This window comes from Andrographis paniculata, unplaced genomic scaffold (assembly GCF_009805555.1).
Source record: "Andrographis paniculata isolate CXL003 unplaced genomic scaffold, ASM980555v1 Contig77END, whole genome shotgun sequence".
In the NCBI taxonomy this organism is placed as follows: domain Eukaryota; kingdom Viridiplantae; phylum Streptophyta; class Magnoliopsida; order Lamiales; family Acanthaceae; genus Andrographis; species Andrographis paniculata.
Genome location: NW_026137614.1, coordinates 3,163,979 through 3,236,067, shown reverse-complemented (window position 1 = coordinate 3,236,067; position 72,089 = coordinate 3,163,979). Strand labels below are relative to the sequence as shown.

At 31.2% G+C, this 72,089-nt stretch overlaps 7 protein-coding genes and 1 long non-coding RNA gene across 9 annotated transcripts; 5 read left to right on the top strand and 3 right to left on the bottom strand.

Annotated features, from left to right (window-relative positions):
* Window positions 1-8,357: 8,357 nt before the first annotated feature.
* Window positions 8,358-8,741, bottom strand: LOC127239263 (RING-H2 finger protein ATL43-like). The gene has a single exon (XM_051257341.1). It carries the CDS (start codon window positions 8,739-8,741, stop codon window positions 8,358-8,360), a length of 384 nt encoding a protein of 127 aa, XP_051113298.1.
* A 1,146-nt stretch (window positions 8,742-9,887) lies between these two features.
* On the top strand, window positions 9,888-11,581 carry LOC127239356 (CAX-interacting protein 4). Of its 2 annotated transcripts, none has more exons than XM_051257462.1 (2): window positions 9,888-9,974; window positions 10,196-11,581. In XM_051257462.1, exon 2 carries the CDS (start codon window positions 10,335-10,337, stop codon window positions 11,325-11,327), a length of 993 nt encoding a protein of 330 aa, XP_051113419.1. In that variant the 5' UTR covers window positions 9,888-9,974; window positions 10,196-10,334; the 3' UTR covers window positions 11,328-11,581. The 2 variants fall into 2 exon arrangements, with proteins under 2 accessions (XP_051113419.1, XP_051113420.1); XM_051257463.1 differs by having other exon boundaries at window positions 9,900-9,974; window positions 10,320-11,581.
* Window positions 11,582-20,889: 9,308 nt separating this feature from the next.
* On the bottom strand, window positions 20,890-24,337 carry LOC127239431 (protein TRM32-like). The gene is made up of 5 exons (XM_051257574.1): window positions 24,023-24,337; window positions 23,202-23,427; window positions 23,002-23,078; window positions 21,708-22,920; window positions 20,890-21,621 (listed from the first exon to the last, which is right to left on the bottom strand). The coding sequence occupies exons 2-5, from the start codon at window positions 23,362-23,364 to the stop codon at window positions 21,068-21,070; spliced, it is 2,007 nt and encodes a 668-aa protein (XP_051113531.1). The 5' UTR covers window positions 23,365-23,427; window positions 24,023-24,337; the 3' UTR covers window positions 20,890-21,067.
* Window positions 24,338-37,778: 13,441 nt separating this feature from the next.
* LOC127239493 (fasciclin-like arabinogalactan protein 4) lies at window positions 37,779-39,853 on the top strand. Its single transcript, XM_051257680.1, has 2 exons — window positions 37,779-39,254; window positions 39,502-39,853. Exon 1 carries the CDS (start codon window positions 37,854-37,856, stop codon window positions 39,141-39,143), a length of 1,290 nt encoding a protein of 429 aa, XP_051113637.1. The 5' UTR covers window positions 37,779-37,853; the 3' UTR covers window positions 39,144-39,254; window positions 39,502-39,853.
* Window positions 39,854-48,360: 8,507 nt separating this feature from the next.
* LOC127239305 (epsin-3-like) lies at window positions 48,361-50,911 on the top strand. Its single transcript, XM_051257394.1, has 4 exons — window positions 48,361-48,639; window positions 48,726-48,845; window positions 49,132-49,293; window positions 50,259-50,911. The coding sequence occupies exons 1-4, from the start codon at window positions 48,482-48,484 to the stop codon at window positions 50,701-50,703; spliced, it is 885 nt and encodes a 294-aa protein (XP_051113351.1). The 5' UTR covers window positions 48,361-48,481; the 3' UTR covers window positions 50,704-50,911.
* A 1,153-nt stretch (window positions 50,912-52,064) lies between these two features.
* LOC127239501 (40S ribosomal protein S21-2-like) lies at window positions 52,065-54,338 on the top strand. Its single transcript, XM_051257693.1, has 4 exons — window positions 52,065-52,212; window positions 52,557-52,650; window positions 52,776-52,908; window positions 54,090-54,338. The coding sequence occupies exons 2-4, from the start codon at window positions 52,601-52,603 to the stop codon at window positions 54,153-54,155; spliced, it is 249 nt and encodes an 82-aa protein (XP_051113650.1). The 5' UTR covers window positions 52,065-52,212; window positions 52,557-52,600; the 3' UTR covers window positions 54,156-54,338.
* Window positions 54,339-55,856: 1,518 nt separating this feature from the next.
* On the bottom strand, window positions 55,857-57,623 carry LOC127239500 (uncharacterized). The gene has a single exon (XM_051257692.1). It carries the CDS (start codon window positions 57,051-57,053, stop codon window positions 56,058-56,060), a length of 996 nt encoding a protein of 331 aa, XP_051113649.1. The 5' UTR covers window positions 57,054-57,623; the 3' UTR covers window positions 55,857-56,057.
* A 962-nt stretch (window positions 57,624-58,585) lies between these two features.
* LOC127239376 (uncharacterized) lies at window positions 58,586-70,220 on the top strand. Its single transcript, XR_007836115.1, has 3 exons — window positions 58,586-58,736; window positions 69,908-69,955; window positions 70,052-70,220. It is a non-coding gene; the product is annotated as an uncharacterized LOC127239376 (long non-coding RNA).
* Window positions 70,221-72,089: the final 1,869 nt, after the last annotated feature.

Genomic DNA, 72,089 nt, shown 5'->3' with positions numbered 1-72,089 from the left:
TGTAAAAATTTTAATTCAATAATAAAATTTTCTAAATCAACATCACATAAATCATTATGAGATAAACTATTTGAAAAAACAACACTCCAATTTCTAAGTTCATCATCATTCAAAGATTTTAAACTTTTTAGAATTAAACAAAAATCTAAAAATACTATTAAATTTACTTAATTGTTCAAATCTCTCATTTAAGGATGTAATAGCCATATCAACAATAACCAGAAAATAATTAATCTTAAATTGTACTTCATCGAATTGTATTACATTTTCATTTTCATCAATCTATTTTTTTTCTATAAATATGTCATTTTTTTAAAAAAAATTTACATTCAACATCCATATTAAAAGCAACTTCTTTAACTTTCTCTAAACTATAGTCAAATCCAACATTTCTATAATTTTTAAAATATTTTATAACATCTTCTATTTGTTTGACAACAGTATCAACACAAACTGATTTAGATTGCAATGTTTTATTTACAAAATTAAATACAGATAAAATATCATATCAAATTACCATACCAAGTAAAAATTCATAGGACTCGAGAGCATTTAATAAATTTTCAACTTCGCTTTTTGACTTGGCATCACTACATGAATTTTATAAATCCATTAAAGCTAATCGAATTTGAAGAGTTTGAAATCTAATAGCTTTAACACTTTTAATTCTACTTTTCCATCGAGTATTTGACAAGGATTCTTCCGTTAAACCAGATATATTGTTAAGCAAAAATTTCCATCTTTTTATAGAACTTGAAAATAGTATATATATATGCATTGTATAACTCCAAAAAATGATATGGTTTTCACGCAAGAGTTTGCCATATCATAAAAAGTAAGATTTAGACTATGACAAGTACATGACATATAAAAAGCCCTATGACTGATATTAAGTAATCATTTTTTAACAGCTTGGTGCTTACCTTTCATATTATAACCATTATCATAACTTTGGCCTATAATATTAGCAATATCAAGATCAAGAGATTTAAGCGTATTTACTAATTCATTAAAAAGCTCTAACCCACTTGTATCATCTACTTTTAAGAACTCTAAAAAATATTCTTCAATTTTATCATACTATTTGATATATTTATACAACGTATAATCAAAGTCATTTGCTCCTGAAGAAAAATATTTTGATTCTTTAATAGTTTTTATAATTGAATTTTTAATACCAATAGCCAATAATAAAATTAACTTTTTTTGAATTTTAGGACCGAGATAATGATAATGAATGTCTTGATCTTGAATTCGTCTAACGTGATCTTGCATTACGAAATCAAATTCAGCAATCATTTCAATTAATTCTAAAAAATTGCTATTGCTATTTTGATAAAGTTTTGCATTTGATCCTCGAAAAGCTAAATTATTTTTAGCAAGACATTTGACAACAAAAATAATTCTTATCAAAACTTGTCTCAAACGTTCTTTTTCTTTTCCAATTTCTTGTTGCAAATCTTTATCAATTGTTTGATTATTTGCAAATCTTATTTTTACTTCATTCCAAATATTCATATTAGTAATATGTTCAAAACTATTCTTATGTGTTCTAAGTCCATCTCCAAGATGTTTGCAGTCATTTAATCCATCACATGCTAAATAACTTTTATTATTATTGGATTTAAATAACTTGCAACAAAAACAATATACTTTACCTTCATATTTAGAATAAACTATCCATTTTCGGTCTAAAATCTCACCATTTTTTAATTTTCTAGTGTAATGAATATTTAAAAAATATCGAGAAGTACTATCCAAAGAAAAAGTAAGATTTAAGTCTCATTCAAATACCTAGGGTCATAAATAAATAAACTTTCATATAAGATATCATCATCAACTATATTTACATCATTATCATAATATCCAAATTATTATCATTAAATTTATCAATATTATTTTTATTTTCAATATATAATTCATCATTGGATTCCAACTGATTAATATCATCTATGTTCAAATCAGCACCGGAAGAACCTATATTTCTAGAAAAAAAATTTATTAAGAGATCATTTTTTTCAATTCTACTGATTGCTCAATCTGTTTTCTTTTTTTTCTTTTTTTACTACCAGAAAGATATTTTTTTGACAACATTGCTATAGAAATAAATAAAAAAATAACAAAATATATTTAACGAATTGAAACAAAAGCACTGGATTTTATTTACAATTCTTTCCTTATCCTTGTTCAATTGTTTGTATTATCTACAAAGAATATAAAAGAAAAAAAATCGTTAACCTATAACATAAAAAAAAAAAAAATCAATTAAAAAAATTAATTGCAAATATTTTTCAAATAAAAATTGCATCTATTATCTATATCACTGTAATCTTATATATATATATATAATCAAACAATTAAGTTAACTTATAACACTAAAAAAAATTTAAAACTAAACAAATCAATTCAATTAAAATATTGTGAGATTAAACAAATAAATTCAATTAAAAAAATCAAATGAAACCTAACTACCTGTAAAAATTGTCAATGAGGCTGCAAGCCTGCAATTTTTCAATTGCACAATTCAATTTGAAGAATGGTGGGTATGGTCGTGTGGGGAAAAACTTGCAAAGAAAGAAAATATTTGTGGGATTTGAAAGTGGAATGGAAAAAATTGCAAAAAAAAAAAAATAATAATCACCAGTATAATTAGATATATATAAAATTTAATACTTAACGGTAAATTAAAGATGAATCATTGGTGGGTGTGGAATAGTCTCTCTCGCGTTGAAAGTTTAGCCATTAAAATGACTGCTGACAGACAGCGTGTAGTTATTATTACCTTTGTATATATATATATATACACAGTACCCTCTTTTTTTATATATATATAATTTAGATTTTAGAATTTGGGCCCCAATCTGAATTGGGCCTGGGCGGTTGCCGCCATGGGCCAGCCCCAGGACTGGCCTGCGTAGAAGAAAGAAGAAATATATTTTTTATAAGTGTGTTGATTTCAATTTGATGGAGCAGTTTTAGAGGGAAAAAAACAAGTTATTATGCTCAATAACAATTGATGAATATATATATATATTCCGCGAAATTTTTGGAATTATGATTTTTTTGGATGAGCTTTCGAATTTTGTCCGGCTTTTAGGGGTATCTTTTTTTTAGATATATATATTTAATTCGATTGAGATGTTATTTGGACGATAAAAACAAATTAAATAATATATAGTATATTGAAATTATATATTGTATATAAAAAATATGTTTATTGGTATCTAATATATATATAAAATTAAATAATATATAGTATATTAAAATTATATATATTGTATATAAAATATATGTTTATCGGTATCTAATATATATATATATATATAATTAATTGGACGATAAAAGCAAATTAAATAATATATAGTATATTAAAATTTTAATATATTGTATATGAAAAATATGTTTATTGGTATATAATATATATATATAAATTTTTTTTTAGACTTTCCACTAAAATTATTTTATCTATAGATGTATCAGATTAAATATTTAATTTTTATATTATATTAAAAAATAATTTTATATTCAAAATAGTATATTAACACTTATTTATATAAATCAAATACTATAAATTTTATTATTTAAAACCCAAATTTAAAACTCGAACCACCAAAAAATACTGCTAAATGAATGAATATATTAATACAATACGAATAAATAAACATATAAATATACACAATTATTTACTGGTCACACTATCAAGAATTATTTTTTATCTTAATTACAAAGTTAATGTAATACAGTGAAAGATTTCGTCTTTCACATAAATTTTTCGTAATAATAATTTGTTCATGTTCAACAAAACTAAAGAAGATAAAGAGGTTTGGATTAAAACTAACCTAGCTAGCTCAAGAAAAATAACTAAGAAATTTTTTATAAAAAAAATTAAAATTAAAATGCAATCAACAAGTAAGAAACTTATACTTGGATCATTTATTTTTAACTAAAAATAATTATCATAATAATTGATAAACTAGTTAGAAATATCAACAAACTCTAACATCTAGTATTTTTTCTAGGTAAGACAGTTAAGGTACACCAATTAGTTGCTCCTAATTACGTTAACAACCTCAGGTACGACCGTAGAAATTTAATTACCTAATTGCATTATGGTCTAAAAAAGCCTAATTCGAATTACTATTACATAGGCAGAGCAGTTAAAATCCGATTGCATAATCCACATGATGTAACTATTCAACTTGTGTGCCGTCTATTCAAATAAAAGTACAATTATTGATACCCTATTCGAATACTATTGAATTAAATAAATATTCAGATCCAAAAGACCTATTCAATTCAACAATCATAAATATTTGAAAATCTCACACATAAATTTCAATAGTAACCAAATATTGGGCTCTAATAATATTTTCTCCAATTATTCCTATTTTCCACTAATTTCATCAATTATATTTCAAATTTGCAAAACATTCAAATAAGTTCAAATTCAGTAAAATCATACCAAATCAATTTAAATACTCTGCAAATATAAACAATCGAAGTGTATAGCATTAGCATGTGAGCTATCAATTCTCTCAACACTTAAATCGTATTTGTCCTCAAATATGGATCCAAAATAAATCAAAACAAGCTTAAAGTACTCAAAATCGACAAGTAAACCAAAGACAACCAAATCAATCCAAAGTCAAACACATCAAAAGCCAAACCAACCTTACAGTGATATGTGTACGCGCATTTTCTCTCGATAAAGTATATAGATGTGTAAGCTCTCAAGTAGTGTAACAAAATAACAGTTCCATAAGCTTGCGAGAAAATCACATCGACCCAATGTAATTAATCAAAACCAACGTGAAGAATCAAAGGGTCTTTAATATGGCTAGTAACATACTCATGGTTGAGATAGGAAAAAAAATAATCAAAAGTTGAAAAATATCTAAAATGAACACTTAAATAATATAATATTAGTAAAAGCTCAACTCGGCATAAATAATGAAATGTCTTCAACAACTATTATAATACTATTTTGTTCCAACCATCTAAAAAGTCATCATAATATTCTGTTGATTTTGATTTGATTATACCTGATTTTTGCCCGTATTATTTATTTGCATTTGTAGAAACCAAATATCAAATTTTTGGTAATTGAAATAAAAAGTAATAAAGAAAAAAAAAATAGATTTGCACCGCCTATCTAGTCATGACCATAACTAATTCTACCCTCTTGACAGTGTTTTTCTTATGTTATTGTTTTTTTTTAAATTTAAGGAACTGTATGCAAAATTTTAGTACTTTCAGAGTTATTGTTAAATATTGAAATTCATATTGATATGCAATGAAAACCAAACAAATTCTGGGTGAAAGTATTTGATGGAAGCTCCAAAAATTACATTATCATTCATAATCAATAAAAAAAATAATATAATAACACCAAATTTAAATTTAAAGTAAATATTTTAAATATTGAAATATCCCCTCAAACTGAAATAGGTATAATAAAAACCAATTTTGAAAATAAAATTGAACACAAACGTAAATCCTAAACATTCTCAAATGATCAAAGTACACAGAGTAGTATTACAAGAAGTTACGTAAACTTCAATCACTTCTCACACAACCTTATTGCTATATATATATATATATACTCGATACATTGCTAAATTTATCACACAATGTGCAATCCGGCGGCTGTCCCGCCGATTCATCGATCGATCGGAACTATATTGTGCTGCAACGCAAGAAAAGAATCGAAAACAACGCAAAACAAAAATACACAACTTTAACAAAGCAAAAGTATATATGGTGTGTTTACTTGTCAAGTTTTGCACCTGATTTTACTATTCCAACTTTTTTTTTCCTCTAAAATATCAAATCGAACACCCAATTTTTATTTATTTTATTACACTAAAATCTAATTTTACATTAAAAACATCACGTCAATACATATTTATATCACATCAAACAACTAAAACCTCACAAGTAAATCAAGTACCTCTCATCGAGAATCATATCTTCAAGCTCGAAGTAAACTCAAATATCAAATCAAATATCTACCAAATTAGAAAATAAAATAAAATTCCCAATTCTACTTGATTAATAAACTATAAACGATTCAAAAATTATATTATTATTCGAAACAAAGATAGAAGCCTAAAAATAGGTACGACATAACCAACTAAATAGACTCAAACCATAACAACCTAATCCAAAAGATAAAAATAAATCTAGTAGTATAAAACTAAATAACAAAAATATCTAAGTACGACCTAATAAAAATCAATTACTATTTAAAATAACGCAAGTTCTACACAGAGGACAATTATCTTTATTCTCTAGCCATCTCTTGAGGCAAACAACATGATATTTATGGCCGCATTTCTTAATCGCCGCTAAAGATTCGCTCTCTTTGTATTTGCCAAGACATATGCTGCAATGATCCGAGGTTTTTGCAACGTGCTTATCCAAAACGATCACTTGCCTGTCCACGAGCAAATCCAAACTCCTCGAATTCGACAAGTTCGTAGTACTATGATGAGGAACCACATCGACTACTGTCTCCGCCACTCGATTATTATCATTAAGGGGAATCGCAATCTCGTTGTTGAACCTCGGAAAACACAAGCAAAGACATGATATAATTACAAAAAAGGCATTGATAGACATAGTAATTATAAAAAAAACAGTTAATACTTCCATTTTTTTTTTTTTTTTTTTTTTTTTTGGGTAGAAGAAGAAGTTTTTGGAAGTGTGTTGATTTCAGATAGATGGAGCAAATTTTTTGAAGGAAAAGGAAATTATGAAGATGAAGAGCAAGAATATATATATATATATATGTATATATATAATGTTTATCAAATAAAAATCTAACATCTTCACGCAAGATTTGTGGAATTATAATTGGATTTGTTTGGATGAGGATTTTATATAATAATTAAAATTATATTTTAATAAAAAAATATGTTTCAATATACATATTATAATTTCTGTTATATTTTTTAGTAGATTAAAAAATAATAATATTTCTTTAATTAATAAAAATGTATAAAATAATTTTAATATTTTTATTTTTTGTATTATATATTTGTAATTTATGTCAAAATTAAAAAATATATTATTGGTGTGTTATTACTTTAATTATGATAGTAAAAAGATATATATTTTTTTAGTAAACACAAGAAAATAGTAAAAAAGTAATAGATAAAATATTTTATAAAAATAAAGCTTGGGTATCTATTCAATATTATGGTTTTAAACTGATTTTAAATAGACTGTAGGGTGTGTTTGCGTGGGGCTTTGGATTTTAAATTGAGATTTGAATAGTAAAAATTTTGAATTTGAATAGTTGTATAATGTGATATAAATAGGTATTGATGTGATGTTTTGAATGTAAAATTGATTTTTAGTATAATATAAAAAATGAAAAATAGGTGTTTGATTTGATGTTTTTGAAGTGGAAAAAATTGGATGAATAGTGTAAATTCAATCCAATCTTCCAAACATACACACCCTTAATTTGAATTTTTATTTAAATAATATTTAAAAAAAATTCATTTTCAGTAAAATGGGCATAAGTTTCAATGACCAATGAAGTATTTTGATATGATAATTGCAAAATAAAATATTATTCTTTCTGTTTCAATTCAAAATATATATGTTATCATTTTCGTCTCTTCTATTTAAATATATCTCTTTTATAGTTAAAATAATCATACATGAATATTAAAATATTTTTAATTTTTATTTAAATTACTTTATATGGAAAGGCAAGGCAAAAAAAATATCAAAAATCTTTTACCGCGAACCAAAAAATTAAGATTGTTTCTTAACATATAACTACACTTCAAAAGGATACATTCGAGTATGATGAATAAAGTATATTTTTAAATTGAAATACAAAATTAAAATAATCAATTTTAATTAAAAATCATGACTAAAATTGATTAAATACGAATATATAAAAATTATAATTTAAAATTATATAATAAAATAATATAAATATATAAAAATAGTATTATATTATTATTTTTGTATATATTAATAATTAATATTAATATTATTTTTATAAAAATATAATAATTTTAATTATAACTAAATTATCAATATTAGCATTTATAATTATTTTATTTAAATTTTGTCCTAATCAAAATACTTCCTCCATCCCACGTAATTTGTCTCTATTTTTATTTCCGTCCATCCCACATAATTTATGTTTTTCTTTTTTTTTTTGAAATATAATTATACACTTTAATCACATTTTAAATTTAATTTTTAGAATTTTTTAATTTTAATTAAACTATTTAGTTATTTTAATCTTAATCTATGAAACCATAACGACCTAATTAAAAAATAAAAATAAAAATATCTCAATAAATACAATGTGATCCAATAAAAATCAATTACTACTCAATAACACGAGTTCTACAAAGCGGACAAGTATTTTTCTTGTCTAGCCATGTCTTGACGCAAACAACATGATATTTATGGCCGCATTCCTTAAGCGTCGCTAAAAGTTCACCCTCTTTGTATCCGTAAAGACATATGGCGCAGTGATCCGAGGTTTCTGCGACGTTGTTATCCAAAACGATCACTTGCCTGTCGACAAGCAAATCCAAATTCCATGAATTATGAATCACATGAACGACCGTCTCCGCCACTCGACTATTATCATCAACGTAAATTGCGCCGTCGTGTTCGAGCCTACTTGCATTATAACAGAATGCTATAACTACAAATGACCAAAGGATAACAACAATAACTGTAAGAATAAGATCAAGAACATCCATGTTGGAGAATTAATTGCTTTTTACTATATATATATATATATATATATTTTCTTACGTAGAAGAAGAAAAAGGAAAAAAATAAATTTGTACGATTTCAATTAGATGCATTATATATATATAATGTTTTATCAAATAAAAATCTAATAATGATGAATCTCTAGGTGAGATTTTTGGAATCATACTTGGATTTGCTTGGATGAGGATTTTGGTAGTATTTTTTAGAATTATTTAGAATTGTATTTATTTATTTATTATTTCGATGATTAATATAATATACTCTTATTTAATTAGAATTAAATTAAATATTATATTTAATAATTTTAAAATATATTTTAATAAAATATTATCAGGGTGTATTTGTTTGAAATTTTTTGATAAATTTATACAAAAACTTTTATAAAAAAATATCCAATCAAATACTTATTTTTTATATTATAATAAAAATAAATTTTACATTTCAAATATCGCATCAATGCTCATTTATATTACACCATAAAATTATTCAAATCCAATTTTTTTACTATTCATATCTCAACTTAAAATTCACACCTCCAAACAAACACACCCTCAATATACTTTTTATATATTTGAATTTTTTTAGTAAGTTCAAAAATAATTATATTTTATTAGTAGGTAAAAATATGTAAAATAATTTGAATATTTTTATCTTTTGTATCATATATATATATTTAATTTATGTAAAAACTAAAAATATTTTAATATTAACGTGTTACTATAATTTTTATCCTCTCCACTTATAATGTATACATTTTACTTTTAGTGTTTAAGAAATAATAGTATTTTAATTATAGTGAGCGGTTAAAAAGGGTATAATGATATTTTTGACTTTTTTTTTTTGTAAAAATAATGATTTGAAGTAAAGTAAGGATATTTGTAGAAAAAAGTAGGTATTTAATAAAATATTTACTTTATAATTAGATATCCCAAAATAAAATTACTTATACTTTCTAGCTGAACGAAAGGAGTTACTGTTTGACCGGTCTTTAGCAGTTTGAGAAAGACACAAACCGAAATCGAACCGTAGCAAAAACGGTTTCGGCTCGGGTTTCGCTGGTTCGAAAACCGGCGGATCGAACCGGCGGTTTGGAACCGGATGACCAAGTCTTAGATACAGATTTGAGTTTTGCCAGATTCCTTCCAAAACAATCGCTGTCTTCTCCTATCGGCTTCTCTGATTTTCGTCCTCTCGCAGGTCGCAGCGCGATAACGTCGGTAAGCTTCAGATCTTGGATGTCTTCTATATTTTCATCTCATTTTCATCGATTGGATTTGAATTTCTTGTTAAGTTTGTCACGGATTTTTGGAGATGGTATTGTTTATATGCCGTATGCATTATCGTAACCCTAATTCAGTTGATTTTGCTCGTCCTCGTCTTTGAAGATTTATTTAGGGTTTCCAATGGTGGTAATTTCCTAATAATTGTGTCTACGCAGGGAAAACGAATTTGGGTTAAGAACCTACAACCCTAATTTTGATTACTATTGTGCTCCGTCATCTGTCAAGGTTTTGGGTCTCGATCCGTGCAATCCCTAATTCTTCATATCTGTGTTGCCGTAGCCCTAATTTCCAAACATGCCGGCGACGGCGGGGAGGGTTCGCATGCCGGCGAACAACCGGGTGCACAGTAGCGCCGCTCTGCAGACCCATGGAATATGGCAGAGTGCAATTGGGTACGATCCATATGCACCGAACAAGGAGGAGAAGAGTGCTAAAGCTTCTGAGAAGAGCGCCTCTGCTGAGCCTGACACTGAGAATGCATATGCTAGCTTTCAGGGTTTACTTGCCCTTGCTCGGATCACAGGGTCGAATGCTGACGAGGCGCGCGGGGCATGTAAGAAGTGCGGGAGGGTTGGGCATTTAACGTTTCAGTGTAGGAACTTTCTGAGTGTGAAGGAGGATGAAACTAAGGATGCAGATGCTATACATGCTGCAGTTATGTCCGGCTTGGAGAAGTTGAAGGGAAAGAATGCATCGAAGAGTGAGGAAAGTAGTGAAGAGGAAGACAGCGAGAGTTCTGATTCTGATTATGATTCGGATATGGAGAAGGCCATAGCAGAGAAGTATGGAAAGAGCATTAATGGTGGGAAACAGGGTAGTAAGAGTCAGAAGAGGTACGATAATGATGAGTCGGATGATGATGATGATGATGATGGGCGTGAGAGAAAAGTTAAAGAGCATAAAAAGAGGGAGAGGAAAGAGAGAGGGAGGTCAAAGAAAAGGAGTTCAAAGAGAGAGATGAGTGATTCTGAGGATGAAGAAGATCGGGGGAGAAGAAAGAGGAAGGAGAAGCGGAGAAGAAGGGATGATTATTCATCAAGTGAAGATGAAGAGCGCAGGCGAAGGAAGAGGAAGACGAGAAAGGAGAAGCATAGGAGGAGGAATCATCGGGATTCAGTCAATGATTCATCATCTGATGATTCTGCTGAGCTTCGCCGTAAGAGGAGAAACAGGAAGGCACGCTCGGTCTCTGATTCAGATGGCAGTGACTCAGATGATCATCGAGTCAGAAGACACAAGAAACGATCCAGTAAGAAGAGGAGGAGCCGCCACCATGACGATAACTAGATCCTCTGGTAGAGGGCAGGTCATATATTCTATACATTAAGCTGTGTGTTCCTATGCTTTCCATATGAAATCGTTAATCTAACTGTGCTTGTTGATGGCATTTTACCGAAACTATATATCCATGTATGGTTTGCTTTACTATATCTTTCCGTCATTGTGATGTTCGAATTGCTATATCTTCTGTATGGTATGTATGAATATTGTTGAGGATTTAACTCCGTGTTTTTTAGATGGCTTGTGCTGATTTCTTGAGATGGGATTGCGATCTTGGTTTTTTTCAATCTACTTTTAGTTTATGCTGAGAGGTTAATTACATCAATCCATTGAATCCCGGATTCGCCTGCTAGCAAAAGGGTATGTTTCTTGCACGTATTTTGTCCTACCGATTCATTTTTGGTGTAGTTAACCGCATTTGTAGAGATTGGATGAATATCTTGTTATATTTGCTGGAATTTAATTAGAAGCCGATGTTTTTCTTAGCTTCTCCTCTAGTAGATGCATGATATATTCTCTACTGTCATGATTAATAACAGCATGCTCTCATATTATCGATTGTCACTAAATATCAGATTCAGAGGCTGTTTGGTTGTGGATCAACATTTGAGTTTCTGCCTTGGTACATCTATTACAAAGCCACCTTCTTCAATTTCCCTGAGCTTTGTGTACCTTGTAAGTATATGAAACCATCTCTCACTCGGTTTGTTGTTGGGTTTTGGTTTGAATTTTTTTTTTTTTTTTTATATATATGAGATATAAAGAATTGTGTAGATAATATAAAAATAATGATTGTGTAAAGTATATTATTTTTTTTTTTAACCGGGAGCTTTTTTAAAAAATATTCTAAGGGTGTGTTTGTTTGAAAGATTTTGGAGGATTTCTACTATTCATCCAATTTTTCCCCCCCAAAAACATCAAATCAAACACCTATTTTTTATTTTTTATATTATACTAAAAATCAATTTTACATTCAAAACATCACATCAAACCCTATTTATATCACATCATACAACTATTCAAATTCAAAATTTTTACTATTCAAATCCCAATCCAAAATCCAAACTCCCAAACAAACACACCCTTATATTAGTTTTCAAAAGGTGGTTTGGTTTAAAAACGTAGACCCTATATATTAGTTTTCAAAACTATTTAAATATGCTAATTTGAGGAGTTCTTAGTTCCGAGAACTCCTTGACGGTAAATGTCGGTAAATGTAAGAGCATCCGCATCAACCCAATATGGATTTCTTTCTTCTTTTTCATCTATTTTAGTCATAATGAAAAAATTCATTTTATTTATACCCGCATCGAAAAAATTTATTCATCCAAATTGTAGTTTTTTTACTTGGGATGTGTTTGGCAATTAGCTGATTCGATTAGCTGGTTTGATTAACTTATTCTATTAGTTGTTTCTATTAAAGTGTTTGGTAAAATAACGGTTTGATATTAGTTGTTTATACTTAAAATGATAATTAAGAATATTTTATATTTTATTTTTAAGATATTTAGTTGAGTTTTTTTTTTATGGATAGATTTCTTTTATAATTTTATTATTAATTTTTAAAATTAGAAAAATTTAGTAAGATATTTGTTTTTATTATTTTAAAAATATTTTGTAAAGAATTAATCCACTTATTGAAAAATACATATGTATTTTTCATTCGAAATAGTATAAATATAAAAGAACAAAATTATTAACATATGTATTTTTATTAGATTAATTTTTAATTAATATATATTATATTAAATTTATAATTTTAAATAAATATATTATGTGATAAAAAATTCTATATAATTGATTCAATAATATTAATATTTTTATATTATCTTTATTCTAAAAGATTAAAAAAATTATAAATAAGATAATTGATATATAAAAAAAAAATAATTATTTTAAATTTATAAATATGAATTTATAAGTTATTAGAAGAAAATATATTTAAATAATTAATAAATAGTGTAATAAAAAATATATGAATATATGTGAAAGAATTAATTAATTTTAAAGAGAATAAGAAAAGTTAAAATGAAAAAACTAATTTATCAAAATTAGCTTTTTAGATCCAATAAGTTAATTGAAAAATTAATTTATCAAAAGTCAGAATTAACTGGTTTATTGGTCAAGCTGTTAAAAAGCTCTTCGATAAGCTTTTGAAAAACCTGTTACCAAACACCCTTTTAATATTATTAAATTATTTATTTTTAAAATAATTTAAATAATAATTATTTTATGTAATAATTTAATTTATAAACTATAACAAATATTTATTATTATTTATTAACATTTTATTAAAAAATATATCAATATTAGTATTATTTTGTAAAAAATAAAATTTTATAAAATATAAAATTATTAAAATATACTATTAAGACAACACATACAAAATAGAACATACACCATATACTAATAACCTATATAACATGTGTTAGTCAAATTATATTTTATATACTTTTTTCGTCTCACCTATCATGTTCACGTTGCTGTTTATGTTCGTCTTATATTTCATGTCATTTTTTTTTTCGAAAAATAATTACACACTTTAATCTCATTTTAATTTTTTTTATTTATTTTAATTAAATTAATTAGTTATTTTAATTTTAATTTATAATTATTTATATTATAACACAATTATTTTTATTAATAAATTTTTAATTATTTATTAATTATATTTATTTTAAATTATCATATCTACAATAACTCGAACGGAAAAGAGGAATTAATAATTAATCTTAATCAACACACCAATTATTTCCCCAATATATATATATATATATATATAAAATAAAAGGAGCCACCAGAATCTAGTCTACGGGGAATTTGATTGACACCATGCTAATTTAAAAAATTATTTTGATTCATAAGGAATCATAAAATGATAAAATATTGGCATCACAATCATAATACCGATGAATTGAATAATAAAAAAAAAAACTTTGTATTGAATACGATTAATTTAAAAATCAAAGTAATAAGTAATGCCAATAAAAATATATGTAATATACATATTTTTTTCTTTAAAAAAAAAATAATAATAATATTTCGTCAATCTAAAAAATAATAGTTTCATTTTCATAAATAATCATATCACTATAAAATCACTTTATTTTTTATTATTATTAAACAATTGTCACTACTTTTTACACTAATATACTCACAATACGACAAAAAAAATTTTTTACCTATATTTTTTACCCACTATCGATATAATATCAATATTCCTTAAATCTCGTGTCAAACATTGAGTGAAACTATAGTTCTTGACGGAGGGAGTAATAAAACTTAGGTTCCAACGTAGAAAATCATCGACGAAACAACCCAACAAGAACGTCGTGAATCTATACATATATAATTATATATATATATTTGTATGTATATGTATGCAGTAGCAGCAAGTTTAATAGTCTTCTCTCACACATCGTTTTCTTACACATCAAACAAATTAATATCTCTTCTGACCACGACGCAAAGCCCTATAGAATTCCATGGCCGGCAACCTCGACGCTGACATTTATTTATTTATTTATTTTTATTTTTGTAGATATAGATATCTATTTTGTATTAATACTTTAGTTTATGAATTTTTACGTGTTGATATTTGAATATTAATTATTATACTAATACGTAGTACAAATTAAAAAAAAAAAAATTGACAAAAATATAGTATCTATTAGTCTCTTATACTACAAATACAATTGCATAAGTACACTCACACAAAAGAAAAATAGTGTGGACGAATGTAATATTTACTTTAGTTTAGCCCCGAGCTCATTAGTATACATTTTTGTACTCTTAATTCATAATAATACAATTTCATAATTATTTTTTTTTCAAATTCTAACACAGTATCAGAGCTTTAGGTCTCGAGTTCGACTCTCACCGTTCCCCGTTTGTCGTTGTCCACAGGCAAATTTAGTTTGATTCTGATAAATAAAATAAACTATACGTATTTTTAATAATTTTTAAACTTGTAGGTGAGACGATCATCTCTATACCATGTGAAAATAAATTATGAAAATTAAAAAATTGCACTGTATTGATCATCAAGATAACAGATCTATTTATAGGCCATATAAAACAGTTTCGACAGACTCAAATATAAATAATCTAATATATAAAATTAAATCTAAATCTAAATCTACTAAATCTAAAACAGAAGATTTAAAATATCTCTAGCATCATCTCAAATTCAAGTGGTATAACAGAAACCAACTTGAGTTTGATAAGAAAATTAAATACAAATACAAAAACGCAAATAAAATTAACAGTTGTGTTGAAAATTGGGTTGTAGTTTGTTGATTTTGGTTGATGTTGTTTACAGATGGTCCGATCAACGAATGAACTTCGCTGGATACACGCGATCCAATTTGTTTTTAGCCCAACTCTTGAAGGAGACCCGATTGGAGATGATCCATATCTCTTAAATTGATGACCCAAATATCAGAGTAGAGATCAGCTTTGGTCCTCATTATCGCTGATGGAATCAAAAAATTTGGTATAACAAATTCTAATAGTGTTGGTGTGGGGTAGCAAGGAAGTTATTAAGAGTGACATGGAATATTCTAGAGGTGGGAGAATTAAAGAATGATGCTGAGCTACGAAGAGAAATAGATATAATAGAGCAACGATGAATCATAGTAAGTGGGCTTAAAAATTAAAAGATAAAAAATAAATAATAATAATAATAATAATAATAATAATAATAGAGATTTAAAAGAGAAATCATGATGTAATTATTAGAAAGAATGAGGAAAGGGTTTTTGGATAGATTGGCTCAAAGAAGAATAGATGAGCAGAGGCAGGGTGAGCGGTGGTGAGATTAAAGTTAAGAAATCTTTCGTGAGAGTGAAAGGAGATTTTTGAGGGTTGAATTTCAAAAATGCTACTTTGTAAGTTCGATTTGATTCTTGACAAGTTGAATTAGGCATGGATTGGAACCCCCCAGATATAGATCGTTGATGATCGAATTGGGTTAACAATTGTTTCTTGTTTCGATTTTACTGCTTCAGAGTTCATACGTTATTTGGTCTATCTACGAACTATCTGTGTACAATTGAATTTATCTGGGAACATATTGGTGTTGTTTTGTTGTTCGTGGTTGTTGTTGTGTGGTTTTGAGCGAAATTTGGGGCCAACAAGTTGGTTATCTATGGTTGTCGCCGCTGCTCCACCGTGTTAAAGCCAAAACAATGTCTTCAACTAAATTAGAATTGGAAACAATAGGACTCACAATAGAGTCGGAAACGACAGGACTCTCACTAGAGCTAGAGAACTACGGGAGTACTAAGCCATTGGCGGAGATTTTCGGTAGGCTAGGTCGCCGGACGACAACGATTCTCATTTTGTGGGCAGTGTCAACTGGAAAGCAGCGGGGGATTCTCTCATCTCTTGACGCAACAAGAAGCAGACTTTAGTTTCTCGATCGAGTGCTGAGTCCAAGTATCATGCTCTTGCTGACTCTACGTTAGAACTTTTATGGCTTTGTCGATTACTCACTCATATTAGTGTTCCCCAGCCATCTTCTACGACTCCTCACTGCGATAGTCAGAGATCTATGAAGATGACCCACAATTATACCTTCCACGAGCGCACCAAGCATATTGAGTTTGAGTGTCACTTCATTCGACATCATATCGTCGGTGAGGCTGTCCATCTTGTTTCGGTCTCCTTCGCATATTAGATAGCCGATATCTTCACCAAGTCTCTTTTTCCCAGCCGCTTCCGATTGCTCTTGGACAAACTCGAGTTAATATCTGAACCCGCTAGTATATATATTTTTGTAACTCTTATTTTCATAATAATACACTTTCATAATTTTTCTCCAAAATTTACCAATTTTTTTCGTTAATTATCTCAAAGATACACACATACATATACATGCATCGATTGATTGATTGATTCGACGGCAGCTATAGGTTGAACGTGTATTGTCTGACAACATACAATATACAACACATTTTATATGTTAGCCGCTACCCGAAAGTGGGTAACCCCGGCCGAACCTAATACCCTGCAAACCAAACTCGATGGAAAAGTCCCACTAAGCGAACCATGTGTGGTAGGTGACCTGAGGCGTCGGGGGTTTGAACCCATGACCTCACGGTCACAAGTCCAACTGCTATACTATCACGTCATCCCTTACGGGACATATTAAATATATATATATATTTCATCGGAAATATTAAAAATATATATTGTTTGTATATATTGTGGGTAGTGTACTGAATTTTTCAAATCAGCGCGATAATCATTCCTATATATTTATATATTTGTATGTCTATCTGATGATGATGCATTTATCTCTTGCTTGAAAGAAACCTCCTTGACTTTACCCACATTTTAATATAAATTAATATAAAATATTAATTTAAATAACCCGAACCCTAATCCTAATCCATTATAAATAGGGGTCACATAAGAGAAGCAAAGTACCTAATTAATTCCAATTAATCATCCATAAGAGATCCAATTTCTCTTTGTCTGAAATTAAGATGTCTGGCTGTGGAGGAAAATGCAACTGTGGCTCTGACTGCAAGTGCGGCAACGGCTGCGGGTTGGTAACATTAACTAATTTTATTACATATTATACAATTTAGTATTCATCAAAATATATATATATATATATTTTAATGCAATAAATTTCTTGGGTTGAAATTCGATCGATCCTCAATTTCTTTTTCGTGATTATATGTTGTATGCGTTAATTTAATTTGATAGGTGTGGGATGTACCCTGATATAGAGAAGAGCACCTCTGCCTCGATCATCATTGAAGGCGTCGCCCAGATGTATGTATTTTTGTCGTTTGTAATATCATATCAACAACTATTTAAAAAATATATATACTTTTTTTTTTTAATTAAAATAAAATATTATACCATGGAAAGAGCTAACACTATTTACCAACAATTTTAATTTTTAACACCCTAATTCGTAGGTACTAAAATCCTAAAAATTTATACTTAAAAAAAAAAAAAAAAAAAAAAAAAAAAAAAAAACTTACAAGAAACCTTAAAAGAAAATTTTAGCCTTAGTGGCCTAGTAGGTTCAGCAAGGAGTTTAGTCGAGCGAAAAATAATAGCTACGAGTTTCTATGTCATAATAAATAAATGAATAGATACTTAAAACACAAAATAATGGTTCAGTTCATCCGATATTTTTAGATGAAATAGTTTTTTTTATGTGGTATGGAGAATTGTGTCGAAAGTTTAATATTTGACTTTTTATTTTTTACTTTTGTAATAAGTATTTGAATTTTTTTTTTATTTTTATATAAAATATTTTATACTCCCTGTCTACGAACTAACGTTTTACTTTGTTATTTGGAACGTGCAACTATTATTGTCCTCTTTCTATTTGGACAAATTTGTCATTTTATAACAAAAAAATCTAATTACCTAAAAATAAGTGTAAATATCAATTAGGACATTAAAAAATGAAGAAAGGGAATATATTAATTTCAATTCAAAGTTGATGCTGAGAGAACAGAGCGAATCTTTTGGAATTTGTTCAGGTATGCAGAAGGTGGATCGGAGGAGATGGGCGCAGTCGAAGGCGGTTGCAAGTGCGGAGCGAACTGCTCTTGCAATCCTTGCAAGTGTTAGAAAGATCGGCGTGGCGGCTGTCCTGGAAAAGAAAATCGAAGAAGATGAAGTTGTCCTTGCAATATAATCCTGTATGATGCAAATAAATTAAAGTTGCCTGAATATATATATATATATATATAATTAATATTGCATTGTGATGATCGAATGCAATTCAGGCAGCCATGTCTTGCTTCTTTGCTTTTGGTTTATGATGATACTTTGTCTGTGTTTGTGTTTGATGTTTTAAATGATGAAATGAATGTATGAATTCCAGGGCATGCCATTTGTCTCATTTATATTAATATATATAATAATGATCAATCTCTATTATTATTATTATTATTATTATTTTTGAGTGACGGGTGTGTTTGTTTGAGGCTTTGGATTTTGAGTTGGGATTTGAATTTAAATAGTTGTATGATGTGATATAAATAGGTGTTGATGTGATCTTTTGAATGTAAAATTCATTTTTAGTATAATATAAAAAAAAAAAAAAATAGGTGTTTAATTTGATATTTTTGGAAAAAAAATGGAATGAATAGTGTATTAAATCCAATACCTCAAACAAACACACATTTGATGACAACAAAATAAACATAAAAGATACAAAGTCAAATTTTTATTCTTGAATAAAAAAGTAACCTTGCTTAATAAATAAACATATGATAAAAAATAATAAAACGATTTATTAAATCAGTGAAGCAACAAAGATGTAGTACTCACCCTGTCTCGGGGTCAGATTACCAGTATTTTATGATGTTGTAAATTAGTAAATTATTAATAATAAGTTGTAATATATTTTTTTTGTTCAGTTCAAGGTTTCATTTATTTTTTGTTTGTTGATATTTTAATATTAATAATTATACCATAATGTAGTACAAATTAAGAAAAAATTGCAAAAATATTTATAAATAAAATTATACAAATATAAAAATATTTTTAATATTAAATACAACGACGCAAATGGTAAATGGGAAAGACAGACGGAATGAGTAATTTTTTTATATAAATAATATTGTTAGTATTTTAAATATTTTTAATAGTATGTCTCATGAATATATTATTTGAACACATGACGGGTGTGTTTGTTTGGGATTTTGGATTTTGAGTTGGGATTTGAATAGTAAAAATTTTGAATTTGAATAGTTGTATGATGTGATATAAATAGACGTTGATGTGATGTTTTGAATGTAAAACATATTTTTAGTATAATATAAAAAAAGAAAAATAGGTGTTTGATTTGATATTTTTTGGGAGAAAAAAATGGGATGAACAGTGGATTGAAAATCCAATCCTCCAAACAAACACTCCCGAGATATATTTATAAATCGCACTTTAAAATGTGAAAGGTTAGCTCATGAAACATGTCTCGTTGTCTTGCGTTACTTTGGAAATTTTTTTCTTTTTTTTTTGCTAATTAACAATGTGATTAACCTTAATCAAGATCATAACCATTCACTCCATCCACAAAGTTAAATGAGTTTGCTTGAGTAACGATATTTTAATATAAAAATGATATACATAAAAAATAAAATAAAAAATAATAATAAATTATGAAAAATTATTGAATTAATAAAAAAAGATAATTTAAAAAGTTAAAATAATAATAATAATAAATTTATTATTATTTATAAAAAATAATGGTTAAAAATGGATAAAGTGATTTATTGTAGATAAATTATGTATAAATTTAAGTAATAATTAAAAAAATAATGATATAAAGTGACCATGTTGATATTTAGGATTTCCAATTGGAGGAAGACATAATATGATAAACTAATTTGGAGGCCGATTTTTAAAAAAAATATTGATAGTCTGTTGTATCACTGAAAAAAATAAAAAAATAAAAAATAATATGATAGATCCTCAATTATATTACTATCATTTTTCAAGCCTTAACCAAAATCCAAGCAATAATCCTCTGCTCATCAAAGAACACAGAGACAGAGTATTACAAGAACCACTGTAAACTTTCAATCACCCCTCACATAACCTTATCACTACTATATACATATCCATTGCTATATTTATTACACAATGCGTAGTCCGGCGGCTGTGCCACTGCCGCCGCCGCCGCCGGCCGATCGATCAAAACTGTATTGTGCCGCGACGCACAAAAAGAATCGAAAACGACGCGAAAAGAGAAAAGAAAGCAACAACCTTTAACAAAACAAAAGCATCATAATAGTCTCTTCTATTACCTCGTCGAAAACCATGTCTTCAAGCTCAAGCGCGACGCACTCCGTTTCCGTCTGAAGGTTCATCCAGCCGCGCCCCCTCATGTCGACCGCGACGATATCGTCCACCGCCTCCGTCGTCAACGGGTTCAATTTCAGCAGACCCTCGACGATCCCGCTCACATCCTCGGCAATGCGGCTAAAAGGTCGAACATGGCAGCTCGAGGACAATGCCGTCGGATAGTACGGGAGCGACACGTCGTAGGCCTCGAGCGTAACCTCGTTAACCAAATCAAACACCATCCGGTGGTGCCAGCACCCGTAAAAGTCGGGCCATCCTGTCAATTCGTCTTGCTCGTGCGGCCAACGTGTTTCGACATCCTCGAATAGCTCTGGACTGAATGGCTTATCCGACGCGTGCCATGACATCTCCGATGTGTCGTTTGCGATGTTGGATTGTTCTAGAAGGCGCTTTACGTAATCCGAATCCGAGTAACTCTTGCTCGGCATTTTGTCGTTCTCAGGATCTTCACGAGGATCTGTTCAATACGACATGAAAATTGAACGATGATAACGTATTAGAGCTTGCAGTAAAAACAGCTTATGTAATATAATGTAATAATACCCTTCGACATTTCAAGCTCGGCGCAAGACTCTGCCTCAGGCTTATGTTCTTCCCTTTCGAAACTGTCCTTCATTTCGGATTCATCATCACTTGCGGGCGACGACACAAATGTATCGTGTTCCATTATATTTGTACTTACGACATCGTTTCTTTCCCTTGGATTACTTTCAGGACCTGAATCAGTAGCTTCTGAGGCAACAATGGAGCCTTTTAGTTCAGGATCATCAGCCAGGCCCTCAATATTCGAAGTTAAATAGTAAAAATCGACATTCGACAGGGAAAGCATCCTTCGAGAATGTACTGGAGCATTTCCGTATTCATTTGCCACTCTCAAGCTCATCGAGGAAGTTAATTTCACGTCTGCCTGCGAACTATTCTCAAAAAGCCGCGCATATTTCTCCAGCGATTCTTTTATAGATGAACTTCTGCTGCGACCATATTTCTTCGTATCATTCTTGTCACGAATTTCACCGTTCTTGCTCGTCATATTCTCACACTTCTCATCAGCAATCTCTTCATTATTCTTGTCTGCATTCGAATCCTGTTTGATCATGGAGTCGCTCTCAGAATCATCCAGTAGTTTTTCAGATGCCAAAGCAGTATAATCCGGATAATCCGACGAATGAGCTTGACTAGCCGATCGAACCATGCTTCTCCTGGGATGTGACCAAACTTCATTTTGTTTATTTTCGATCTTCGCAGGCTTGAGCTTTCTTTCTTGTGACAAATGAGGCATGGGGAAGGATCTTGATTTGCTCAGTTTCACTTTTTGCTTTAAACCCAACGCAGTACGAGCGAAACTGGCAATACCATCATCCTGATCTTGCATATGTTTGATCAGCGTCCCCTTGTCCAGCGCGAACATATCCACAACATCAAGATTCTTCCGATAATCACGATCTTCTGTATCCTTCGATGGTTTTTCCGTTGCCTCTAGACCACCAGAAACCTTTGTTTTTGATGCGTCTAGTGATTTAGGAGCACGGCCATTGTTGGCATTCCCGGGAAGGAAGATGATGGAATGTTTCCAGTCGACATCCATGGATTCCAGGTGGTGTATGGAATAAGTTCTCTGCAGATTTGGCTCAAAAGAGCCTCCTTTGGGTCCTCCATTCTCAACTTCCTTATCAATCTCCTCGGAAATCAATGCTTTTATCCTCACTTTGCGAGATGGTCGAGATTGTTTCTTTGTTTGAGGAGATTTTCGGCTATTCTGATTCAACGAAATAAAATCTTTACATGAGATGGATGCAAGTTGAATGGTAGGATCAGTTTCAAACAAATGCAGACTTACGGAGATTGGACTCTGGTTTCCGTCCAGAAGCATTTCTGTTTCGTCGTCGTGCTGAAACAATCGTGTTCTTCCGTCGCCTGGAAATTACAGAAGCCACTAAACAAGTCAAAAGATGAATCGAACAGCTCACTTTCTTCCTCAGACCACTCAATACAGATTACAGAGCAAGATATATGATAAATGAGTTGCAACATGCTCACCTCTATCATCTTTTTGGCCTTCGTAAAGGTGATGTCGAATCTTCTTTCTCGGACTCGAGTGCCAAAAATGGTAACTGAACATATGGGCTAATCCGAACATGCATCCTGGCTGCTTCTTGTGCTTTTCTTCACCGGAGCCTTTCATCCAAAAGTACTTTCCCATGTCTATATGTATATATATATATATCCTTCCAAAGTTCTTACAGATAATCTAGCTTTTCAAACTCTGCAATGAAAACGATGAAGATGAATACACCATGACAGAAACTGAATCAAACTCTTTCACCAATGGATAGATTTCCTTACTGCAGTTGTATTAACATTTACAGAGTTGTTCATCATCTCTGTAACCATAAATACTCCAATTTTTGTAAAATCTCCATGGCTTTATTTATATCTTACCAAGTATGATTTCAGAATCAATGAACAAGCGAACAACTCTAAATTAATAACGATCACAGAAACAAACAAAGCAATCTGTTTCTAAGCAATTACAGAATTCTAAAAACAAATAATATTCTCCACTACTTCACTTTCTAAATCAAGCGCCACCGTTGGACGAATTACCGGAAAATCTCCAGTCAAACAAAAAACTATGATTAAAAAAATCAGTCCAACTCCGAAACTACATGGAAAGCCAAAAAATCCGCCCAGATTCCTTCCACTTCCCTAACTTCCCCCTTTCAAGGAAAACAAACTCAATCCGACCAATACCAAACCAATCGAATTAAAAAAGGATCCAAAAAAAAATACTCAAAATCAAAATCAACAGATTTACTCATCCAATCCAAATCCAACCACACAATTGAAATTGCACAAACCTGAATACAACAGCGTCCGTCCAAACTTCGTTTCTCTCGATGCACATGCGCTATCTCAACAACTGTGGCGGGAAAACAAGGAAACTGTAATATCTACGTGAAAGATTCGATAAATTACACCATCATCATAAGCTGATCCCGTTCTTCATCCATATATTGCACTCAATTCATCGCTCGTAGCCCTCACGCATACGCTAAACACTAACACGAAGAAATTCATGGGCGGAGAGGATTCAATTCAAAGTCTTCGTCCCCCGCCTGGCCGTCGCATGATCAGTGGAAACCAGTCGCCTAATGAAGCCGAGACCGTACACCACATTCAACCACCAATATATATAACTTTACTAATTGCAAATTAGTCCCTCACTTTTATTTTCTATATATGATTGTACCTATCCTTTACCCTCTCTATATTATTAATTGGTGTATTTATTTCGTACGACTTTTTTTCTTTCCCATATTTATAATCTTTAGGTTTTCCTTTTCTATTTATATATAAATTCTAGAATTTCATAAAATATTTTTCTTCATTTTAAATTAATTATTTTCTTCTAAAATATTATAAGTCATTATTTATTTTTATTTAAAATGTAACCATTTTTTAACAATTTACTGTAAATTTTTATTCGAAAATTGGCATATAAGACTAGAAATCAATTTTGGTGCGTATGTAATTATTATTAGAAACAAAATTATTTTTGGACAATGTTATAAATTTATATTTTTGTGTCAAAACAAGACTACTAATTAATTAATTAATAATATTAATTAATTTTTAAATAATACTTTATGTTGTTACTAAATAATTGTCTTATAATTGTAATAGTAATAGCATTTAATACATTCAGCATTAAATTTTAACCAATAGGTATTCCATGAGCTTTTTAAAAACATATTTATATCATATAAAAAAATGAATTAATATTTTAATAAAATACAATATAAAATATAATGAATAAAAATATATTTTTCTAATATTTATTAATATATTTTTAATTATTTATTACTTATACTTATCTTAAATTCGTAGAAGGAGAGTGAGTTGTATTTAGTAACAAATTTTAATTTTTGTTTAAATTTCGGCCTATTATTGCCACATAGAGACGAGCCATTATATATTTCTTGCACTTAATTTATTTTAATTCAAAAATAATATTGCAAACTTTGTAAAATCTCAATTTTATACTCCCTCCGTCTCAGAACTATAGTCTTAATTGATTAGTCACGGAATATTTATGAAAAGTACGAGTAAAATACTTTTTTACTTATTAGTGTAAAAAAATGTGGCAATAAAAATAATAAAAATAAAAAAGTATGAGTAATTTTACTGTGACATGATTATTTATGAAAATAATAGTATTATGGTAAACAAAACTCAGAAGAAGGGTATGGAATAATTTTTTTCTAATTGCAAATTGACCCGTTTTCTTGTTCTAGACTTTTATGTTAATTGTATAGTTGTTGAAATATTTGGAAACCTAAATACGATTATTGACCAAATCAAAGTCGCATTTGACAACTGCTACTTTTTAGAGGAACAAGTCTTGCGTCGAATGCGACTTTCACTTTGTGAAGTGAGTTGATCATCCTCTCCCGAATTCTCCGCCTTTTTTTAATGACCTTCTTTAATGTCTCTTGAAACATATATATATATATATATATATATCAAATATACCCATCAGAGACGACGTCGTATCAACGACAAGTGGTTAGTTTGAATTATTATTGTTAGAAAAAAAATTATTTTTGGTCTCAATATAATTAAAATTCATCAATTTTAGTCGTAATATAAACATCTTATCAATTTTGGTTCCAATATAATCAAAAATCAACATTTTTTGTTTCAATATAACCAAAACTCATCATTTTTTTGTCCCAATATAAATTTTTTATCAATTTTAGTTCCAATATAACCAAAACTCATACTTTTTTGTCCTAATATAATCAAACCTTATCTTTTTTGGTCTCATCGTCAATAAATCGACGAAAAATGCTAACATGGACTTGCAAAATTGTGCAATTTCTTCAAATATAAATATAAAGTGTGATTTTTTTTCACATCAGTATTTTCCGTCGATTTGTTAACGATAGGACAAAAAAAAATAAGGTTTGATTATATTGGGACAACAAATGATGAGTTTTAATTATACTGAGACTAAACTTGATAAAATATATTGGGACGAAAAATGATGAGTTTTGGTTATATTTGGACAAAAATGATGAGTTTTTGTTATATTGAGACCAAAATTGATAAGATTTTTATATTGGGACCAAAATTAATAAATTTTGATTATATTTGGACCAAAAATAATTTTTTCCCTATTATTATTTGGTTTTGTAAATTAAATGTAAGAAATTACGCTATGTTGTCAATTTGGTTAATTATAATACTCTCTCCGGGCACTTGTTTAGTGTTGATACTACATAAAATATTCTTTCTCTTTCCGGCTCTACCAGTCACATTTACTTTTTGCGTGTTGATATTTAAATATAAATTATTATATCAAACGTAATACAAATTAAGAGAAAATGACAAAAATATTTTTAGTATTGTCTTTTAATATTAATATAATGATATTAATGCAAAAAAAAAATTATATAAATATAAGAATATTTTTAATGTTAAGTCTAATGATGCAAAAAGTAAATGGCTAAATTGCACAAAACCTACACGTAGTTTCATGAAATTGCGTCAAATCTCCTATACTTCTAAAACTGCGTTAAACTCACTCGTGGTTTCATAAACTCTCGTCTAACCCCATTGGCGGTCCTTATTTAACGATATTTGATCTAAATGAAATCAAACTACGAATATAGTTTAGAATCTCAATTTCTAAACCACTAAAATTACAAATATATTTATTTTTCTTATATTTAATCTCAAAAAATAGTAAATATACTCAAAATAGTTATTTTTCTCAAATTTTAAGAGTTTATTTTTACTATTTTTTAGGTTAAATTTATATTTATTTTACCGTGTACGAGTTTTAAAAAAAAATGAGTAAAAATAGAAAATTTTCTTTTTAGGGTAAATAAAAAGTATAAAAAAAATATATATTTTTCTACTAAAAAAACGGAAATAAATTTGAATAACAACAAAAAAAAACAAAAAAGGAAATAAATTTAAATAACATAGAGTATATTTTAGTATATTTTAAATATAAAGAAATAACACATATTTTATTATATCTGCACTTTTGATCACGGCTAATTTGAAAAAATCAGCAATAAGCACCATAACTGAACCATAATATTTTATGCGTAGTCAATACTACTCCCTCCGTTCCTTAATAATCTATCTATTTTTTCATTTTGGTTCGTCCCATAACAAAGTATCCGTTTCTTTTTTTTTAGTAATTGTACTATCTACCTAACATTACAAATACCCTTCTAATTTGCAATATATTACACAAATGTCATTACCTTTATATCATACAATACTAATAGGGTTAATTTAGTCTTTTTACCTTTATTTCTACTTTATCCCAATATAATACTAATATTTCTAAAACTCCGTGCAAAAAACAAATGGATACATAGATATGGGACGGAGGGAGTATATAATAGGGGGTTATTCGTGTGTTAAAGTTAACGAATTTGTTTGTTTAGTAATGGATCGGATTTGGATCGAGGCTGAACACACCAACAATCTCCACCTTGTTTCTAATCGACACTTTCATGGGTTACCTCGTAGGACGATTTGGAGTTGGTGAAGGAGTGGCTGCGATATGAGCCTACTTCACCGATTGAGCAATTTTTCTTTTACTTTATATTCTTAACCTTTGAGTTTTATCCGCACTAATTATTTGGTTAAGAATCTGTCCAAATCACCCCAACGTTCAGGAAGATCCAGAATAACAACATTGGTATCAGAGTCTGGTTCGATGATTAAGTGGACTGGACGGTAGTGGGCATTGGTTGTGGTGGTGGACTCACTCTTGTGACCTGTGGAGGTGTCTTATGTCGAAAGTCTCTTGGCGGTGTTGGGTCGATCCCGACTGTTGTGATTAATCAGCCATCGAATCTCTTTATAATATGAGGTATAAGGTGGCAGGGAAGGACATTGGTTGGTCCTTGGTTCGAGGGAATCAAATCTTTTGTTCCAAAATTTTTTCTATTTCCCCTATTTTCACCAATAAAATGATTACTAACTGTAGTAATAAATAAGAGAGAATAGTATAGCATTTAGTTAGATTTAGATATATTTTTAAAATTCAATCTATGTTATTTTACATATTCAATTTTTCAAAAATTTACAAAAATAAAACCAATATTATATTCAATTTTAATTTTAATTTTTTTTTATGTTACTTTACCATTTTTGTAAAAATTATTTATTTTTATACAAAATATTACATGCAAAACTATATAAAAATTAAATACATTCAATTTTTTATAATATTTTAAGGATATATATATTTTTTATATTTTTTAATTACATAGTTAGAATATTTTATTAAAAAAATAGTAAAATAGTATAATAAAATTATATAAATCATTTTATACCAATTTTTACTATTGTATACTCTCTCCGTCCAGTTGGAAAGTATACATATTTCTATTTTAGGACGTTCAATTACAAAGTAATCATTTCATTAAATACCTCATTTTTTTCACAAATACCTCTACTTTACATCACATCATTACTTTTATACCAAAAAAAAATAAGGGCAAAAATATCATTTTACTACTTTTACCTACCCACTATAATTAACATACTATTATTCCTTAATCTCCGCGTCAAAAGTAATTGTATACTTTTAGCTTGGACGGATGGAGTATAAGTCATTTAAATTGTAAAATAGCATAATAAAATTATATAAATTATTTATAACAATTTTTACTATTGTATATAAGTCATTTAAAATTGTAAAATAGCATAATAAAATTATACCTCATTTTAGTATAATTGTTATTTTGTTTGTTTCATTTCAGAATTTGCATAAATCATTAAGGACCAAATATTTCTCTTAGTAGAAATATTTTATTAAGGGTATAAATCATTTTATATCAATTTGTATTATAAACAAAATAATATTAATATATAAAAAATTTCATACCAAAAGTAAATAACATTCTTACTATGGGAGATAGTATAAAAACATAGACTTTTATAATATTAGATGAAAATAAATTTAAATATATATATTTTTTGTAAGAATTTACTTTGTATTAATTTTTTTATAGAGTGTGATATTTTGCAAATATATATATACAAAATATATAAATTAATGATAATAAAAATTAAAATATGATATATGTTTTATTTGATTTTTAATTTTAAAATAAAATGACAAGATTAAATAATGAGGATAGAATTCAAAAAATATATCTAAATTTAACTAATTACTATATATATATTCTCTCTCCTCTTTATTGTTACAAATGTAATAATCTTATTGGATGGAATAGGAGAATAGGGAATTATTTGGTGTCGTTTGAAGGGAGGATTATTGGGGTGCAAACCCAAGTCCCATGTTGAAAGATACGAAGAAAATTATACACATTATAAGTCCAAAATGAACTTCACTAGTATGAGGATTGTTGGAGAATATTCAAAAACAAATTCGTGTGAACTAAGTCCAAAGTGGACAATATCATACTAGCATTGAGTTGGCACAGTCCCAACAGTGGTATCAGAGTCTGGTTTGACGATGAAGTGGACTGAAAGGGCCCTCGTGGCCCATTCTCAACAATTAAGAATTTTTGTGTTAAAAAATAGTATTTCAGCTATTTCACGTGTTTCTTTGAGGTTTATCACTGATATTTTTATTACTCATAATCTAAAAAAATGTATATATTAAATTAAATAATTACTTTTTTATTTTTTATATAATATTAAAAAGTAATTTTACGTTTAAAACAAAATATCAATTATCAATATTTATTTTATATTAAATAATTATTTCAATGAAGAAAAATAAAAAATATAAAAGAAAAAAAAAAAAAAAAAGAAAGAAATTACTACTATTATTTAAAGCCCAAAATCCAATACTCAAGCCCACAAACACAGGCTAAATATTTGCTATGTTTACTTTTAACACACCTTATTTATTCCATATGATTTTGAAAGATTTTTTTTTTCCTTAATTTTGTTTTGAATATATCTATAAATAATATTTTCGAGAATACAAGAAGCAAATCCGGATACAAATAAAAAAAAATGTAAAAATCATTTCATTCCATAAAACATTCTACTTCTTCGGTCCTATAACTAAGTATTTGTTTGCTTTTTGCACGTAGTTTTAGAAATATTAGTATTATATTGGGATATAGTATGAATAAAGTAAAAATGACTAAAATAACCTTATTAGTATTGTGTGATATAAAGGTAATGACATTTGTGTAATATATTGTAAGTTGTAAGGGTATTTGTAATGTTAGGTAAATATAACAGTTACTAAAAAAAGGAAAATGATATTTTGTTTTGGGACGGACTAAAATAAAAAAAATGAATAATTTGTTATTGAACGGAGAAAATATTTAAATCACTATTAGAAATTCGTCTCAGTTCCCTCCATTCTTTAACAATATATTCATTTGTATTTTATATCATTGTAATTAATATTAAAAATATTTTTATATTTGTATAATTTTTTGTAAAAATGTGATTAAATTAGTATGATAAGACACTAATAGAAGTACTTTTGCAATTTTTTCTTAATTTGTAATACGTTTTGATATAATAATTAATATTCAAATATCAACATGTAAAAAGTAAATGGATACTTGGGGTTCGTTTGATACAAAAAATAAAATTGCAGAGAAAAAAAAAATGATAGTAAATAATGAAATTGCAGATAAAAGAAATTCAGTAGAGCACGAAAATTGATCATTTTGTTCGGTAAAACAGATAATTCAATTGAGAAATATAAAAAAACAAACAAAAAAAAATACAATGCATAAATAGAATACGCTATATTGCTAGTTGAAAAAAAATACATCGATCGTTAAAAAATAATAAATTATGCCAAAAAATAACATTTATAAAATATTATGCCAAAAAAACACCAAGTAAACAAATTTATTATTGATAAATAATATTAATATTTTTAAAAATATATCTGTGAATAAAGCCAATACTTTTGGACAGGAAAAAAAAATCTTAAATTAAATATATTGGATTTATCAATGCAATGAGCTGTACACCATTTATGTTCACTACTTTGCGAAATGCACGATTCTATCTATTTTATTTTTTATTATATCTTTTTATAAAGAAATTATAAATTTTATTTTATTTTAATTTAATATTAACTAAATTTAATATCAAATAAGTTATTATTATTATTATTATTATTTCTTTGTTATTCTATTAATTATGATTTTTAGTACCTATCTTAATTACATGTTAATTGTTTATGATTTTGTAATTATAGTATTAATACAAATTAATTTTATTTTAAAAAAATAAATAAAAGAAGAAAAAAGTGGACTCCACCTACCCTAATAATAATAAGCCCGACCAAATGTCCGACTAAGCACGGCACGAAAAAATTGTGTTTGAACATAAAAAAATAGGCCCAAAAATTTTCGAGTTGTGTCTGGTCTCACGAAGGTCGGAACGGGCCTGGTTTTTTAAATTAATATTTAATTTTTAATAAATTTATATATATATATATTAATTTTTGAAATAAAAATAAAAATTACAACATGATTTGATGGTAAAGATCTTATTATACTTCCTCCGACCTTTAATAATCTATCTATTTTTTCATTTTGGTCCGTCTAATGACAAAGTATTCATTTTTTTTTTTTTTTAGTAATTTTACTATCTACCTAATATTACAAATACTCTTTTAATTTACAATATATTACACAAATGTCATTATATTTCTATCATATATTACTACTAAAATTAGTTTAGTCTTTTTATCTTTATTTATATTACAAAAATATCATTACTTTTATATCATACATTAGAAATATTCTTAAAATTTCGTGCAAAAAGTAAACGAATAGATAAATATGGACAGAAGAGAGTATTTGTTTTATGGTGGGTTCAATTGCCAACTTTTACTGTTAAAATATTTTTTATTATAAATTAATTCAAAACTATAAAAATAAACAAAATAATTTTAAAATTAAAAAAATAATAGAAATAAAAGAAAGACAACAAAGCCTTAGTATAGAAAACACAGCTAGAGAGTCAGGGTGGTCACGAATTTTTTAAGTATCTTGAGCAAAAAAAAAATGAGTTTTTTAAAAAAAAAAAAAAAAATACTATCAACCATAAATATAATAATAAATTTTACAAGTACAAAATTCATATTTAGTTTATTTTTTCATAAAGTTTTATGAATATTAGTATTATATTAAGGTCTGTTTAAAATAAAATAGAAAAGATTAAAATGATCTTATAAATATTGTGTGATATAAAAATAATGATATTTATGTAATATATTGTAAATTGTAATAGTATTTTTAATGTTAATAGAAAGTATAGTTACTAAAAAAAATAGATATTTTACTATGGGACATACCAAAATAGAAAAATAGATAAATTATTAAGAGACGGAGGGAATATATAAAACACGTTAACAAACCTCATTATTTCAGGTTCAAACAAAATCACTTAAAACCAATAATAAGAACGGTGAGGTTATGAGTTCAAACCCCCGATGCCTCAGGTCACCTGCCACACATGATTTGTCTAATGTGACTTGCCTGTCGAGCTTAGTTTGCACGGTATTAAATTCGATCGGTGATTTACCCAATGAACATTTTCGGGTAACGACAACAGCTTCCCACTTCATAAAAATAATAAATAAATAAAAAGAACCATCTGGATCCAACATATTTTTAAAAAATATAATTTAAGTATTTCTTTTCTCAATAAATAAATAAATATATATATATATATCCAATTAGAAAAACTCATTCTATAAACTTAAATATATACATAAAAGAAATATATATACATTAAAAAAGTTTACGCTTGTCTAGTGTTTTAAATTTGAAATAATTTCATGTTAATTATAAAAAATTATGTTTAATGATATAAAATAAAATATTTTATGTTGAAGTATAATTTTTTTAAAAAATAAAATAAAAAATATATTATTGATATATGTAGACATTAAAAATTAAATGTCTAAATTAAATTAAATATCATGTATTATGGAAGAAAATAAAATTCCAATAATATAAATATATGGTATTTAATTATGCACATATGTTAATTTTTGTACAATAAATATCAACCATTAATGCAAAAATCTGCTTAAAATGGAAGATATCGTACAAATATTACGTGCATAAATAAAACCATAATAAATTTGGCAGCAAAATAAATTAATCTTGTCAATAAAGGAAGTATATAAATTAATATCTTCCAAACAAGGCAATGATATAAAGATCTTGTCAATAAAGGAAGTATATAAATTAATATCTTCCAAAAAAAGGCAATGATATAAAGATTTTGGCGAGAAAGGAAGGTGCATAATCAAATCCGTCAAAAATGGAAAACAGCATCCGATGAAAAAGGAAATATTATAAAATCTTTCCATCCACGTGGCACCATCCGAAAAGGAAGCCAAGGCCACCATCCCATATAAATAGAAGCCTTGGCCAATTCATTTACACATCGAAGTTCATTTGAAGACTTGCGCAAGGGTAAGTCTCTCTAGACTCTCTGCAATGATCTTCATTGTTCTTCGTGTCTTTCGAAGCGTTTTTCGTCGAAAAGTCACCGATTTGGACAAATGATCCAATATTGGTTGACGAATCGATGGAGTTAACGTTCTTCGTCGTATGTCCGAGCCAGAGGAAAGATCAAAGCTCTCAAAGCCATCGAGAAATCCATCAAAGCCAAGGAAGAGCCTCCAAAGTCGCTCCCAAAGCTTCAAGATGTTCGTCGCGTTCTTCATAAAAGGCGCAAACCAGGCCATCTTCGATCCAAAAGTCAAAGGGACACGCCGCCAAAAGCGTTATGAAGCACCAAATCCCTCCCTTAAAGATCAAATTCTGTCGGATCATCCAAAGAAGACATCAATCCAAAGTTGATGATCAAAATCGCCAACACGGATACCAAAGTTTCCTAAAAACCGACGAAGTCAAACTGAAGACCAAAATCCCTTCGGATCAAAGAAGCCACCCAAATCCAAATTGGAAAAATGGATCGACCCGGAGAGAATCAAAGGATCCGAATAGAGAATATGACCCGCATATATTTAAATTAAATGTAATTTATACGATTTTGTGTTTATAAAAATATAACACAATTTTTTTGTCTACAATATATATTAATTTGTGTATTTATTGTATTTTTATATTATATTACGAACAAAAATAAATGATCCGTCTTTCTTTGCTTCTATTATTATTATTATTATTATATACTATAGTTTATATTTGTTACATTATTGAGTGTGTTTTTCTATTTGGGTTATACATTTTTCTTTAAAAATATATATATATATATTTATAAAATATTTTATTAAATATTATTTTAATATCAAATTCAAACTAAAAAATTAAAGCAAAATCAAAAGAAACACACCCTAAATATAATAAAACTCAAACTTATGAGTGAATTTAACTTGACGAGGGAAGTATTAATGAACCGTGTTTGTCTTGTTTGTATCTATGGGGCTTGTTTGGATTTGGGCCAAACCAAAACCAACTTTATTCATGTATTTACGTTATTGTTTTTAAATAAAAATATATTATTTTTTTAATAAAATATTACATTAAAATTAAAAATCCTAACTTAAATCAAACTCAAACAAAACTATGATTTTTTTTTTTCACCTAACACATGCACCCATTTTAATCATACATTTTACAATATAAAATTGAAATTTTTTATTTCAAGAATAAAAACTCGTACATATTTATAATCAAATCATCTAAATAAAAGAAAAATACTATAAATCTCTTACATAAGATAACTATCATAAATATAATATTTCTTCCGTCCAGCTAAAAAATATACATATTTATATTTTGGGACGTCTAATTAGAAAGTAGACATTTCATTAAATACCTTACTTTTTTTTCCACAAATACCCTTACTTTACATCACATCATTACTTTTACACAAAAAATCAAGGGCAAAAATATCATTACACTACTTTTAACTACCTACTATAATTAAAATACAATTATTTCTTAAACACCGCGCCAAAAGTAATTGTATACTTTATGAGTGGACGGAGGGAGTATATATTTTATAAATAATTTAACATCCCTCCTCAAACTCAAGATATGATCGGACAAATTTAAGTTTGTCAGAACACTACAAGAAATTATCAATTTTCTAACGAGGTTTTTTCGTTCCTAAATTCACTTTTTCCGTTACTAATGATATTAGAGACGGAATTAGATATTGAATTACGTTAGCTACGTGAACTTTAGGAACGGAATTCCGTTACAAATATACTATTTTTTTTTTGTAGTGGAAGTGACCGAAAAAAAAAGTAACCGAGATCGTCCACGAACGAACTTAAATTTGCCAAGATTGACGAAAGTGGTGTAGCCGTTCACTAGATCAGAGTTAGAAGCATAACTCTCAATACTTTAAAGTTGGAAATAGGACTCGCTCGTTCATATCGAAACTAGAGTTGAAAAGAAGACTTACTCACTCTTAATAGAGCTAGAGTCGAAAAGAAGACTCACTCACTTTTAATAGAGTTTGAGTCGAAAAGAAGATTCACTCACTCTTAATAGAGCTAGAGTCGAAAACAGGACTCGCTTGCTCACAACAGAGTTAGAGTCGAAGACAAAACTTGCTCGCTCTTAATAGAATTAAAGTTAAAAACAAGAATCTCAAAGGCGTTAAAAGTCAAAAGTAGAACTTTATCAGTAAAGATCGAAGTATCAGAGATGGAGACAACATGAAAATGACAGCATAACCGTGGATAGATGCACATACATCAATAAAATATAAAAACATATACGGATATAACGGGTCAATGTCTAGAGTATGAAATTGAAATTATTTATTTCAATCATAAGAAATCGTACTTATTTATAATCAAATTATCTAAATAAAGCAAGAACACTACAAATCTCTTAAAAAAGATAACTCCCATAAATATAATACTCCATCCGTCCACAATCTATCTATCTATTTGCTTTTTGCACGGAGTTTTAGAAATATTAGTATTATATTGGGATAAAGTAGAAATAAATGTAAAAAGACTAAATTAACCCTATTAGTATTGTATGATATAAAGGTAATGGCATTTGTGTAATATATTGTAAATTAGAAGAGTATTTGTAATGTTAGGTAGATAGTACAATTACTAAAAAAATGAAACAGATACTTTGTTATAAGACGGACTAAAATGGAAAAATTGATAGATTGTTAAGGGACGGAGGGAGTATTACCTTGTTCCCATAACAAATGTATTATTTGTTTTTTGCGTATTGTATATAACATTAAAAATATCGTTATATTTATATAATTTACTTCACAAATGTCATTGTATTTGTATTATAAAATACTAATAGAGATATTTTTGTATTTTTCTCTTAATTTGTATTACGTATTAATATAATAATTAATATTCAAATATCAACCTAAAAAAATCAATAGTACTCTTTTTATGAGACGGATGTAGTATATATTTTCTAAATATATTTTAACAATAGGAAACTAAAACTCAATTATTGTTCCGTAAAGAATAAACCGGTGTTATGTGGATAAACTTGTAATTGTGAATGTGAAGTCATATATTTAAACCCCTCAACCCTTTCATATTATATATTTTTATTAATTTTTGTTTATTAAGAAGTACTCTTCTTGTCTACCAGTTTTTATTTTATCATTTAAAAATAATATAAAAAATAAAAAGTAAACAAACTAAAATGACAAATAATATAAAAAGTAAAAACTAGATAAATTAAAATGAAAAAATAATATGGAAAGTAAAAATATAGACAAACCAAAACGGTAAGGGAGAATATTACTTTTTTTATTATAATAAAAATAATTATATCTACCAAAGTAATTTTAATTTTTTATAAAATATTTATTTTTTTGTAATGGTAAAGACAAAAATATCAAAATCTTTTTATATACTTTTATTAACCCATAAAATATTTTAATTTTTTAATTTACTATAAAAATACTCTCTCCGTCCCCAATCTATCTATTCATTTTGTTTATGCACGGGATTTTAGGAATATTAGTATTATATTGGGATAAAGTACAAATAAAAGTAAAAAGACTAAATTAACCCTATTAGTATTGTATGATATAGAGGTAATAACATTTGTGTAATACATTGTAAATTATAAGGGTATTTGTAATGTTAGGTAGATAGTACAATTACTAAAAAAGGAAACGGATATTTTGTTATGAGACGGACCAAAATAAAAAAATGAATAGTTTGTTAATGGACGGAGGGAGTATTAAACTATATTTGAACAAGAAACAATACTAACACTAATCACTACAATACTAAAAATAGTATGAATTAAACCTAAGAGCATCGCATCAATTTCTACATATGATGACCGTATACACGAATTTATGAGAAGTATAATTAATAAATAATTAATAATAAATTAATAAAAATAAAATAAATTAAAATTTAAATAATTAATTAATCTAATTAAAATTTAAATTAAAAAATTTAAAATTAAATTAGAATATATAATTTTATTAAAAAAAATAATAAAATAAATGGGACATACAACAAAAATAGACATGATATATAAGAGGATGGTATTATTAAATTTTCAGATGATAAAGGCTAAGATATTTATTTAAAATTTAAAAAAATAAATGAAAATAATTATTAGTGTGGATCCCCATCTCCATCCACTCCCTCCACCCTCTCTCACTCACTTTCGTACACTCAGAGACACAACACTCGCAGAAATGGCGACCCTAATCTCCACTTCCATTTTTACCCCTCTCACATTCCTCAATTTACTTCTCCTCTCCTCCCAAACCCTCCCCGTCGCCTCCCTTAACATCACCCAAATCCTCGCCCCATTCCCGGATCTCTCCGCCTTCGCCGCCCTCCTCACCTCCACCGCGGTCGCCGGCGATCTATCCAACCTCTCCGCCGTCACAGTCCTCGCCGTCCCCAACTCCTACCTCCGCTCCGACCGACCGCCGGCTTCCGGTACCAATCTCGCCGATGTCCTCCGCTACCACATCCTCCTCCAGTACCTCTCGCTTTCCGACCTCCGCCGCGCCCCGCCGACGGGGAAATTAATGACGACGCTGCTACAGACGACCGGCCGGGCGGCGGATAAGTTCGCCGCCGTGAACATCACCTTCGACGCCGCCTCCGCCGCCGTGACTTTCCACTCCCCGTCCTCGAACGCCTCTCTGATTTCCCCAATTGAAACCCTACCGTACAACCTCTCCATCCTCTCCATCGATTCGCTGCTGGTACCGTACAATATGAACCTCATGGCGTCGGAGACCCGCCCTCCGGTGGGGCTGAACATCACCAAATCCCTAATCGACGGCCACAGCTTCAACGTGGCGGCGTCGATGCTCTCCGCCTCCGGTTTAGTCTCCGAATTCGAAGCCGACGAGGCCGGCGCCGGAATCACCCTCTTCGCCCCCACCGACGAAGCTTTCTCCGATCTGCCGCCGTCCGTACGATTCCAATCCCTACCGGCGGAGAAGAAGGCGGCCGTACTCCGGTTCCACGTGCTCCATTCCTACTACCCGCTCGGCTCCCTCGAGTCCATCGTGAACCCGGTTTACCCGACCCTGGCAACCGAGCAAAACGGGGCGGGTAGTTTCACCGTCAACATCTCCCGGGTTAACGGGTCGGTCGCAATCGACACGGGTATTGTACAGGCGGCGGTTACCCAAACGGTTTGCGATCAAAACCCGGTCGCCATTTTTGGCGTCTCCAAGGTTCTGCTCCCCAAGGAATTCTTCGGGAAGAATCCAATCGGTATGAACGAGAACGAGCCTAGCCACGCCGGCGGAGCGATCAACCCAGCTCCGCCGCCGGAAATAGCGCTCCCGCCGCAGTATCCCGCCGTGTACGGTCCGCCCAGCCATATAACCTCCCCGCCGGGGCTGGAACTCCGGGCGGCGGCGGCGGCGGTGGCGCGTGGGGAATTATTAGCTCTGAGAGTTGGCGTTTTCCGGTGGTGGTGTTGCGTTATACTGTTTTGTCATCTAATCCTGCTGCTGTGAGATCATCAATTCGATTATTCCCCACCATGGGAGTGAATTCAACCCTTGACAGCTGCATTTGATCCATCCTGCAGAAGCCATTTTTCAACTGGGATTCGTCGATTGAATGAGGTAAAAATTCAATTAGTACCTTTTGAATGGAATTAATGTGTAATTCTTCGATTCATAAATCGATCTTCATTATGATTCTTCTTGATATTTATGGAATTGGCATTCCTGTGCATATAGATTTGATCACACATATATATATATATATATACATAGAAGAGAAGTAGTACCAATTTTGCAGCACGCACGGCGCACGTGCCAGCACTGTAAATTGTAAATGTAATGTGGGTTTTCCTTTTAAGCATTTTAGTTTCCTGCCATTAATGGAGTGCTGTAAAAGCTGTAGAAGGTTAGTGTTTGCGTGATGACAGTTGAGAAGAAAGAAGCTTTGGGGAAAGTAAATCCTTTGCAGAAATGGCGATGAAAAGTAACTTATGTTTCAAGTACCCACAGCCTGCTGCTTTTCTTTTGCTGGCCTTAATATTAAATTGCTTCCATTTTTTGAACATACATTATGCTTGATTATTTTTGGTACTTTCTTCTGTCTCTTGGACAGCATACGGTGTTACTAAATAAAAAAATATGTATTCAATAATACAAATATTACGGCACATGAACAAAAAAGCACATGTTATAGTTTTATACAACACATATATAGACAATATGTACTGTGTATATAAGACGGTGTGCTATTTATATATATTACGGGCCTAACTGATTGCTAGTCCCAAGTATCTACTCTCTTCTCATATGTCGAACATATTATGTAATTTTATTTTTATTTTTTAAAAATATATATTTTTTAATTGTGTTTTAAATGTTATAGTTTTTAATTTTTTAAGTTTTAATTAGATTAATTAGTTATTTTAATATTAATTATTTATATTATATTGTGATTAGTTTTATTGATTTATTTTTAAATATTACTAATTCTATTTCTTTTGAATTTTTGTGTACATAGCATGACATTATATCTAGAGGACGAGAGTATTTCTTAAGCCTTTAGCCTTATTATTATTATTATTATTATTATTATTATTATTCAATATTACGATATTTAGCTTTATAAATATGTATTGGATCTCTGATTTGGTCCTATATTTTAGAGTACTACGTACGTACTTACCATGCATTAGCTTTCTTCATTTTATTTTTTTATTATAATTTTCAGGATAATTTACTGCACAACTTTTACAATTTATTTCAATTAAATATATCACATTAAACTCTCGCACGTACACTATTGTTCAAACCATCTCATAATTCTCATTTAAAAATATTTTTTTTATTTTTTTTAAAAAAAGGAAATTTCACCCAAATAATGTTTAGAATATTAAATTAAAATTATTTGTAATTGAAAAAGTTTTACTCCATTCGTCCCGAAGAATAATTTCATTGGGGGTGCGGTGCAAGATTTAAAAAATGATAATATTATATTGAAAATGGTGTAATGTAGATAATAAAATTATCTTTGTAAATATATTGATATAAAGAGTAATAATATTTGTGTAATAATTTAAAAAAAAATAGAAATAATTTATGATAATATGATTATTTATGAAAATAAAATTATTGTTTTAAAAAAAAAAAATATGATAGTTGTATCATAAGAAGTCATAAAATAGCTATAAATCTCTAAAATATGGTAATTACCATAAATATATTTTAACTCTTCTATTTAAGAAAAAATCAAATTATCTTAAGTTTGAAAAAAAAGTTGAACACCAAAAACAATTATTGTCCAACATTATCTAAGCTTAACAGTCACTTGTCCGATGTTGTCTCCGCCGCTTTTGATTGAACTTATGTTCTCTCCAAAATGCAAACACTAATTCAAGTGCATAAGATGCAAACGCAAATAACAATTGATTGTCCGACGTTGCCGCTGCTTATAACTAAGCTCTTGTTCTCGCAAATAACAATTGTTCGTTCGACGTTTCCTCTGCCGATCTTGACTAAGCTCTTGTTCTCGAATTCTAAAGGTCTTATTTACTTCTTGTGTGTTGATATTTGAATATTAATTATTATATGAAAATATAGTGCAAATAAAGGGAAAATGACAAAAATACTTTTATTAATGTCTTATAGTACTATTATAATGACATTTGTGCAAAAAAAAAAAAAATTATACAACTATAAGAATATTTTTAATATTAAGTATAATGACGCCAAAAGTAAATGAGACCCTTAAAATCGGATATAGAGAATATATTATATTGAATTATTAATTTTTTGTACATAAATAAAATATATAATATATATTGTATTAATATATGCATATTATGTTTTTAATAATATTTATAGAAAATAACGTTATTTAAAAATATTAAGTTAACATATTCAACCTCTTATATTGACTTATATAATGAACACAAAAAAATTCTACAATATTTTTTTATTTTTTTATTATAAATTTTATAATTTATTTTTTTAAAAAAATATCACACCCATCACTTTTTTTTTTCATACAAAATATAATGTGTTTGTGTGTAAGGCTTTGTTTTGATTTTACTATTAAAAAAAGTCTCCAAAATATTGATTTAAATATTTGTTTTTTATTTATTATATTATATTAAAATTTATTTTATATTTAAATTATCACATCAATATATATATTTATAACACATCAAATAACAATATCTATTCAAAATGAAAACATGTTTAGGATTTTGGTTTGAAGTTTATTTTTTAATGTAAAATATAAAGAATAAAAGAATTACATCAATAATATTAAAAATAATATTTTATAATTAAATATTAATTTTTTTGAGATTACTATATATTATAACACTGTAAAAATAAAAATTTAAGAGTTTAATTAATAAATAATTAAAAGTATATTACTTAATATAATTATAAATTAAAATAAAAATAATTAATATAATTAAACTTAAACTTTTTAAATTTTAAAATATGTAATTTTTTTAGAAAAGGCAGACCGAACGTATACCCAATCTGTTCGTATCCATTTTATTTTTATTTTGCTTAGAAATGGTTTTTAAAACATGAAGTGAGAAATTCAAATTACAAAAGGAAAAATGTCAAATGTCAAATTCAAAGAAATGACACGTGTCATTTTGTTAGTGGTGCAGGGCAGGCTCGGCTGTTATCTGTGATGGGATTCAAAGTCTCACGCACACCATTATTGCTGTCTGTAGAGAATACGACATTTTATACATGCAATACTTTCTTAAAATAATACTCCTTTCGACCCAGATAATTTATCCCTATTTTTTATTTTTATCCGTCTTACATAATTTGTCATTTCTATTTTTAAAAATATAATTATACACTTTAATCGCATTTTAAATTTTAAAATTTATAATTTTCTTAATTTTAATTAAACTATTTACTTATTTTAATCTTAATCTATAATTATTTTTACTAAATAATAATTATTTTTATTAATATATTTCTTAATTACTTACTAATTATACTTTACCTAAATTCTCGTGTCTACAGTAATACACCCATGTTACATGGGACGGAGGGAGTACTCCCTTTCTCCCGTGAAAGATTGAAGGCGATTTAATTAACTGTTAGTTATTAGCTGATTCAATTAGTTGGTTTGACTAGCTGATTCAATTAGCGGTTTGTATTAAAGTGTTTGGTAAAACAACGGTTTGATATTAGTTGTTTATGCATAAAATGACTATTAAGGACATTGATATGTTATTTTTTAAAATACTTAATTTTGTTCATTTTGGTTTGAAATTTATGAAAATTTTTGTTATTAATTATTGAAAATTATAAAAATATTATAAAATATTTATTTTATTTTTATTTTTTAGATGTGAGAAAATTATTTTTACTAAAAAATAATAATTTTTTATTAAATTTATGTAAAATATAAAATAATAAATCTTTTGTATATATATTTTTATTATGTTAATTGTTGTTTTAATATATATAAATAAATTAATAACTTTTGTTTTTTTATTTGATTTAGTTTTAAAATTTATATATTTTACAAATAAAATAATTTATATGTAATAATTAATAATAGTAATTATTTTAAATTTACAAAAATAAAAATATAATTTAATAAATTAAATATATTAAAAATAATTAATAAATACTGGTATAAAAATATATTTATATGTATAAAATAAATAATTATGTTTTAAGTGTAAATAAGGAATAACCAAAATTAAAATAGAAAAATTCTTTCAAAACGCTGGGTAAATGAGCTTTTCAGAAATTAACTTTTTAGGTCCAAAAAGCTCTTTCAGAAAGTTAATTTACCAAACACTTAAATTAGCTTTTTGACTGATAAAATTCAATAACCTAAAAGCTCTTCAAAAAGTTGTTAGAGTCTTTTATCAGGGATACGGTATTTTAGATAGTGTAGGTCACTAATTTATTAATAATAAGTTAAGATAATATTTTAATATTTTTTATATGCGTAGTATTGTTGGTATTTTAAATATTTTTATAATTATATCTCAATAAAATATATAATATATGCAATATGCATATCATTTTGTAGACAATAAAAATTATATAATGCAAATGAATAGAAAAAAGTATTTATTTATTTATCATTATCATAAATTAGTTTTATAAAAAATGAGGAGTTTTAAAGGTAGATAAAAATATTTGTTAATTGACGAGAGATATAGAAATAACGGGATTTTTGTGGATCCTACGTGTAAGATGATAGAAGTTTAATTAAATTTATATTTGTTAAGTATGTTTAAGATTGATAAATTTACCAAAAATGGAAAGACGTATCTTTTGTGGGACGTACCAAAAAGAAAATGAGGTCATTTATGACAGAACGGAAGGAGTAATAATAATAATAAATAGTGATATGCCAAATTTAAATACTCCCTCTGTCTCATATCTATATATTCATTTGCTTTTTGCACGGAGTTTTAGAATTATTAGTATTATATTGGGATAAAGTAGAAATAAAGGTAAAAAAACTAAATTAACCATATTAGTATTGTATGATATAAAAGTAATGACATTTGTGTAATATATTGTAAATTAGAAGAGTATTTGTAATGTTAGGTAAATTGTACAATTACTAAAAAAGAAAATGAATACTTTGTTATGTGACAGACAAAAATGGAAAAATGGATAGATTGTTAAAGGACGGAGGGAGTATTATTTTTATCATTTTTCTGTCATATTTCAAAGTATTTCGTTTTTGTTTTAGCAAACTTAATACTCTCTCATTCTGATAAAAAGAATTTCATTTTCCATTTTCGTATGTCCCAAAACAAGAATACAATTTCCTAATTTAGTAATTGTACTGTCTAACTAATATAATAAATATCTTTTAAACTTACAGTATATTACACAAATGTCACAATATATATATTACACAATACTAATAAGGGTATTTTTCGTCTTTTTTACTACAACCCAACATAATACGTATATTAAAAAAACTATGTAAAAAAACGAATGTTACTCTTTATATGGGACAGACGAAGTATTACACTAATACCAAAATATTCGTAACTTTTATCTAAATTACAAATATGAAAAAAAAAAATCAATTTTGGTCTCAATTACACAATTATTTTTTATTTTTGTATATTATAATAGTATTAAAAATTAATTTATTATTTCAATACAATTATATATGTTTATGTTGAAATGGTTTGAAATTATATTGAAATGTATAATTAATTATTAATACTACTATAATATACAAAAATAAAAAAAAAAATTGTGTAATTGAATGTTTTTAAGAGAAATATTTTTGGTAAATAGTAGAATTTGTTTTTTTTTTATTTCAATCATATCAACTATTATAAATTCAAAATATTATTTTTTAAAAAAAAAATTATAACAAAACTATCCTAAATTAAAAATATTTTTTTCAATAAAAAATATAACAAAAAATTAAAATTTTCAGACCAAAACAAAAAGGTACACGATCATATAGAATTATACATCGTCGTGTAATAACATGACCATATATATTTATACACTGAAAAATACATGGCTGTGTATAATTGTACACGGCCGTTTAGTTTCTAGGTCAGCTGTCACGTTACATCCGTTATGTCCACGTCAGTAATTTCCGTTAATTTTTTAACGGTGGGACCAAAATTGATTGAAATTATTTATAATTAGACTAAATTTGATGAGTTTTCTATATTGTGACCAAAATTGAGAAATTTTATTTATATTTGGAGTAAATTGATTTTTTTCCTTACAAATATATCATTATATATATAATTACTTTACCTAAACCCTAAAACTTCTTACACATTTTCACCAATCAATAAAATATTAATATTTTTTAATCTACTACTAAATATCAAATGGTCCATTATACTCATATAAAATATATTTGATAAATACAAATCAACTTAATTAATTACCATTATATATAATTACTTTTTTTTAAAATTTGTTCCAACTTAATTGACATATTTTTAGTTTTAGTAAATTATATTCAAATTAAGATATATTTAATTTTGTCAAGTTTTTCAAATTTTACTATTTTGACTCTATTTCTTTCGAATTTTTTTTTCTTACAAAATATCATGTCAAATATTATTTTAATATCAAATTCAAATCAAATATTATTCCAAACTCAACCTAAAGAATCACATGCTATATCTTCTTAATAATCAAATCCTTTTTATATATATTTACAAAAATTTAATTTTTTATAAAATTAATTTATATTAATTATGAATAAATATATGCTCTTATTTATTTTTATTATATAAAATTTTATTATTTAAATGATATTCATGTTGCATATAGTTTTTAAAATATTTTAACACATGTTTTAAATTTTTTTTAATTATATTTTCTCCGTTATAACTTAAAGTATATACTATTTGTTCTTTTTTTTAATAGATTAAAAAATAATAGTAGTGTTTTATTGATTAATAAAAATATGTAAAATGGTCTTGACATTTTTGCCTTTGCAGTACAAATTAAAAAATATATATATTTTTATAAAAATTAGAAGTATTTGATATATATATATATATAAATTATTTTAACTCTAATAAAAAATAAATATCTTTGAATTAAACAAATAAAAATAGTAAAAGAAATACATTGAGTTTAGACAGAAAGAATATATATTACTTAATATTTTAAAAATACTAATAATATCATTCACATAAAAAAAAATAATACTATAATATATTATCATTAACTTAATAATTTTATTACATTAAATACCATATTCCTTTATTATTCAAATTTATGTTATTTATTTATTTTCATAAAAATACTATATAATATTTATTTATTTATTTATTTATTTTTTAAATAAAAAATACTACTATATTTTCTACTTTTTCTTCACAATAAAAGTGAAAAGAAATTATTTTACACAATTTTTTTAAAAATTTGTGTTTGATATAATAAACATAAATCTTGAAAACGGAAATAGTAATATTTAACCTTCAAATGCGTAGTTTGAAATAGAATGGAGGAATTATATCATACTCCCTCGGTGCAAATATATACGTAGTTTTAGAAATATTAGTATTATATTGGGATATAGTAGAAATAAAGTATAAATGACTAAAATAACCTTGTTAGTATGTGTGATATAAAGGTAATGATATTTGTGTAATATATTGTAAGTTGTAAGGATATTTGTAATGTTAGGTAGATAGTACAGTTACTAAAAAAAGGAAATTGATACTTTGTTATGGGACGGACTAAAATGAAAAAATGGATATTTTGTTATGGGGTGGAGGGAGTATATATATTCAAATTTTTGGACACAAATTCTTATATAATAGAGTCTCTCGGTTCCATATCTATCTATCAATATACAAAAACTTTTTGTATAGAGTTTTAGAAATATTAGTAATATATTAGAATATAGTATAAATAAAGGTAAAAAGGCTAAACTATTCTTATTAATATTATATGATATAAAAGTAATGATATTTGTGGAATATATTGTAAATTGAAAGGATATTTGTAATATTAGGTAGATAATACCGTTACAAAAAATAATACATACTTTGTTATGAGACATAGCAAAATGAAAAAAATGAATAGTTTGTTAAGAGACGGAATAAGTATATTTTTATTATTTATAATAATCCCTCCGTCTCATTGAAAGGTTGTCATTTTCTATTTTCGTCCGTTCCAAAACAATGTTATCATTTCCTAATTTAGTAGTTGTACCACCTACCTAACATAATAAATATCCTTTCAACTTACACTATATTACACAAATGTCATTACTTTTATATTACACAATAGTAGTAGGGATATTTTTGTATTTTTCACTACAATATAATATAATACTATTAATATTAAAAAATTTACATGCAAAAAATTAAGTGATAATCTCTCTACGAGACGGAGGGTGTAGAACAAATACGAAAAAAAAAAATGTTATTTTGGCAGGGGTTTTCTTAGATTTTATTATTCATTAATTTTTTTAAAATATCACATTAATATTTATTTATATTACTATATCCTATAACTATTTAAATTCAAATTTTTTATTTTTCAAATATCAACTTAAAATCCAAATATCCAAATATAGACTTTGTTTACACAACACACTTTCACTAATTTGACACTATTCATTTAAAAAAAAAATATCACACAAATACATTTTTTTTCTCATAAAACATCAAATCAAATACTAACTTTTTATTTTTTTTCCAAACTTTCAAAATAGCAGCCAATAGGGGTGTGTTTGTTCGTGGGTTTTACTTTTTGGGTTTGGATTTTGAATAGGAAAAAATTAAATATGAATAATTGTTTGATGTAATATAAATAGAAGTTGATGCGATGTTTGAATGTAAAATAAATTAATAGTGTAATATAAAAAAAATTATTTAATGAGATATTTTAAAAAATATACTATATAAATAATAAAAATCATTAAAAAATGTATTAGTAAAAATAATTATTATTTAATAAAAATAATTATAGATTAAGATTAAGACAAATAAATAGTTTAATTAAAGTTAAAAAAATTATAAAATTTAAAATTTAAAATATGATTAAAGTGCATAATTATATTTTCAAAAATAGAAAAGATAAGTTATGTGAGATGAACGAAAATAAAAAATAGAAACAAATAATGTGGGACGGACGGGATTAGTTTTTACTAAATTTAAGTGACAAAAATTATTTAAAATATAACTAAACACAAATTTATTAAACTATATGTAGGCAGCAGCATTGAAATCGTCTTCTTCCCCAAGCCCCCACCCACCCCTATTTTTCAAACTTTAATTTCCTCTCTCATCTAACAAAAGAACCCCACTCTCTCTCTCCTCTCCATCCACAACTAATCAAGAATCTCTGCAATATTTCACCGGAGTAACATGTCGTCGATTCTTGGCAGCGGCAGCGGCAGCGGCGGCGGCGGCGACGGCGGCGGAGCGGCGACTTTCCACGAATTCAAAAAACAGGCTTCTTTCTTCCTCAAGGAGAAAATCAAGACCGCCCGATTAGCCCTGACTGACGTCACCCCAGCCCAACTGTACGTCTCCGATCGATCTGCAATTTCTGTTCACTTTATTTATTTATTTTTATTTTTTTTAAAAAATGAATATGTTTTTGTTCAAGATTGGCTGAAGAAGCGACGAATGGGAATATTCCTCCCGACGCAAGAACTCTGAAGATGATTTCGAAGGCAGCTTTTGAAGTGGATGATTACTGGAGGATCGTCGACATCCTCCACAAAAGGTCGATCAATAACTTAATTATTAATTATTTTAATATTAATTTTTAAATATTAATTATATCATCAAAATATAATACAAATTTAAAAAAAATATTACAAAAATATTTTTATTAATGTCTCGTAATACTAATAGAATAGAATATGACATTTGTAAAATAAAAATAATTTTAATATTAAATATAATAACAAATAAGTAAATTGTGACATGTGACCTTAATTTGGAGTATTAATTAACGGTAATAATTTGAGTCGATCTAATTAATGAATTAATTGATTGATTGTCTGCAGGTTAGTGAAATTCGATAGTAGAAATTGGCGGCCGCCGTACACGGCGGTGGTAGTGGTGGAGCATTTGGTGACACACGGGCCGGAGAGGGCGGCGGAGGAGTTCCGATCGGACAGCGGTGTTATTGCCGAGATGCTGACTTTCCACCACCTCGACGACAAAGGGTACTCTAATTTCTTTTGCTTTATCTCATCTTATGACCTTGATTGTCCCAATTTGTTGTTATTAATAGTTATAAGAATTATTTTAATTATATGATTTTTTTTGTCGATTACATTTTAATTTTTAAAAATTTGGTTATTTCATATTCCGACTAATTTGTCCTATTTAGGACGGACACGGAATTTTAGATATTACGTAATTAATGAGTCATTAAAATTAAAATTTAATAAAAAATAATTTTAGATTAAGATTAAATAATTAAATAGTTTAATGAAAATAAAAAAAATTATAAATTATGAATTTTAAAATGTGATTGAAGTGTATAATTGTATTTTAAAAAATAAAGTGAAAAATAATGTGAAACTGACGGAAATAGAAATAGTTTGACAAATTAAGTGGGACGGAGGAAGTATCATTTTCGTTCATCTGCAAGGTTATATTATATTTTGTATCATTGCATTTAATATTAAAAATATTTTTATATTTAATAGAAGTATTTTTATCATTTCTTCTTATTTGTATTTTGGTATAATAATTAATATTTCAAGATCAACACGCAAAAGAGGAAATATAACTCTTGGTTTTAGCTATTTTAATTAATTCAAAACTCTCGTTTTTTAGCTTTTGATTCACTGCATACGAGCGAAAATTTTCACACATTTTTTTTTTTTTTTCATATATTCCTCCGAAGATTCTTTTGCTATATTACAAAAATAGCAATATTTGATTGGTCGTACCATCGACCAATTTTTGAACTTTCAGTAAATAATAAAAATTAGATTATTTGATGATCTAATGTCCTTAAATAAAAAAAAAAAAAATTATTACTAAAATAGAAATATTAGTATTAGATTGAAATATAGTAAGAATAAAGTGTAAATTACTAGGAATAGAGGAAGTACTTATAATATCAAAACAATTTCAAAAATATATAATCAATTTTAAGATATATCTCTATAATTTGCAGATTTGATTGGGGATTGAGTGTTCGGAACAAATCCCAAAGAGTACTGAAGCTTCTAGAAAAAGGTTCTTTTCTAAAAGAAGAAAGAGATAAAGCCAGGAGGATATCGCGCGGCATTAAGGGCTTTGGAAGCTTTAGCCACCGCGGCGGCGGCGGCCGGGACCCACCCGAGCCGCCAGTCGCCCGGTGCAAATCAGCCGTCGACGGCAGCTCAGAAGATTTCTTTTCAATAAAAAACGAATGTATCGTGGCTAGTAATGGCCCCCTTAACCTCGTCGATAAGGACTTAAAAATTCGAGTAAATTCCAAAGAGAACTTTGCTCCAAACGACGAAATTGTTGCCAATGCAGCAGCAGGGCAAGATGTGTCCGGAAAGACGGGAGATCAACATCCCTTTGATGATGCCGAGGTTCTGACAGCTACGCCGCTGCTCTCTACGGCGCGCTGATCGTGATTTGTCTTAAAAACACGTGTTTGGATTGCCGGTCGAACACACATTATGTTAACTTGAGTGTTAGCGCAGTTTCGCTGTTCGAATAAAACAGTAGCAATGTGTTCTTACATGATTTAGGCCGCGGTTTCTTCCTTAAACTCTTGTTTCGTGTTCTTGATTACAGCTTGGTTGTTATTATTTAGACTCTCGGAAACTTAATTTCTATCGGTCTTTAAGGATGATTGTCCTAAAATTGGAAGAATAGGTTGGCTTGGCTTCAAGGATTTGAGAAAGGTTTTTGAACACTTAAAATTTACTTTTTTATTGTTTAGAATCTACGTTTTTTTAGATAAAAGTATATTTTTTTATCTTACAAAACATCTCAATCATATACTTCATTTTTGTCCAGTTATAAAGTATACATATTTATATTTTCGGATGTCCAAAGTAAACATTTCATTAAATACCCCACTTTTTTTTTACATATACCCTTATTTTACATCACATTATTACTTTTATACCAAAAAGTAAGGGCAAAAATGTCGTTACACTATTTTTACCTATCCACTATAATTAAAATACTATTATTTCTTAAACTCCGCGTCTGGATGGAAGAAGTATTATTTTAATATCAAATCTAAATAAAATTTTTTCAAACTTTATCAAACCAACTCCAACCCGTTGCATTTGTGCAATGGGTTGGGCAAAAAATGGGGGGCTCCAACAGCCTATTTGTTTCAAATTACTTGTCACGTCAGTTTATTCCGTTGAAATTTTAATGGTGGACTGAAAATGATAATTTATTTTTTTGTATATGATTAATTTTAATATTTTTTTTTTTCTAATGAGACAAAAAAAAAAAAAATTTTAATTTGGACTAAATTTTTACTCTAATAAAATATTACGTCCTTCGGTTTTAATTCAAATCGTCTTTGTGAAGGAGTGTAACATTTTTATCCTTTAAAATTATTTGTACGGTACAAAGTAATTGAAGTAATTGAACACTTGGGGTGTGTTTGTTTGGTAGTTTGGATTTTGAATTGAGATTTGAATAGTAAAAATTTTGAATTTGAATAGTTGTATGATATGATATAAATAAGTATTGATGCGATGTTTCGAATGTAAAATTGATTTTTATTTGATGTGGGGGGAAAAAATTGGATGAATAGTATAAGTCTAATCCAATCCCCCAAACAAACACACCCTTGATATATTTTTAATTTAAATAAAAATAAAAAATATTTTGATATTACTATATATATACATTTTATAAAATAAAAAATAAATAATTTTAAATAAAAAAATAAAAATAATAGTTTAAATTGAAAAAATATATATATATATATATATATATTAATTGGCAAAAGCAGATGTAACTATTGTCGTCGAAAGGAGGAATTATAATTTAAAAATAAAAATAAAAATAATTAGGGTTTGCTTTTGGTGCTATATAGCCATGGACAGCGCCGTCGCCATTTCCCTTCCCTTGCGCCAGCCTCTCACAGCCTCAAGCTTCCTCTTCAGGTACGGTGTTCTTCCAACCAATTTGTAATTCTTCATCTACGTGCCTGCGTGCTTCTGAACGAGTAACTACATACTCCAGCAAATCAGATGTTATGTGCTGAATGTTTATCGTCTTTGGTAAACGGGTGTTTGGTTCCAGTAAATTGCGAGCTTTTGATGCTATTACCCTCGATTTGCTTAGATTCGGGTTTTTGTAATTTGACATTTAAGTTATTTAATTCACACTTTCTCTATTATGATGTTACTGATGTGTAAACTGCCAATAGTCTTATTGCACAACTTTTAATTGGATTGTGGCGGAGCAAGGTATTGAGTTTGATTGCATATTTTTGTTGATGATTCAGTGGAATTTTGCACTGTGAATTATCTGAGATAAAAGTCAGACAAGATGCAGAACGAAGAGGGGCAAAACATGGATCTCTACATCCCCAGGAAGTGGTGAGATATCGTTTCTTCATTCTGCTAATGCTGCATATTGTTCTCTTGTTCGATTAAGATGTATCAATTGTTTATGGTTGAGAACCTGAGAATTTAATTGATCCGACTTTTTTCATATGATGCAGCTCTGCTACAAACAGGCTGATCACCTCCAAGGACCATGCTTCTGTCCAAATTAATTTTGGGCATTTAGATGAGAGTGGTCGATATACGGGCCAATTCTCTACCTTTGCTCTCTGTGGATTTATTCGTGCACAGGTATTTGCATTTTTGCCCCCTTTTAAACTTTGTTTTCTTCTTTTATATTTTGCTAGGGTAATTTATCATTTTTCCAAGTTCATATTGTCAATTTGCAGTAGTTTTGTTGAAATACAAGTAATTGGATGCTGATAATGCCTAATGCTAGCTGAATTTTTGGTGTTGATGAATTTTTATTTGAGTCGTCTTCATTAGATGAATATACATATTATGAACCTTGAACTCAGCTGTTTATTTCACTCTTTGTTGATGTAGCTATAAAGTTATATATCAGAAAGAAAAAAGGTGTTTACTTTTAGCTTGATTGGGAAGGTTTATTTAAAATGTGTTACAAACCCGTGCAGCTTATAAGATGTCTTAAGAGCTTGTAATGTGTGATCTTATTCTTCAATTGAACTAATGGCGAGAGCTAGTGAAGCATTTTTTAGATGGTAAACTACTTGATAATATGAGCACTTACCGCGATCATATCAGTTTTTAAAATAGACATGATGACACTATTAAAACTGTGAATAATTATTAACAAATACTACTATTTAATTTGAAGTTTCTAAAATATTCTCTAGAATATTCATATGGAGCTTATGTGCTCTGGAGGGAAAAAATAAGTAAAAGAAAAATTAAGAGGGATTTATTTGTTATTATGAGCTTCTAAGCTCCAAAAATCTCAATCTTTTCTACTGTACTAGTTTTTCAATCTTTTTTTGTCTGGTGTTTTTGTGATATTGAAAGTTCAAGAGACATTTAGGCCCTGTTTGGAAGATTTTAATTTGAAGGCATAATTTTTAGTGGATGGGTTTGAAATACTTATTTGAAATACATTGGAATTTAAATATTTTGTTTGTTATTATGAAGTATTCGAAATAACTTAGCATTAAAGAGTATTTAAAATGTAAAAAGAGGATAAAACTGAAATCACAATTTGACTTTGTAGATTTGGACTTCATTTTGTTGCCAAATAAAACAAATGGATTTGAGGGAGTTATTTGAAATCATTATAGTCCAAATTCATTCCAACCAAACCGTTCTCTAAAGTTGGACATCTTCTCATAATGCCCATGCCTTGTAATCATTTACTGCGATATATGAGAATTTTAAGCGATCTGCCTGCTTCATATAATCTCCTCCTCTAGTGCGGTTTCTTACATCGAATGTGGAAATTTCGATTCTTTTGATGGCAGGGTGATGCTGACAGTGCCCTTGATAGACTCTGGCAGAAAAAGAAAGTCGAAACCAAGCAGCAGTGATTAGTAAAAACTATATTCGATTACCCCTTTTCACTTCTCTTCCGAGTTGTTATTTTTGGTCGTATTTTTTTTGGAAGAACAATGTTTGTGCTATGGTAGTCATGTGACTTCAATCAAACATATGGAACTCAAAACTTATCTCTCTATGTTTCCTAATTATTAAATATCGTATTTGTGAAATAATGTTATTAGTATTATCTAATTCTTTTTCGCCCTTGCTAAAATTTCGAACTAGTTAGACATCCTTTGCTGAGTAGAATTTGGCCATTTTTAAGATGAAGTAGAAAAGCTGAGTTCCATTTGTAACTAAAATATCTGCTCTCTGTGATCTACAAAATTTTAATTTACATAGCCACCATCCTCGTCAAAAGTCACAAAATTTATTTGAACCCACAGCTTGCAAATTAGATGATACATGTGGTGATGTGATAATTAAGTTTATTTATTTATCTTTTTTTTTTTTTTGGGGGGGGGGGGGGGGGGTCGGTGGGGGCTGGCTGCATTCAGTCACTCGTGACCCTTCTCTATCAAGCATTTAAAAATAGTGTTTTCATCTCATACGTATGGCCAAAATGCTTAGAAGTGTAGAAATTTCTGATATTTGTAGTCTAGTGTTGTGTTAAACCACCACAAAACATTTACATTCAAATAAATATCCCTCCGTCCGCAAAAATTAGTATATTTGGGTCCAACACGAAAATTTTAAAAAAAAATAATGAAGAGAGAATATAATAAAAGTTATATTTCTGTAAATAAGCGTTGAAGGAAGAATAATAGTTAAATGTTAGATTTGTTAACTTTGTCAAGATTAGTAACATGTGAAAACCTGAATTCGCATAACACATTGCAAAACTTGTCATTTTTTTTAAAGAGCTCATAAATTCAAAAGTAGGAAATTCTATTTAACTGTAATTGCAAGGAAGATTACTGCAAAAAGCAGACAGCCTTTGTCTCTTGCTTCCTCCGTCTCACGTACCATGTTCACGTTGCTATTTCTGTCCGTTCCACATTTTATGTCATTTTTTTTTTCGAAAATAATTATACACTTTAATCTCATTTTAAACTTTTTAATTTTTTTTAAATTTTAATTAAAATAATTAGTTATCTTAATCTTAATTTATAATTATTTATATTATAGAATAATTATTTTTACTAATACATTCTTAATTATCTACTAATTACACTCCTTCAAAAATATCTTAAAATAGCGAGTCTCCAGTGTAGCAGACACAAGGACGGAGGTAGTAAATTTACGTGACACCACACCATACCCATCCCAATCATTTCTTACTATTATTTTGAACTCAAATTTTATTGAATTAGTTAACTAACTAACTAACTAGATGGCCATTGTACAATTGAATTGAGGTGAATGATAGTGTACTTTATATGAGATTCAAAGACTATTAGGAAAAAAAAAAAATGTGATAAAAATATTGAATAGCTTTGGATCCTTCACCAAAATTTAATGAGAATGACCAATTAGGATAGACATTTTCATATGGAGGGGCACATGTTTGACAATTTTCTAACAAAGGAAGAAGACTTGTCACATTGCCAACACTAAAAACATTTTGTGTTTGTTAGTTCTTTAAAACAAAAACAAAAAAATATTCAAAATTCAAATTTTAAAATTTAAATCTTGTCAATGCTACTTTTCAAACAACATCAGAATTATGACTCTGTTTATGTAAAATCAAATGACATGAATGGAATTCGTTTCCTCTATCTCTAAATACATAGATACATTATATTATGAGGTTAAAAAAAATGCCTAGAATTCAATGAACTGAATTATTATATCTCCGGCTTGACGAACATAAAAAAAAAAAAAAATGGTGGAAGGGAAAGGGCTATATATGTAAGAAGAAACAAGAACAGGAGATGAGAAGAGCAATAGTACTAATTGATGAAGACCCTTTGTGTTTCTTGCAATATTGGAGAAGAATCCAATGGAAGTACTTTAAACAAGGAGGGTGGGGGTGGGGGTGGGGGTGGGAGGGGGGCATCCTTGTGATCTTCTTTAATGGTGGAGGAATCTTGAACTTGAAGATTGACCCCATCAATTACCCTTTTCTTCTGAGCTTCCACCATCAACAACCTCTTGATCAATTTCTCCTCAGCATCTCTCAAGAACTTGAACTTTGGAGGGGGTGAGGATCTCAGCCTGTTGATCTCAGCCTCAGACATGGCTGATGATGACAATGATGATGACAATGATGATGATGATGATGATGATGATGATTCAAAGAGTGGATTGAATGAGCCATGACTGCCATGGCTGTAGCAGTCCAAGAATGGAGCCTTGACTGTGGGAGATGGCAGAGGAGTGAGAAAAGGTGTCCCATTATCATCTTCATCTTCATCTTCATTAACACCAAAAACCAGGTCACTCAAGCTCCTGCTGGTTCTTGACCCTTTTCTTGATCTGTTATTGTTTCCATCTTCAGAATCCAAATCTTCCTTGTTTTCCTCCTTGATTGTGAAGAGGAATCTTGGAGGTCCTCTCAAATTGTGCAATCTCATCAATTCAGTGTCCATTGACCCTTCTTCTTCATGCCCTAACCCTAACCCTAATCCCAAACCCCCTTTCGAGCCCTCCATTTCCATCTTCATCATTTCTTTGTTTCTCCTTCTTCCCATCTCCAAATCCTCCTGTGGAGCTGTTCCTGTGTCTCCTGTTAGCTCCATGCTGCTGCTGGCACTGTTGAATGAGCTCTGAGTCTGAGGCCTTTTCCAGCAGAGGAAAAATGATAGATCCTCCATGGCCCTGCTACTGCTACTGTAAGCAACTCTCTTCTTCCACCATAGCAGATAGTAAAGCTCTGCAACTAGCCCCATCAAGATGCATCCAAACAGAAAGCTTAAACCTATCCCTAATCCACTAAAAGATCCCATCTTTTCTTTGGCTTTTCAATCCTTCTTTTTCGAGATTCTCTCACATCTGGATCTGATTTGATTGAATTGAAATTGTAATTGAAATTGGAAGAAAAAATTCAAGATATTTTGAGTTCTTTTCTTTTCTTTTCTTTTTGATGTTTTTGCTTCTTCTACAGTGCTATCAGCCATGGCCCATCTCTATCTAATCTCCCCTTGAAATCCTGCGGCAAATTTCCCCCCAAACTCTTCACATTCTTACCACAAAACCACTACAGACTCACTCACACCCCACCCCACTCCACCCCACCCCCACCCTTTCAATAATACTAATAAAATATTTTGTAACAAAAAGGAGAGAGAATAAGAAGAAGAAGAAGGGGAAAAGTTAAAAGAATAGCCTGAGAGAAACGCTGGAAATGAAAGATTCCTATATTCTCCTGAGCTGTTTTTCAATGGCGGATTGAAGAAAGGAAGAAGTGAATTTTAATTTTAATTTTTTTTTTTTTTATGGGAATATATGTGAAAGGCAGGCAGGCAAGCATTTATGAGATTTGGCAAATTTTGTTTTACAGACGTACTGCTGGCAGCCAAAGTGACGACGACGAGGAGGGAGGGGTGACGTGTAAGTAATGTGTGTGTATGTATATATATATATGTATATCAGTATATGTAATGTGTGGGTGGAGGGAGGAAGAGGGGTTACGTCACATCACACTCACATGGGTTGCCCTAAACAGAACATATCAAAACAGAACAATGTATGTAATCATCGCCTAACTCAAACTAAGAACAATTACATTATTCTCTACCTTTTAAGAACTGCATTACAAATGATTATATATTAAAATTAAAATGATTAAATAATTTAATAAAAAAAATAAAATTATAGATTATAAATTTTAAAATAAAATTAAATATATAATAATATTTTTAAAGAAATAGACAAAAGAATAAACGAATTAAGTGTGACGTAAGAAATATTGTTATTATTATTAACTAAACAAATTGTTGATGTAATATTTCAACAAAAATAAAGTAAAATTCAAAGATATAGAAAATATCCTTAAACTTGATTAATTAGTGCCTGAGATTAGGAATCTCTAAACACTGTATGGTACAGAAAATAAACTGGAAAATAAAAGACTGAAATTTAAAGTGGTGATCCCCAAATTTGACTTTGCTTTGTTGAAGTTGATTGAAGATGCCTTGTCAAATGATTATCCAAGCCTTTAAATATTCTCTGGAAACCGTACCGAAAACCGTCACCCGAACGGTTACAACGACTCCTTCCCAACCGTCTTCCAACCCTTCTCATGCTGACACGCGTCCCCAGCAGACCAGAATTATCCCTATATTTCACTCTTTGAGCCGACCACAGACCTTCCGCTCTTTTGGCCCGACTGCCAATCTACAATAGTATGGGTCCGACCGCCAATCCTCCCGACTTGCAAACCATCTGACTTGTTGGTTCTGCCGCAGCATTCCGACCTGAGAACTTCCCGACCTGAGGGCCTTCCGACTTGAGGACCTCCCGACCTGAAAACCTTCCGACTTGAGGTCTTTCCGTCTTGAGGACCTCCCGACCTGAAAACCTTCCGACTTGAGGTCTTTCCGCCTTGAGGACTTCCCGACCTGAAAACCTTCCGACTTGAGGTCTTTCCGCCTTGAGGTCTTCCCGACCTGAAAACCTTCCGACTTGAGGTCCTTCCGTCTTGAGGACCTACCGACCTGAGGTCCTTCCGTCCTAATGACTTTCCGTCTTGAGGACCTACCGACCTGAAGACCTTCCGACCTGAGGTCCTTCCGTCTTGAGGACCTACCGACCTGAGGTCCTTCCGTCCTAATGACTTTCCGTCTTGAGGACCTACCGACCTGAAGACCTTCCGACCTGAGGTCTTTCCGCCTTGAGGACCTACCGACCTGAGGTCCTTCCGTCCTAATGACTTTCCGTCTTGAGGACCTACCGACCTGAAGACCTTCCGACCTGAGGTCCTTCCGTCTTGAGGACCTACCGACCTGAGGTCCTTCCGACCTGAGGACTTTCCTTAGTAATAAACCTATTTCCCTTGATTTCCTCATGGTACCCTTCAGTCAGTTCAATCAACTCTATTGCCAGGCCCATTCTTCTTTTTACCTTGGGCTTTTAACCTAATTCTAAATTTCGTACGTAACAACTTGCCCGCCGCCAAGGGACTTTCAAACGCCATTTAACAATCAATGTTTGGAAGTTCATAAATCACCACCCTCTTGAAAAACTCCCTTAGCAACTGCACCAGTTACTGCAACACTCCTGATTAACTTCCTTCTCCGCAATACAAGCTTTTGTGAATCACAATCCCAAAACACTCTAACCATGGCGAAATTATATTCATGGCGCGCCAGTTCGGCTGTTGCCAAGGTATCCCTAGACCCGTCGCGTGTCCGCATATAATTTTTCAAAGCCCTGACCGACGAGTCCTACCGAATTCAATCCCTTCTTATATCTCCCAACTCACCACGTATATAATTTCCAATTCGTATATTCCTTTCCGCTCCAACCCTGAGACTGTAGATACTTTCAATGAATGGTGGTCGGTTGTATGGCCCCTGATTTCCCCTGATGAGGGTCGGTTGCTGAACATACTCCTTCCACCCCAAGGATTGGTTCTAGGGGCGGCTAGACACACTAGCACCCAGCCACAAACAGCCGCCCCGGGGACCGGATCTAGTGTTCCAAAACGAAAAAGGAAAGCTTCCCAGCTGCAAACACCCCCGACCTCTGGGGCCGACCAGCAAGCTCAAGCGGACCTTGGAACTACTAGGACGTCAGCAAGGGCCCGACCCCGACTAGGTAATTTTTCTTAAAACCGTGAACCAATTCACTATATCTTAACCTTGATTTCACATATCATTCACCAGAACCGACCTTGGCAGCACCGACCACACAACCGACGCCAAACCCAGCCGACCAACCTTTGGTCCCGACTGAGGCAGTTCCTCTCCAAACCCCTACTCCACTTCTCACTTTGCCAATGAGCAGTCGGACGGAGGACCCGACGAGGAGGCAAACTCTTCCTCCCGTACCGAGGAGTGGTCGGGCCAGGCACCCGACCAGGAGGCAATCTTTACAAGAACTGCCTATAGAACCAGTAAGTCCTCTTATCAGCAATACTTAGGATTTTAATGACCAACCTTGATATATTCAATCAACAACATTTCCATGATTTTTCACAGACACCTTCACCCATCGGATCAGCAGCAGGGGTCTCTTCTGACAGCGAAGGAACTACTTCCCAGATGGGTCGACCGCCATACATAGCATCAGACTCATCCATGTCAAAGGAAGAACCAGCCGCCCTCGCCGAAGCTGACCCTCAAAACGACATCCCTGATGCTGCTGATCTCGAAATCGAAGGTGCCCCAGAGATCCCGGCTGCAGCGGCACTAGACGCAGCCGCCCAACCAGCAGCGGCGCTACCTCCAGCAATCGAATGGCAGGCAGAAGAACCACCTGTGGCAGCCCAACATCCAGAAATGGAAGAAGTTTCCTCATCCTTTTCGGAGACTTCTGTAAATTTGGTAAGATTACACCAATCCATGCCACAATGTTTCCCTCAGAAAACACTAACTGTTTTATATACCACGTTCCATAGGGACCCAGGTCGGCACCTCAGCGACCATTCGCAGCAGCCGACGAGTCGGCTGCTATTATACCAGCTGTCTGCCCTACTCGACCGACCTCATTGCTGCCCCCCTCACTGACAGCAGTCCGCCCAGAGGTAACACATATCTTATCTGAACCAAGTTGCACCTCCTTTGGAATACTTATTGACATTGTAGGACTTGCAGGGGCCTTCGGACTTAGCTGTCCTATCGACTGTTCCGGTTCCGGCGGAGGCCCGAACCATATTCACTGAGGCCATTAACCATCCCCTGTCAGAATTGAGATCCGACTTATTGGACAAACTCATTCAGACGGTTGGTGGCCTTCTTTTTTACACTCCAACGGAATCGCCAGCCGTCCCCATTCTGCATCGGCTGATGGAAAGACTTACAGAGCTCAAGACTGAAGTGCTAGTCATTGGACTCCTGTCAGCCGAAACCCCCCAGCCCGACTTCGATCAAACAACGCTGGAGAATTCTTTGGCTAAGACCCGAGAATCCCTTCAGCAGACTACTGGAAGGCTGGGTGGTCTCCTTAGCACGAAAGCTCAAGTTGATGAAGCTATTCAGAAAAAGGAGGCAGAATTGCGGGAGCTGAGGAAAGAACAGTCTACCCTGGATAAGCAAATTACCAATGAACAGCGTCTGCTTGAGAAGTATACCAAAAATGAGGCTGAATTGGATCAAGAGCTAAAAACCCAAGCCCGATCCCAATTCATCATAAGATATCAGACGGCTGCCAATACCAGAAGGCTATCCAGGGATGAAATCAAATGGACCCATATAAAAACTGCCCTAGGGGCATTGTTGTAATATTTCCCCCTCTGTAACAACGTTTGACTTAGTAATCCATTTTTTCTTTCGTCTCTCAAAACAAGGATCACCTTTCAATTTCCAACGTTGTAGGAATAGAAACAAACTCCTTCTTTAAAAGAACATTGTTTCTCACATTTTAAGAAACACATTCCAAGGCATATTTTGAAAATCACAACACTTGAAGTGTTAACAAACATGGCGAATGACCGACCTTATGTTCCATCAAACAACTGGCAGGGTGTTCTTCAACCCTTCTTTGTGGGTAATCACCCTATTGGAGGCCATGCAGAAGACTTGTTACATATACTCAAGCAACTAGACTTCAAATTCCGATTCTCCCAACGAGGAAGACGAACCATTCATCGCGTCATCCGCCTGATGGAAAAAGTCATTGAGGGGTATGAACCTCTTCATGACATCCTTAGCCGCATTCCTGATCTCCATCACCACATGGAAATGATAGAAAATCACGCAGCAACTATACTTCCAGATCTTGGTTGGGATAACATCTTTTCCAATCAACGAAAAGTCTTCTCAAGATTACGGACCATTGTTGATCGTGAACATCAAGCCATAACAGACATGCAAGCGCGTACCCATCAAGATTTAGATGAAATGCAAAGCCAATGGGAAAGGTACCGACCAGATTTGGAAGACCTTATTGAAGAAGAACCAGAACTAATATCCACTCACTGGGATGAAAAGTCTGATTCAGAGGCAGAAAATTTCTCACAACTACACGATGACTAACAGAAATGAACCTTCCAGTAGGTTCGAACCCCATAAACGGGTTCTGAATAATATTTTGTTTCAGGCATTTTTGTTATCTGAAAAGGCAGGATAATACCTCTTCAGATATTTAGCATTAATACAATCATGTACTCTTCTACCTTCGTGATTTACAATAATGAACGCGCCATTTCCAATATCTTTTTGAACAATGTATGGTCCTTCCCAATTCGGTGACCACTTTCCCAATTGATCAGTTTTCTTATATGTAGGAAGAATGGTCTTCCAGACTAGGTCTCCTTTTTGGAATGTCCTGTGAAGAACTTTCTTTCCATAACTCCTTGCTCTGATTTCACTCTGTTTCACACTTCGCCCTATTGCATGGAGTCGGTTAACATCCAAATCTTTTAACTGTTGCATCATAAGTTGTTGGTATTCTTCTGTAAGACCACCATCAGTAAATTCTGTCCGGCCAGATGATACTCGGATTTCGGCTGGTAAAACAGCATCTTGGCCAAACGTGAGTTGGTAAGGTGAGAACCCTGTGGCCGTATTTCTGGTATTCCTATGTGCCCATAAAGCTTGAGACAATAACAAATGCCACTTTCTTGGGTTCCCTTCCACCATCTTCTTTATGATCCCAACAATAATCTTATTTGCTGCTTCCGCCTGTCCATTGGCTTGGGGATAATAAGGTGACGAATGATGTAAACGAACACCGAATTCTGCCAAGAAACTAGAGAACTTTTCCCCTGTGAAGACCAAGCCTTGGTCGGTTGTTATAGACTGAGGAATACCATATCTGTAAATAATTTGGTTCAAAACGAAGTCTATCACTTCTTTCTGATCCACATTTTTCAAAGCAACTGCTTCTACCCATTTGGTAAAGTAGTCAGTTGCGACCAAAATGAAACAATGATGTTTCGATGAAGCAGGATGTATTTTACCAATAATATCCATAGCCCATGATTTAAAAGGCCATGGTTTTGCCAAGAATTGCAATTCGGTTACTGGCAAATGGTTTAAGTTTCCATGTCTTTGACATTCCTGGCAGCCCTTGGCAAATTGTATGCAATCTTCAAAAATCTTTGGCCAGAAAAAACCCAAACGATGAATGGCCCATCTCATATTCAGACCTGCCCGATGAGCTCCACATATCCCACCATGTACTTCTGTCATCACCTCTAGAGCTTCTTTAGACCCCAAACATTTCAAAAGTAAACCTTCAAATGATCTCTTATACAAAATTCCATTTATCAATTGAAAACGCAAAGCTTTCAATCGTGTCGCAATCGAAACACTTGCACCTGGATTCTGTAAATATGTGATAAGCTCTGTTCTCCAATCGGGCACTGTTTCACTAGTATCTTTATGTCCGACTGTAACTAATCCGTCGGGCTCCTGTCCGACAGTAACTACGCAGTTGGGCTCCTGTCCGACAGTCTCCTGCCCAACCATAATTTCGTAGTCGGTCTCCTGTCCAATAGCCTCTTGCCCGACCGTAACTTCGCAAGCAGTCTCCTGTCCAATATCCTCTTGTCCGACCGTAACTTCGTAGTCGGGCTCCTGTCCAATATCCTCTTGCCCGACCGTAACTTCGTAGTCGGGCTCCTGTCCAATATCCTCTTGCCCGACCGTAACTTCGCAGTCGGGCTCCTGTCTGACAGCCTTTTGCCCGACCGTTCGGTCACATATTGGGTCTGTCCTTTCTTCTATGCCCGACTTGACCTCCGACCACATATCCTCCAGAATTCCTTTACAGGCCCTTTGAGCCAATTCATCAGCACGTTGGTTTTCTTTCCTCGGAATGAACTCAATTATTACTTCTGAGATTTTTGTCAGTAGCCGACCCACAATGTCCCTATATCTGCGAAGATGAGGGTAATTGCAAACATACTGATTGTTTACCTGGTTGACTACTAATTGAGAATCCCCCCTTATGATTACAGACTGGACCTTCCTGGCTATTAAAGCCTCCAAACCCAAAATTAAAGCTTCATATTCTGCCGAATTATGGGTCATGGCTTCCAATCGTAGTTGCAAATTGATCTTTTGACCATCAGGTCCTTGCAAAAAGACCCCTGCTCCTGACTTGTTTCCAGAGGTAGAACCATCAAAGAACATCAACCATGTTCTGGTACTTACATAAGGCACACATCCGACCTGTAGATTATCCAGATTTAATGAACAACCAAAAGGTCGGACACCATCACAAAGAGAATACCCGACTTGTGAGAATTCTGCTAAGAAGTCGGCTACTGCTTGTCCCTTGATTGCCCTCAGAGGGGAATGTTGAAGATCAAAAGGAGCCAATTTGATGGCCCACTTCATGAGTCTGCCCTTCATAGTAGGTCTCTGTAAAATCAATTTGATGAGATCCACCTTTGATATAACTTCAATTCTTCTGGGCAGCAAATAATGCTCGAGTTTAGTACAAGCGAAAACCAATGAATAACACATTTTTTCTGGCATAGTGTAATTCAGTTCTGGTCCTGTAAGGGTTTTACTGAGATAGTAGATTGCCCTTTCCTTCCCGTCATCACCATCCTGTGCCAATAAACAGCTAACCACCTCATATGTATTTGCCAAATAAAGTTTGAGTGGCCGACCTTGTTTAGGAGGCATCAAGACTGGAGGGTGAACCAATGCCTGCTTGATAGCATCTAAAGCCATCTGTTGATCGGGACCCCATTCAAAAGCATTTTTTCCAGCTTTCAACAATTTAGTGATGGGTCTGACCTTGCCAGCAGCATTAGAAATGAAACGCCTCAAATAGTTCACCTTACCCAAAAGACTTTGGATTTCTTTAACCGTCTTGGGTGGCCGACTATCAAGAATGGCTTTAGCCTTGTTGGCATCGATTTCAATTCCTCTCTCATGAACTAAAAATCCTAAAAAGCTCCCGGCTGATATTCCAAAAGCACATTTGGTTGGATTCATCTTCAAATTGTACTTCTTCATTCTTTCAAATGCCTCTTCAAGATTTCTCAAATGTTCATCAAAACTGGCAGATTTAACAATAACATCATCAATATACACTTCCATAGATCTGCCAATTAAATCATGAAAGATTGAATTCATGGCTCTTTGGTAAGTTGCCCCTGCATTCTTTAACCCGAATGGCATAACTGTCCATTCATAAATACCTAAAGCCCCCGGGCACCTGAATGCTGTCTTAGGAATGTCTTCTTCTGCCAAGAATATTTGGTTATAACCTGCATAACCATCCATCAGACTAAGGATTTTATGCCCTGTTGCTGCATCTATCAACATGTCGGCCATAGGCATCACATATTCGTCCTTAGGGGTAGCTAGATTCAAATCCCTGAAGTCGATGCATATCCTAATCTTACCATTTTTCTTGACCACTGGCACAATATTAGCCAGCCACTCCGCATAACGGCAAGGCTGAATAAAACCCACTTTGAGAAGTTTTTGGATTTCTTCCTTGATTTGAGGCATTAGATCCGGGCTCATTCGCCTTGGGGGTTGTTTGTAAGGTTTACAACCTTCTTTGATAGGCAATCGATGCTCTATTAGACTTCTTGTCAAACCAGGCATCTCTGAATAATCCCATGCTAGACAATCAATGTTGTTTCTAATAACTTCGAGCATCATTGTTTGTTGCTCTTTAGACAAATAACCACTTAACCTGATCACTTTTGGAACCAATTCGGTTCCTAAATTAAACTCCAATAATGGGTCTTGTGATGAAGCTGTTGGTTCTGTTTTTTCTAATAAGTCGGGCCAACGAAATTGTTCATCTTCTTGGAGGTGAACATCCAGAATCTCTTTACTATTTTCTGCTTTATGTAATAACTGCTTTAAATAGAACTTATTAATAAGAGAACTACATACTTCTAAACTTGTATCATCCATTGCAAACAAATTATATGGAAATGGGTGTGGCTTTATCATGAGCCATACAATAAAGGTGTTCTTTTAATAGAACATCGAGTTCTGGCCAGTGACTTTATAACCCTTGTATGGGTACTCCCTGGCCATATACAACTGAGACATCGGAGCCAAATGACTGGAATAAAACACTGACTCTTCAACTTGTTCTGATACATCGAATGGGTTGTCATTCGCTTCCATTTTGAAGACCTGATTTCCTTCCCAGAACATTAATTGTTGGTGCAGGGTTGAAGGCACACATTGAGAGGCATGAATCCAGTCTCTTCCCAGCAAGAGAGAGTATGTAGTATCTGCGTCCACAATAAAGAAAACAGTGGAAATCTTCTTTGGTCCGACTTCAATGGTGGCAACCATCATCCCTTCAGGCTTAGTCGGCTGCCCTGTAAAACTTGTCATTTCGAATTCCACAGGAGACAGATCATGAATTCCTTTCCCTAGCTTCTTGAGAGTCTTCAATGGCATAACATTAAAGACTGCTCCATTATCCACGAAAACCTTTGTGATTGGTTTCCCACAAATGTGAGCATTAACATACAGAGGTTTCAAATGGGAGATCGCACCCTCTGGAATAGGAGGAAACACAATCGAAGGTGGCTCCGGCTGAGGCTCAGAATCTGAAGTCTTTGCCCACCCTATTTCCTCTAATTCATCATCTGCCAAGAATGCCCATAATGGTTCGTCCATAGTATCATCTACCAGACTCGCCCATATCGGTTCGTCTCTCATCTGATTAATCTCTGTCATTCGACAAGGGATTCGTGGTCCCAGACGAGATTTAACAGATCTTGAACTTTCCTCTGTAGTTAGAATTTCTTCCTTCGTCTTGTTCTGAGGTTGAAGCGTCAAAGATTCTATACGGAAATCTTCAAGAGATGGATTGATGTTGATCCGTTCACAATGTTGGCATCTAAAACCTTTAATTATTTCATCTGCCATTCCTTTACCTTTCCCTTGCCCCGACGAACTTCTTTTGGTATGGTCGGAAGCGCCTGATTCGTCATTCGGTTGCTTTCCTGACCAGACCCGACTGGACCGACCAATTGGAGACTGAATGGCTGCTCCCTGCTCTTTGGTCGTTTGTTCTGTAAAGACCCGAATGGACTGATCTCCTGCCAAACGGTCGGCTGCTTTTTGTTCGTCGGTTAGTTGTTTTGCTGAAGGAACTCGTTTCCCATACTTTGCAGCATACCTGCATTTGGCATTGCGAATCTGTGTACGATTCATACCTGGGAAACGAGGATCTATATCAACTGGTAAAGGCTTTTTATTTCGAGCCCAATTGTTCCCGACTGACCCTGTTTTTCTGGTCGGATGGTCACGCACTAAAACCTTTTCTTTCACCTCCACGTTAAAAGAACCGTCTGGATGGTCCCATTTTTCAGCGACTGGTTTCTCACAAACTTTGAGTCGTTCTTCAGGTCGGCTGCTTTTTGGCTGATCTCCTTTCTTTGTTCCGGGGCTTGCCTGAGTTCGTTCCCCTGTTTGTCCATCATTGACCGAACTTTTCCTTGTTTCCGAACTTGGTTGGATGTCAACCATTGCAGTTGTTACTTTCGGAAATGGTTGCTGATCTACACCTAGAGTAATGTATTTGAGCCGACCCGTCTTGATGGCCTTTTGAATTTCCTTCCTGAAATGAGTACACTGACTTGTATTGTGTGTGAAAGAATTATGCCACTTACAATATGGTCTCCCTTTGATTTCTTCTTTAGTGGCCAATCTTTGCCCCTTTGGAATACGGATCTGCCCATCAGTCAGTAGGATGTCAAAGATTTCATCAGCTTTCGAACTATCAAAGGTCGGTTGCTCTTTTCCTTTAGATCCTAGTACTGGCTTCAACTTAGGGCATACATAAGGTTTCCCAGAAAGGATTTCGGCTGCCATCTCTTCTGATTGATTAAAATCAAAGTCACATGTTTCTGTTCCCATACTCGCCATATGTTGGCCTCTATTACGCCTGTTATGCTGATCTTCCTCTCTAAACAAAGATTCTAAACGTCCTGCCTTGGATGCAAGACTTGCCAAATCCTCAACATCCAGGGCAGTGAGCGCCTTTCTTAAGCGAGTATGCATATTCCGGACCACCAAATTGGTCATCTCTTTCTCACTGATTACCGTAGGACATCGTCCCTTCATCAATCGCACCCTTTCTATAAATTGTGAAGCAGATTCTTCTGGATACTGCCTCAATTCCAGTAAATCTGTTAAAGAAACAGTCGGTAAAGGATTGAAGAATCTAGCATGAAATGCCGTCTCCAGTCCTTCCCACGTCTGAATTTGTCCAGGGGGCAGACTTGCAAACCACGAAAACGCGGTTCTAGTAAGAGATAAACCAAACAGTTGCAACTTATAAAAAGGGTTATTACCAACTTCTCCCAATTGTGCTGTGAACCGACCAACATGTTCTATGGTGGAAGATCCGTCCTCCCCTGAGAATGCATGAAAATCGGGTGGTCGATAATTCCTTGGGAGAGGGTGTTCATTAATGACTCTTTCTGGGAAAGGTTTCTGATATGCAGGGCGGTTAGCCATCTGAGGAGTTAATCCATACTGATCCCTTAATATATGTGCAAGCTCATCAGGATCTACATGAAAGCGTTGATGATCAGGAACATGGAACGGATCCTGCACAGGAATATGAATAGGATCATGTATATATCCTTCAGGCCTGTCCTCCCTTGTATTGTTCGTCTGCGGATTGGTAACCCTTGGTCCCAGTGGAACTGTGTTGGGAAAAGTCAGAGGAGATTTTCCCCTATCCATTCGGTTGGGATTAGTGGCACTTGGGAATGTACTATCCACGAATGATGGCCCTGCGAAATTTGTCTGTAGTCTGGACGGTGATACTCCTGATGGAGTTTGAGTGGGTTGAAGACTAACCCTTGACAGTGCTTGATCTATCATGTTCTGCATCAGACTCTGTTGCTCACGCAACATGTTCGTTTGTTGCTCACGCAACATGTTTTGCATAACCAAAGTGTGCTGGTTGTTCATTTGTTGAACATAAGACCACCAATCAGTTGGTGGTTGTGGGATTTCCCCGGCATTTGGCACAATAGGTGGTGGAACGGATTCTCCCACCGGTGCCGAAGATGATTGAGGTTGTGAACCTGCCATATGGACCCTTCCGATGATACGGCCGGATCTTAGACGTATGAAATTATCGCCGGAATTGGAATGAGCAATTTTGTCTTGCTCCCACTGTGGTCGCCAATTTGTTGATGTAATTTTTCAACAAAAATAAAGTAAAATTCAAAGATATAGAAAATATCCTTAAACTTGATTAATTAGTGCCTGAGATTAGGAATCTCTAAACACTGTATGGTACAGAAAATAAACTGGAAAATAAAAGACTGAAATTTAAAGTGGTGATCCCCAAATCTGACTTTGCTTTGTTGAAGTTGATTGAAGATGCCTTGTCAAATGATTATCCAAGCCTTTAAATATTCTCTGGAAACCGTACCGAAAACCGTCACCCGAACGGTTACAACGACTCCTTCCCAACCGTCTTCCAACCCTTCTCATGCTGACACGCGTCCCCAGCAGACCAGAATTATCCCTATATTTCACTCTTTAAGCCGACCACAGACCTTCCGCTCTTTTGGCCCGACTGCCAATCTACAATAGTATGGGTCCGACCGCCAATCCTCCCGACTTGCAAACCATCTGACTTGTTGGTTCTGCCGCAGCATTCCGACCTGAGAACTTCCCGACCTGAGGGCCTTCCGACTTGAGGACCTCCCGACCTGAAAACCTTCCGACTTGAGGTCTTTCCGTCTTGAGGACCTCCCGACCTGAAAACCTTCCGACTTGAGGTCTTTCCGCCTTGAGGACTTCCCGACCTGAAAACCTTCCGACTTGAGGTCTTTCCGCCTTGAGGTCTTCCCGACCTGAAAACCTTCCGACTTGAGGTCCTTCCGTCTTGAGGACCTACCGACCTGAGGTCCTTCCGTCCTAATGACTTTCCGTCTTGAGGACCTACCGACCTGAAGACCTTCCGACCTGAGGTCCTTCCGTCTTGAGGACCTACCGACCTGAGGTCCTTCCGTCCTAATGACTTTCCGTCTTGAGGACCTACCGACCTGAAGACCTTCCGACCTGAGGTCTTTCCGCCTTGAGGACCTACCGACCTGAGGTCCTTCCGTCCTAATGACTTTCCGTCTTGAGGACCTACCGACCTGAAGACCTTCCGACTTGAGGTCCTTCCGTCTTGAGGACCTACCGACCTGAGGTCCTTCCGACCTGAGGACTTTCCTTAGTAATAAACCTATTTCCCTTGATTTCCTCATGGTACCCTTCAGTCAGTTCAATCAACTCTATTGCCAGGCCCATTCTTCTTTTTACCTTGGGCTTTTAACCTAATTCTAAATTTCGTACGTAACACAAATAATCCGACATTTTAGATGCAACTTCAGAATATTTCTTTCATAGCCTTTTATCGCTCAACCAAAACAACTGATGTTATTTTATCGTTTTTTTATTTTGGTTAATACACGTGCATTCTTATTTTAATGTAATTATTTATATTAATACTCTTATCCGCCCCGTATACCATGTCCAAGTTGTCGTTTTTGTCCGTCCCACATACTATGTCACTTTCTTTCATTTTAAATTTTTTAATTTTTTTTTAATTTTAATTAAACTAATTAGTTATCTTAATCTTAATTTATAATTATTTATATTATAGGATAATTATTTTCACTAATACATTTTTAATTATTTACTAATTACACCCCTCCTAAAATACCATGTCTACAGTGTACAGCAGACACTGTATCTGGGACGAAGGGAGTATAATACAAATAAAACATATAAATTAACAGTTATATACCCGTAAAATATATACCTCAATTGATTTTAACACATTATATACTCTTTAATATCACACGCTATAATAGTAAATAAATAGAACATGTCTTTATTATCAATATGTACGATTTTTAATAAAATATGTGATATTTCTATATTTCATATATGTCAAATTTGAAAATTCATCACGTAACCTTCACTAATTACTATAGGTGCTTTTTTTTTTTCCCTCTATATCTTTTTATTATTTGATTGATTAATATAATATATATATATATGTATAAATGAATGTTATCTTTAATATTATTTTTTTGAGTCAAAATATTATGCAAAATACTACTATTAATAAATATATTTTGTATTATGCTCATCATAATTCATACATACATGACAGGCAAGTTTTTATACTCCATATGGTTAATATGGATTCCAAAATATTATTATTTTTGTTATTTAAATATATGTACATTTCTTTTAGTCATACCAAAAAAAAATAAAAAAAAAATTCATTAAAAATATTATTTCTAAATTTTTTATTATAATTTTTATTTAAAATTCGTGTCGATCAAATAAACACATTGTAAAGGCATGAGTTAGTATGGTTATTGGCTCAAGCAGAAAATCACAAATAGACATAAAATAAATTGTTTCATCAATTAATACAAATACATGTTATCTTAGTTTTTTTTTTCTTTTTTTTTTTAAAAAAATTATACTTATATTTGTTATATATATACATAGTGTTGTATAAATATATTTTATATACTTAAATAAATAAAAATATATGATGCATTAACGATGGTTATATATTCTTAGTTCATATAAACTGTAATTACAGCTCATTGTAAAAATGCATATTATATATGTTTGAAATTAAAATAAAGTGTTGAATAAATTAATAAATACTACTCATATATTTGTTACATCGCAAAAAAATTAACAAATATAATAAGGTCAAAGACATTTTTGGATGTACCGGAACCAAATTTACATATATGTGTATGATGGTTTCGTAACATAAAATTAATAGATTGACAAGGTAAAAGATATTTGGACGTACCGCGACCAAATTTACACGTATATATACACAATAGTTTCGTACCAAATTAGGTTAGCCGCTCGATCTACTTGTTTAAAATC

Coding starts and splice junctions, on each gene's coding strand:
- LOC127239431 (XM_051257574.1), bottom strand. CDS start 23,364: ATGGGAAAGTACTTTTGGATGAAAGGCTCCGGTGAAGAAAAGCACAAG. Junction 22,921..23,001: donor GAAACCAGAGTCCAATCTCC/GTAAGTCTGCAT, acceptor TCGTTGAATCAG/AATAGCCGAAAATCTCCTCA. Junction 21,622..21,707: donor CGAGCTTGAAATGTCGAAGG/GTATTATTACAT, acceptor CGTATTGAACAG/ATCCTCGTGAAGATCCTGAG.
- LOC127239500 (XM_051257692.1), bottom strand. CDS start 57,053: ATGGGATCTTTTAGTGGATTAGGGATAGGTTTAAGCTTTCTGTTTGGA.
- LOC127239263 (XM_051257341.1), bottom strand. CDS start 8,741: ATGGATGTTCTTGATCTTATTCTTACAGTTATTGTTGTTATCCTTTGG.
- LOC127239305 (XM_051257394.1), top strand. CDS start 48,482: ATGTCGTCGATTCTTGGCAGCGGCAGCGGCAGCGGCGGCGGCGGCGAC. Junction 48,640..48,725: donor GACGTCACCCCAGCCCAACT/GTACGTCTCCGA, acceptor TTTTTGTTCAAG/ATTGGCTGAAGAAGCGACGA. Junction 49,294..50,258: donor CACCACCTCGACGACAAAGG/GTACTCTAATTT, acceptor TATAATTTGCAG/ATTTGATTGGGGATTGAGTG.
- LOC127239493 (XM_051257680.1), top strand. CDS start 37,854: ATGGCGACCCTAATCTCCACTTCCATTTTTACCCCTCTCACATTCCTC.
- LOC127239356 (XM_051257462.1), top strand. CDS start 10,335: ATGCCGGCGACGGCGGGGAGGGTTCGCATGCCGGCGAACAACCGGGTG.
- LOC127239501 (XM_051257693.1), top strand. CDS start 52,601: ATGCAGAACGAAGAGGGGCAAAACATGGATCTCTACATCCCCAGGAAG. Junction 52,651..52,775: donor CTCTACATCCCCAGGAAGTG/GTGAGATATCGT, acceptor CATATGATGCAG/CTCTGCTACAAACAGGCTGA. Junction 52,909..54,089: donor GTGGATTTATTCGTGCACAG/GTATTTGCATTT, acceptor TTTTGATGGCAG/GGTGATGCTGACAGTGCCCT.